This window comes from Oncorhynchus clarkii, chromosome 7, assembly GCF_045791955.1.
Source record: "Oncorhynchus clarkii lewisi isolate Uvic-CL-2024 chromosome 7, UVic_Ocla_1.0, whole genome shotgun sequence".
Taxonomy (NCBI): domain Eukaryota; kingdom Metazoa; phylum Chordata; class Actinopteri; order Salmoniformes; family Salmonidae; genus Oncorhynchus; species Oncorhynchus clarkii.
The window spans coordinates 31,044,663-31,116,751 of record NC_092153.1 but is presented as its reverse complement, the minus strand read 5'-3'; the positions used below and the strand labels follow the sequence as shown (position 1 = coordinate 31,116,751).

The window sequence follows — 72,089 nt, the reverse complement described above, 5'->3', positions numbered from 1 at the left end:
TTGTCCCTTCAGACAAATGGGAACATTTTGCCTACCTGGTGCGTCGGGCTTCTGAATCAAGTGCACCTACCGCCAACAGCGCAAGACAAATAAAATAAAAAAATAATAAGTAGGAGTGCAAGCCTTTATCATTTTTTTTTTTTACTGAAATGTTTGGTGATTGACTAAGAATCACTGTGATCACTGTTTTAATACATGACAAGTAGTGCTTTCATATATTCATTGCATTTAATTTCATATGCATCTAACATCATTTAATAGAATTTAAAAAGACTGGAGTTATCCAATTCACTCAAACTCTTTCTTCCCCCAGCTGCTCATGGGTTCTGCCATCTTGGTCCCTCTGGTCTATTACATGAAGAGGCACAGGTGGTCTGTGCTGAAGAGCAGGAAGATTGCTTACAGGCCCCCCAAGTAAAGACCTGGACAGCTGCATTCTGCCTGCCCATGTGGCTGCTCGGCTCGAACTCTGACCCCTCTGATTTGCAATTGTCCATCTTTAATAAATAAAAAAACCTCACATGCATTTAAGATATGGTTACCCTAATTCACTTGATGGGGGGTCTTTTCAAAAAAGAGATTCTCTGCCAAAAGGGAAGGATGTAAACACAACCTTAACTTGTTTTGAGCTGTAATCAAACGAAACGTGTCCAGGTTGTGGTCTAGTGTTTCCCAACTCCAGTAACCCCAACGGCACACATTTTTTGGGGGGAAACACTTGTATAGTGGCTAACCAGTTCTTCTGAGGGGATTCTCAACCGGAGTCATTGTATGTTCCTGCAACCATCTTGTGCTGTTGTGAATCTGTCACGTTATAGGTTTTCTACACTTTGGTGTGTAAATATTTAATAAACACTGGTGTACTGAATAAACCATGTTTTAATCCGATACTACGTGTGACAATGTTATTCTGCACTGGACCTACACCACGCTTCTGTGGCTCATGTACTTTCTACACAACGTGTAGGTGCTGCTTTAGTTTGAGATGATAAATCTCTGTCGAGGGAAAAGCTGGTTTTTACATGGTGTATATTTCTTCTGAACACTTCCGTTTCTTGGCAATGCCAATTCTTGCATTTACAAAATTTTGTTCACTAGCTGGACAGGCACCAGTGTACTAAATTGTAAACCAATCAAAACGTGTGCAATCTCTGCTGATCATTTTATTTAACTAGGGTAGTCCGTTAAGAACAAATTCTTATTTCCAATGAAGGCCAAACCCGGATGACGCTGGACTAGTTGTGCGCCGCCCTATGGGATTCCCAATCACAGCCAGATGTGATAAAGACTGGAATCGAACCAGGGACTGTAGTGACGCCTCTTGCACTGAGATGCAGTGCCTTAGCCTGCGGCTCCGCTCAGTTATCCGTATCTAAGGTAGTAGACAGCGTTTTGTCAGATGTCACAGGCTATCAGTCTTATTTGTAATCCACTATTTAGTTATAGAAAGGTGACTCCATTAATGCAAGCTGTAAAATTACTCCCAACTTAGAACACAGCAAGTTTAGTAATGTAGCTAGCTAGTTACAACAGATCTGTTGCTAGCATGTCATTTAGGCACAGGGGGCGTTTTAACCGTGTCCAAAAAGGGACCTCAGGTCACACCACCAGCTACTTTGGCCACCAAATTTGTTGAGCAGCAAGATCATTTCAATAATGGTGAGGGACATCAAGCTGGCAAAATTCTTCTCTATCATTCTAGATTGCACCTCTGTCAGCCACACTGAACAGTTGTGATTAGAATTGTCACTGAAGGAGAAGCCCCACATAAAGGAAAATGTTATGGAGTCCACAGGCCAACATTTGGCATCCCTGATTCTCAAAAGATTAGAGGAGCAATTTTTATTTATTTTGAGGACTGCAGAGGACAGTCTTATGGTAATGGGGCCAACATGAGAGGCAAAAACAAAGGTGTCCAAGCCAGACTCCTGGAAATGAATCCAAGAGCTCTATGTGGGGCTCACACATTGAACCTGGTTGTGGCTGATTCTGCCAAAAGTTCTGTCGATGCCACAGGTTACTTTGGCATCTTACAAACTGTACACCATGTTCTCCACGCCATGTTCTCCACGCCTCCACACAGTGATGGGCCATCCTGAAAAAACATGTGGACAGCACTTTGAAGATGTCGACTGAGACAAGGTGGGAGAGTAAAGTTAAGCGTGTCGAGCCACTGAGGTATCGGGCAGCGGCATTGAGAGAGGCACAGATTGAGGTGAGGGATCAAACCAAAGACCCTGTGGTAAAGTTTGAGGCCCAGTCCTTGTCAGAGGAGGTGGGATTATACCACTTCAGCATCTGTACAGGGGTGTGGTAGGACATCTTGAGCCAGATCCAACATGTGATCAAGCTGATGCAATCTCCCAGTATGCATGTGGATGTTGCAGTCAGTCTTCTCAGAAAGACAGGTCTCAGCAGCTACAAGTCAACGGGCTTTATGACTGCACAAACGTCAGCCAAGGATATTTGCGAGGGTATGAATGTAGAGGCCATTCTACAACAAAAAAGGCTGAGGTCCACAAAGCGGCATTTTTCATAAGAATCATTCGATGAGCCTTTGAGTGATGCCCTGGAGAAGCTGGAGGTGACATTTTTCAATGTCGTTGTTGATGCTGCAACCTTAGCCATTCAGGAAAGATTTTCCACATTGGAAAATGTGGGAGAGAAGTTTTGAGTGCTGTCAACCTTCCAAAGTCTCTAAAATGAGGAGCTGACAGAACAATGTGATGCTCTTAGTATGACACTACACTATAAAGAACACTCAGACTTGGATGGCAGAGAGCTTGTACAGGAACTGAAGAACTTGCTTGACTTGCCATTGAAGACCATGACCTTACTTGAGCTGCTGATATGTATACACGAAAGGGAGCTCTCAGAAATGTATCCAAATTTGTGGACTGATCTCAGAATTGGTCTTACTCTTCCAATGACTGTGGCTGAAGCAGAGAGGAGCTTGTCAAAGCTGAAGCTCATCAAATGCTACCCGAGGTCCACCATGTCACAGGAACACCTTAATGGCCTTACTGTCGTCAGTATTAACCATGCAATTGCTGGGCAGATTTCTTAAGATGTAATTGATGACTTTGCATCAAGGAAGGCAAGAAAGGTCAGGGTTTAGATGGCAGTTGTGCAATTTAGTTTGTGTCAGGTATGAAGGAAAGACCCAGATGCAGACAACGTAAAATTAACAATGGTTTAATAATCCAACGGGCAGGAAAAAGACAGGTCAAGGCAGGCAGGCAGGGGTCAGTAAACCAGGTCAAGGCAGGCAGGCAGGGGTCAGTAAACCAGAGGTGGGGCAACGGTACCGGGCGGCAGGCAGGCTCAGGGTAGGCAGAGTTGTCAGGCAGGCGGGCTCAGAGTCAGGACAGGCAAGGGTCAAAACCAGGAGGGTGAGAAAAAGAGAGACTGGGAAAAGCAGGAGCTGAGACACAAAAATGCTGGTTGGCTTGACAAACAAGACGAACTGGCAACAGACAAACAGAGAACAAAGGGGGGTGGAGAGGGGTGGAGACAATCACAAAGACAGGTGAAACAGATCAGGGTGTGACAGTTTGTGTGTTTCTTGTTCGATGTGTAATAATCAGGTTCTATTTGTGTATTTGTTTGATATAGGATTTCTGCAATTTAGTTTTATTTGTGTGTTTTTTGTTAGCAATAGGGTAATAGTGTTATTATTATTTTATTTTTTATTTAACCTTTTTAACTAGCAATAGGGTAATAATTAAATAATCATTTTATTGTATTTATATACTCAAATTTGTTTCTATTTGACTTTCTTACTTTTTGATATTTATGAGTCTTATTTTTATATTTATATAGTTTTAAATGTTATGATTATTTAGCTTTTGGTGCTTATGGAAAATTTCAGGGATCTTTTATTTCAGTTCAAGAAACATGGGACCAACATTTTACATGTTGCGTTTATATTTTTGTTCAGTGTACATAGGAAAGACACCAAGAGACAACAAAAAGGCTATTTACACACTTCATGTATTCATATTCTTATTTACATTACATTACAGTTAAGTTAGATCTTTAGAAAGAGAGAGGCTGTAATACAATATGTTTTTATCTGTTTTTTTAGAGCTAAACTTGCTTTTTGCCTGAGTAACCTCTGGTGGCAGAGCATTCCCATGATGACATGGCTCTATACATAACTGAGTAACCTCTGGTGGCAGATCATTCCATGATGACATGGCTCTATACATAACTGAGTAACCTCTGGTGGCAGATCATTCCATGATGACATGGCTCTATACATAACTGAGCGACACATGAAATCTGTTTTTGGTTTGGGTACTCTGAAGAAACCCATAGTGGCATGTCTGGTGGGGTATGTACGGAATGTCTGTTCGAAGTGTATGCAAATAGATTATACGCAGTCCGGGTGACTCTGAGGTACCGGAACACATTGAGAAAAAAATGCGGAGGCAACTTGATTAAATACTGATCACTTTTATTAGAAGGTCTACGGTGCGAACAGTGAAATAATAAATCAATCATGCCACGAGTAGTACCGGATCTGGGCAAATAGGTGCCAGAACAAACCAAGTCAAATCTGAAAGGTGCTGGGCTCAAATTAAGCACTGATTCTACGAGTGGTTAGGCATATTAAATACAAAAATGTTTCTTAAAAAGACTTGAAGAGACGTAGTAAATTTCTCCACAACCCTGACAGACTATCATGCGTGTTGTTGATGTTAGTTCTGTGTGTGCAGTTAAGAGCAAGGCTTAATGCTTTGTTTTGAGCACGCTGCAGCTTTGCTAGGTCTTTCTTTGCTGATCCTGACCATGTTACCGGACTGTAATTAAGACGGGACAAGACCAGAGCCTGAACAACTAGTATAGTTGATCTTTGTGTCAAAACGCAAAACATGTTTTTATAACAGACACCTCTCCCATCTTCACAACAACTTTGTAAATACGACTTGAGCATGAAAGCTGATCATCCAGGGTGGCATCCCTAGAGGGGGTTGGGTACTGTCACACCCTGATCTGTCGCCCATCTTCCCCACTTATCCTCTGGGTATTTATACCTGTGTTTTCTGTCTGTCTGCGCCAGTTCGTCTTGTTTGCCAAGCTTACCAGCGTGCGTCCTATCAGCGCCTGGCTTTTCCCAGCCTCTCTTTTTCTAGTCCTCCTGGTTTTTGACCTTTGCCTGTCCTGACCCTGTACCCGCCTGACCATTCTGCCCATCCCTGAGCCTGCCTGCGTCCTGTACCTTTGCTCCACCTCTGAATTACTGAACTCTGCTTGTCCCTGACCTTGAGCCTGCCTACCGTCCTGTACCTTTGCTCCACCTCTGAATTACTGAACTCCGCCTGTCCCTGATCTTGAGCCTGCCTGCCGTCCTGTACCTTCGCTCCTACTCTGGATTATCGACCCCTGCCTGCCTTGACCTGTCGTTTGCCTGCCCCTGTGGTTATAATAAACATTGTTACTTCACACTTACCTTGTTTCCTGATAGTTTTACTCCCTGAGTTGTTAATAATTCATGAGTTAATGCTTTGAGTCTTCACAGATTGTGACATGAAACCCTACAGTTCCTCCCTTATATTAGGGCTACAAGAAGGGGAGACACAAATAGAATATGTCCGTCTTAACAGGAGGTGGAAATTATTGTCCAAAAACAAACTTTTAAGTGGCGCTGACCCAACAATTATCAAGTGTGAATATGCGCAGTCCGCACTCACCGGGGATATGGCGGATGTTCTCTTCTTATGCCAATAAGATATGCTATACTGTTGTTCGCTCAATTAAGTTAACTATTTTGATAACTAAATGACAGATGAGACTTTTCATTATATTCTCTTTACAGCATTAGCTATTTGCTTTGCAAACTATGTTTTCCCACGATTGTATTTTGAAATATAGCAATATGCCTGGCTGGCCTCAACTTTTCACTGAAAGTCACAGTTCAACAATCATCTATTTGGTATTTGCCATGCAAGCTGCCTAAATTCCTCGCGCTGCCTTTCCTTCCAACTGTAGTTAATGCGATTGAATCAACAACAATAACAAAAAATGTAAGAAGGTAATGATCCACTTTGGCCAAATCATGCTTTAGTAGTCTATTTTTAATTATTTTATTTGTTTCTGTATAGACAGGAGTAGGCTAATTAGGCTATATAATTTTGGCAATTTAATCAAATTTACTTTAGGGAAAGCTTAGCTTCCCCTGGCCTTATGGACACGCCGCCTATATGTAGGGAGGTAACTTGACATCATAAGGGAATTGCTTACCAACTCATCAGTATGACTAGTTATTTCATGTGCTCTGGCAGAGAAGTAGCCTATGTGAGCTCTTTAACAGTAGCCTAAACATCCAGTTAAAGTATCCATCACCAATAAATGAATGAACTGCAGAGGTAATAGGCTGGTTTATGCTGTGAACAACATGCTTTTATTAACCTACCAGAATCGCCTACAATAGGCCTTCAAATTGTCACATGCAACGAATACATATGTATACTTACAAGCCCTTAAACAACAATGCAGGTCAAGAAATAGAGTTAATAAAATATTTACTAAATAAAATAAAGTCAAAAATGTTTTTTAAATCAATCAAAAAGTAACACAAGAAATGTACATTACAATAACGAGGCTATATACAGGGGGTACCAGTACCGAGTCAATGGGCGGGGGCACAGGTTAGTCGAGCTCATTTGTAAAGTGACTATGCATAGATAATGAACAGCGAGTAGCAGCAGTGTAAAAACAAAGGGGGTGGGAGGGGGTCAATGTAAATAGTCTGGGTGGACATTTGATTAGTTTAGTTGCTCAGAAGTCTTATGGCTTGGGGGTAGAAGCTGTTTGGTCCTAGACTTGGTGCTCCGGTACCGCTTGCCGTGTGGTTGCAGAGAAAACAGTCTATAACTTGGGTGACTGGAGTCTCTGACAATTTTTTGGGCCTTCTGACACCACCTATTAGATAGGTCCTGGATGGCAGGAAGCTTAGTCCCAACAATGATGTACTGGGCCGTTCACACTACCCTCTGTAGTGCCTTACGGTTTGATGCTGAGCAGTTGCCATACCAGGTGGTGATGCAACCATGCTCTCGATGGTGCAGCTGTAGAACCTTTTGAGGATCTGGGGACCCATGCCAAATCTTTTCAGTCCTTTGAGGGGGAAAATATTTTGTTGTGTCCTCTTCACAACTGTCTTGGTATGTTTGAACCATGATAGTTTGTTGGTGATGTGGACTCCAAGGACCTTGAAACTCTCGACCCGCTCCACTACAGCCCTGTCGATGTTAATGGGGGCCTACAGTCCACGATCAACTCCTTTGTCTTGCTCACATTGAGGGAGAGGTTGTTGTCATGGCACCACACTGCCAGTTTTCTGGCATCCTCCCTATAGGCTGTCTCATCGTTGTCGGTGATCAGGCCTACCACTGAAGTGTCATCAGCAAACTTAATGATGGTGTAGGAGTTGTGTTTGGCCATGCAGTCGTTGGCGAACAGGGAATACAGGAGGGGACTAAGTACACACCCGTGAGGGGCCCCAGTGTTAAGGATCAGCGTGGCAGATGTGTTGTTGCCTACTCTTACCACCTGGGGCTGTGTATGAATGAATGAAAAATAAACTAATGAATGACAATTCTTTGTGATGAATGAGCAGATTAGAAAAAAGAGGAAGAACAGGCTGTGTGTCTGTGACCAGCTGGTAGGAAGAGGAATGCGCAAGCCTCTCTGACAGTTAACTGAGTGTCATTTGAGAAAGAGAGTGCATTTAACTCTCACTGGGAAGAGGAACGAAATCGATAAATATTGGGCAAAATAAGTTATACATAAGGATAAAACATTGATGTGATAATGTGTTAAACGACCATTGTAAAAAATACAATAGGTGTTAAAAAGAGGTATTAAACAAGGCACGGATAGTATATAACGGATGCGAAGTAGGAAGAAAGAATTTAAAAATATCACGAGCCCTGTAAACGAAATAGGATGAAAAACAGCAGGCGACTCTGGCACTCTGTAGCAACAGAGGCTGAAATTTAAAAATAGCCTGAAGGACAGGAGAGACTTTGTTTCACTAAAACCATGAATCAGGAATTAAACAGTAAAATAGGCTAAGAGAGAATATAGCAAGCGGATAAATAAAGAGATAAGAAAGTGTAGACATTATAAAGTAGGCTTTGATAGGAGAAATTAAGTGATGTGACTAATAAATTATTATTTGGGAAAGGGTAGCTCTACCTTGGGAAAATAGTAAATAAAAGGTGTATAATGCGATGGGAGTGTTTAGGAAAAATAAATAGTGGCATGGCAACAAACGGACTGTTTCTCCCCAGCATACAGAGATAGCGGAATTTAATAAAGCCATGGAGTCGCTGAAAGAAGCGCACGTGAATTCTACCAAATTCGGCTTGAATATGAAAGAGCAAACTGGATAATAGAGGACAACATTACCCGGTAAACAGGATAAATAAAATAAACGATTCAGGGAGGCAATTGGGAATTGGAACAATCACATAAAACCATAATAAGAAGCTCGATTTACCAGCGTTCTGATGTCAGCATTCTATCATCAGAAAATACATTACGATGGGGGACAGATATGATTCTGCTTGCCCTTGCAGACGTGCGAGTGGTTAGCAGAGCTATAGAAAATATCTAAGCGTAAGAAGTGGTAGATGAGGAGCTAACAAGTATGGGTGAAAATGAGTGTAAGGTGACACTGGAATTTAGTGCGGTAGCAAAGAATGCTGCTATACAGGAGTTTGCATCCTTTTCAAAAGAGCAACAACTAATCGTTTTGAGGTTAGTAAGAATGACATTTTCACCAAGCGGTGTATAGTTTCTGAGGGACAACTGTGTCTGATGACCTGTGAAATGTATCTAAAATAGACATGCGGGAATGATATGTGCTGGGAGAAGAAAGACTAAAGGGGATTGGGGTAATGACCTTTTATTACCAGGCCTTGACAGAAAAACAGAGACAAAGGGCGCATTGGAAAATAGATATTACTGGTACTAAAAGTTTTTAGTATAATGGTAATTATTAAAGGGATGATGTGTATTGAATTGAGAAGGTCAAATTTGAGTTAAAGTAAGCACTAAGGACTGTTATCCTGAATATTGGGTTGGACAACTTATAAACAACATTTAGTTATGATTTGGATATAGGACTGTTTAAATTTACTAGGCCTAGGGAAGCTCTGGAAACTAATCCTGAGACAGGGTGATTGACAGAATTTACAGAATATTAGATTAAAGGTTTTTGTTTCTTTTGTTATACAATGTCATTGTAATTGGAATGATAAATTGGAATGATATAAGTAATTGAATAAAAGGTATATTCTGTTGTGCGATAACACCCAAGGATGAAGAAGAAAGAGACCAACATAACATGGGCATAAAACGAAACGGATGGACGTTTTCCCCAGGTTTAATTACATTACAAATAGTGGTAATGTATTGCAAATATGTTATTATAATTTATAAGTTATTATAATTTACTTTACTATTTTTTCTTGTTTGGTCAATTTATTTTTGTTTTGAGGAAAATAAGTGTGTATATTGTTCCTGAGGAGGGACTGATATAAATTGACTAAAACTGATTTGAGAATGTTTAAGTATGTATCAAACTATGGAAGGAAATTAGGAGTAGTGACTTATGTGTTATGAGTTAGAAAAACTGTAACTACATTGGGGGCTCATACATGAAGGTTATGGTAGCGGAGGGGTGTTATTTCTAGAAACAATGTATATTAATAGACGAGATAACTCACAGAAAAGGAAGGACAGTTGGTCTTGTAAAAATATAGGGATATAAAATATAGGGACAATTCTAAAGTAAATAGAACAATACACATACCTAGATTATGGTAAAATAAATAAGTGGTGGCATTTTGAACACTAGAGCAAAAGTTTAAGAAGCTTAGGACTTAGTTTTGTTAGGATTGGATATTCTTCCAACTGGAAGACACTTGACTGATTACATGTTATTCTTACAGCAGTTGCTGTAGGGACCATAATTTGGCTATCATTATGAATATTTTTGTGGCAGGAGGCCAGGTATTTGAGACAGAATGTTTACATGGGGCTGTTATTTAAAAATTGAGATTTAGTGATCTTGCTCTAAGAAGAAAGGAAATTATCCTTGTGTTAGTGTGTATGTCCTCAGGAAAAAACAGCACATACGAGGCCAGATGGAAGGGCATGGGCTGAATTCTGGAGACTGAGTGTACATCAAGATACACCAGGCTGGGGGTATACTTCTTACAGCACCTGCAGTGGTAAAGATCGTCATGTCTCTCTTTGGTGGGTGCATAAGTCTCACAAGAAGTAAGGTCCAGCTGAATAATGGGTGAGCTTGAAAACACCATGACAGAGGACGTGGAACCAGAGAGAGAGAGAGAGAGAGAGAGAAAGACTAAATTCCACTGTAGACATACTGGGTTGAGTTTGGGGCTCACTTGTTTTATTTGTTAATGCATCATGTGAAAAGGGATAGATGTTAGGGTAGTTTTACTCTAAACAACATGTTGAAGGCTTGATGTGAAAGCAGATACAGTGTTGAATTACTTTAAGAAGAAATAATGTTGATTAAGGTTATGCACATGCTTATCAGTTGAAATAGAGCAGATGGGGAACTAAGTAAAAAATGACATGATTTGGGAACACCTCTCAGAACCTGGGGCCGAAAGGGGTCCAGCAGAAAAGTATCCTGGAGGCATAGAGTCAGGTGAAGAGAGAATGGGAATTGTCATGGTCTCAGATTTCAGTATTCATGAATATATTCATGCATAACACATAACATTGTCAATACTGTTATGTTTTGTCCTTTGCTTTCCAAGTCTTATGTTTAGGAAACCAGATGGAGAAGGGTTCGCCAGCTTCAGCTGGAATGTCAGTTTGTTGTGTGATGAGTGATGGAAGTAAGAGAATGTATGGTGTAATCATAGAACAGAGGCCATAAGTCTCTAAGTCTGAATGCCTCACAGAAAGAAGGCAGAAACCTGAACCAGGACGAGTGGTTCCACGTCTGATGATCCAAGGGGACCAGAAGGACCTCTCCCAGTGATACCAGAAGATCTAGTCTATGTTTGAGTGTTCCGGAGGAAGTGGGATCAACCGAGGAGAGACGGACCATACGAGGAGTCCGCAGCAACAAACACGGCCGTCCAAGTGAAAGGAAGCAAGACGTGGTACCATGGTACCATCTGAATCACTGCACTTGTCCCAACAGAAAGAAGGACACAACCATATAGAGATGAGGACACAGAGGATGCTGATCCATCAGGCAGGAGCTCGGAAGGAGCAGGAACAGCGAAAGCAATCGAGACGCCAGGGAGGAGCCAAGAGAACAGCAGACCAAGTGAAAGCCAAAATACGACAGGTGCATTGCCTAATGCACCCAGAAGAAGACGAAGGAGAGACAACACTGGAGAGAGAACCTGCGAACAACCAGAATTCACTCCTGTGGGTCCAGAGAGTCCAGGGATGGGAGGGAGTAACATGCCTGATACTCCTGATGACATACCTGTTGTGGCAGACCTCTTTGACAGAAGCCCTCCACAGTGGGACCCCATAATATCACCTACAGAATGGGAACATCTCTTCCCTAAAATTGCTTCCCTTTCAGATGGAAGCCCAGTCCGGCCTGAGGAGGGAGCCTCAGGGGAAGAAAGAGGAGGAGAGGCCTCACAAGGAACAGAAGGAGAGACCCCACAAAGAGGAGGAAAAGTCCAGCAAGCTGAAGAAAATGGGGATTTCCCCGAAATTGACTTTTCAGCTCTTGAATTGTCCCCTTAACAGACAATTGATGTTAGAACCACAGAAGAACAATGACATTGACATAACAGAAGTAACAGTGAACGCTAGGATAGAAACAACAGACTCACGCACAATCAAGATGTAGGGTGGAAACAGGAAGAGAAGAGAGGATCCAGCCAGACAATCTAAAAAGACTGACAAGGTTAGAATCTCTGTTCCACCTCAACACATAACTGAAACAGGAGAACAGAAGACAAAAGGATCAAACCCTTACCGGAGATTGCATTCGGTGGATGGACACATCATCAAACGAAGGGAGAAGTAATTTGGGACTCAAAAGGATGTAACCTGACGTTAACCAAAGAAGTAGACGAGTGGGTGCTCACCATGAATCAGATTGAACCAGTTGAAGGTGAAGAATTAATAGTTGAAATAACGAGAACAAGATTGACCGAAGGGAATAGCACCTCAGTCATTAGAATTGGTCTTACGCCAATACCTAAACAGGAAGAGTCTGTGGTAGCTAGAACGACAACAACAGTGGAAGCTGCTGTGAAGACCACAGTAGCTACCACTAAGATAACATCAACTGCCCTTACCAAGCAGTCCACTGTACCCACAAAGAAACCTAAAGCATCAGAACCAGGAGGGTTATTTACTGACATTTGGAACTTTTTGACAAACTCTAATGTTATACCTCAAGACAAAAACATTTTAGAAGCGACAGATATCTCAGAATCAGAACCACTCAAGGACACCACACGAGAAGAAGTAGTGAAGAACGAGTGGTACGAATGGGCTAAGTATACAGCAAATCAACATAGGATGGACAATTGTATTTTGTGTAGCAAATCACCTTTGTCTGATCCTTTGATAGTACCTGAACTTGCCACATTTGAAGAATGTGTTAAATGTAAAATGTTCAATGTATTCAGAGAAAATACTATACATTCCTTTGTGTAACATAGAATGCAGGTTGGCATTAGGTAACACTAAAGGCAGAAGTGAATTAAATAAAAATATGTTGGGAGAACATGAATGTGCAACATAAGAACTGAATTGAATGGTCCTCCTCATAATAATAGGTTTACTATTGTAAAAAGTAAATATGAATGTTTCTACAGCTATGGAGATAATGGGATGGATGTGGGAAACACTATAGTTAATTGAATAAACTATTTGGGTGATAGAAACTAGTCAATTTGATAAAATAATGATTGTAAAACACAAAGGTAAAATGTGGTAATATAACTCAAGTAACATTATATATTGAAATATTAAAGAATCAGGATTAAGGAATAGCTGATAGTTTCTGGATGTGTGGGCATACTACATGCTCATTGCTTCTTCACAATATAATGATTTATTATAAGTGTTTTATTCTTTACAGACTAGATCTTTTACTCCTTTCTATGTTATTGTTTGGAGATGTTTGGTCTAGTTGGGTTTTCTAAGTGTTTTATGTTTCAAATAGGATCTGGAGATGTTTGGTCCAGGTGATTTGTAAGCTTTATTTTTGTTAATGTTTTTGTCAACTGTTGGTATTGGCCTCCACCCTATATGTCCTTTTAGTGTAGTTTCTGGTGCTAAATTAGCACCAGAGGAGGGATTTGTGGGAGCAAGATGTACATATAGGGAGAAACATAATACTGTACCACAAGAGAAAGATACACTTAGAGTGCATTTGCCATTCTGGTAAAATGAATTGTCTATTGTATAGGACAGGAAGCCAAAGTAAGGCCATGAGAGCGTAGGACAGCTGGACATACCAAGGTCAGAGGGACATACAAAGGACGGGGTCAGCCAAATGACCAACTGATGGACTATAGACATATTTTTAGGACATGAAGAGAAGAGACACATAGTCTACTAGTCCTAATAAGGACAAGCTAAACATAAGGGTAGGATAAGGTGGGCATAGGATAGGATAGGATAGATGGGCATGTATTATTTTTGGGACATGAAGAGGTCCTGTCACCATTATAACTTGACTGAAAGCAGATATGGATGGGCGTTATTGGGCGTGAACCAGCAGGAAGCACAGATTGAAAGATAATGGTGGCAGATGGACTGAGGGAAGTAACTTCATTTGCATGTGAGATGGACTCATATGTTGTATGTGTATAAATCAGAGCCAGTGCTCTGGAAAAGTGTGTGTTCTGCAGACCATCTAGGCTTCTGATATGTTTGTATTAAAAGCCTATATTGAATTCACAAGTTTTTGTAAGTGTTATATTTTGTAACGATCCTCCACGACAAGAGCCACATCAATTCACAGAAATAGTCATAATAAACATTGATAAAAGATACAACTACTATAACTGGAACTTTAGATAAACTTCTCCTTAATGCAACCGCTGTGTCAGATTTCAAAAAAACTTTACGGAAAAAGCACACCATGTAATAATCTGAGTACGGCGCTCAGAGCCCAAACAGGCCAAAGAAATATCCGCCATGTTGTGTAGTCAACATTTGTCAGAAATAGCATTATAAATATTCACTTAACTTTGATGATCAGAATGCACTCCCATGAATCCCAGTTCCACAATAAATGTTTGATTTGTTCGATAATGTCCATCATTTATGTCCAAATAGCTACTTTTGTTAGCTCGTTTTGTAAACAAATCCAAAGTCACGAAGCGCGTTCACTAGGAGCAGACGAAATGTCAAAAAGTTCCGTTACAGTCCGTAGAAATATGTCAAACTATGTATAGAATCAATCTTTAGGATGTTTTTAACATAAATCTTCAATAATGTCCACACCGGACAATTCCTTTGTCTGTAGAAAAGCAATGGAACGGGAGCTACCTTTCACGTGAACGAGCGTCACGAGCCTGTGACACTCTGCCAGACCACTGACTCAAACAGTGGCCCTTATGAGCCCTTCCTTTACAGTATAAGCCTCAAATAAGTTTCTAAAGACTGTTGACATCTAGTGGAAGCCTTAGGAAGTGCAACACGACCAATATCCCACTGTATATTCAATAGGGAATGAGTTGAAAATTGACCAACCTCAGATTTCCCACTTGCTGGTTGGATTCTTTTCTCGGGTTTTTGCCTGCCATATGAGTTCTGTTATACTCACAGACATCATTCAAACAGTTTTAGAAACTTCAGAGTGTTTTCTATCCAAATATTGTAATTATATGCATATTCTAGATTTAATGGCTGAGTAGCAGGCAGTTTACTCTGGGCACCTTTTTCATCCAAGCTACTCAATACTGCCCCCCAGTCACCAAGAAGTTTTAACAAGATGATTAAATTCAATCATAAATATTAGTAATTTTGGTATAGAATTCTTTCATTTTTGTTTGTGTTCAAAGTATTTGGCAACAAGAATAAAAACATTAATTTCAATAGTCTTGCTATCATTGCAATATTAACATATTGTATGCCTCATGCCAAAAACATGGGTAGGGTTCAAAAAGCTAAATAAGTATTCTGCAAGGTTTTCCAAAAAACCTATCAAAGATTTACATTTATAGAACAAGTGTGTAAGATTTTCACCTTATTTTTCGCAATATCATAAACAATAGTCTTTTACACTTTCAAAATTTCATTTTATATATCAATATGGTTTAAGGGGGCACTTTTGTCATGACGACAAGGTGAAGGTCCTCTACTCAAATGGCACAACAGAATCGTTCAGATTGACCAAAGCACCACATATAACAACCATCTTGTATAATTGGAGGGATGTCTCCTTTCATATCTCGAAAAGGAAAAAGTTGTTGAAGCAGAATCTGCTGCTGCTGCTGCATTGCTCATCTTCACAGTGGGAATCCAGTCGACATGGGTGTCTTGACAGAGGTCAGCTGGTGAACCTACAGTAGTACATAAACCAATGAAAAGCTTCAGGTCACCTATACCATCAGGGCTCTTAATTGTTTTGTTATGTTTAATTCATTCACGTGTTTTAGTGTCATATAAATATTTAATTTATTGTTTGTCTTGAACAACCAATAGTCAACACATCAGGTTGTCCTATCCCATTGAGACTTTTGTCGTATTCTGTAATGTCCATACATTTTCCCTGCTCCTATGAATAAATTTAAACAAATTATCATTGGGTTATCATATGAATAAATTAATATATGATAACCACTGGAGGTTTTTTTATATATTTTTTTACAATAATGTCCTCCAGGCTATATGGACGTCATAATGTACAATTTGCTTCTCTCCTTTTCATGGTCAAAGCTAGAAGGGATCCAGTTTTTGTCAAATGAACATGATATTTGACATTTCGTAGCAGATTATGAGAATTTAGGCAGCAGGTTTGGAGAATTAGGTTATGTATAAGAAAGGTGTTAGGGTTAGCTAAAATGCAAACAAACAAAAATATTTTGAACAATTTGACAATAGCTGGATCCCTTTTAGCCAGGACCCCTTTTTAATAGGGCTAGATTACATGGTTGCATTCAAGACAAGGTCGTTTTTATTGATCTGTTGTTAGTGTCAGTAGAGTAGGTCTAGGCTACCATCATATTGAATGAGATTCTGCTAATTTCTGCAGTCATATAAAGTGTAGTATAATTGCATTAAATGCTTACCAAAGTCCACGTCTCTGATATAGCCTATAACCCTGACACTACGCGCTTATTAATAACCCAAATTATCACTATCCAATTTACTCATAACATTAGGAATAGTATGCTTGCATTTGTCTGCAAATGCGATGATAGACTACAAGCTATCTAGCCAGCTAATTTTGGATAACTGAATGTTGTTGTTAACTGGTTATTTTAACAGCTAAACTAAACTCGAAATCGATCAGACTTGATTTACCAGTGATGAAATGATCGTAGCAGACCAGTTAACGTAAACTCACCCCATTCTGTACAAATGTGCGCAACCGCAAAATTCACACAAGGCTACAAAGAAAACTAATGGGACTGTAGCGACTGTGTTGACTTCAAAATTGGGGGTGTGAACTAGGTTTCTATTCAAGCGTTGATTGACATGGTAATGGCTCTATAGTATTGGAGAAAAGTTGAAAAAACGGACCCTCCGTTATATCGTGACGTGTCATGTCGTAACGTACAGCACGCATAAAGCAACTATTTCTGTCTTACAATCTCTCACCACCAGGTGTAGCACTTCTATCATCCTTTAAAAACAAGAAATGGACAGTGACGGGGGTACGGGGGGGATACCTAGTAATTTTTTGCGTCATCATTGCATGCGATCATCATTCTCAAAGCTGCTGTTACTTCTAAGATCACTTTAGCACCGCCCTAAAAACCCCATTAAAATTCGACACAAACCTTCAAATAGGTAAATCACACATTGTATAAACTCTTTATAGTGTTTTATTTACATTTTAGAGGTGATAAGGTGATAAGTTGGACAGATCTCCTTCTTACTGTCACACATTAGTTTCGCTTCCCCACCCTCCATTTTTAAAAAGACCCGACAGGGCCCATTGCCTTCTCGAATTATGCAGAAACGGGCAGCGTTTAGGTCATGTAATTGATTATGTTGGAAAGGGGAGAAATTGTGCTTAGCAATGGTATTGTCATTACAGTTGATCTGGAAGTATCACGTTTTTTGGGTGCTAAAATAAGGGCAATTGTACGGACCAAGGCGATGTACAAAAGTGAGTGAGTTTACGTTACTGACAGCTGTCTGAGTTCAGGTCTTGACGGGCAAAAGGTTTCTTTGCTATTGTGACAGTTCTTGAGTCTTATCTTAGTGTCACCAATGGTGTTTTATGATTGCAGGGAATCTGTAAACATGTTTTTTTCCCCATTGTCTTTCCTGCAGGCAACTACTCAAAATGTTACCATGCAGTTCTTGTATTTTTTATTTAACTAGGCAAGTCAGTTAGGAACAAATTCTTATTTTCATGATGGCCTAGGAACAGTGGGTTTACTGCCTGTTCAGGGGCAGAAAGATAGATTTGTACTTTGTCAGCTTGGGGGTTTGAACTTGCAACCTTCTGGTTACTAGTCCAACACTTTAACCACTAGGCTACTCTGTTGTTCTTGTCGAATAATTAATGCGGTGGTCTTCCAACATGGCAGCCGGGAGGCATCGTACGTCAACTCCTCTATTGTTAGAATGGTTACTCGACTATCTTGTCAATATAATAGAACGTCTTTGGTGGTACACACAGGCCGATACGTGGTCGGCGCTGATTGGTTCAATACGTATGCCTTGTGTACCGGAAGTAAATGTTGAGAACTGATGTGTATCGGGAATTATTTCAGCCCACGGTGTGAAAGAAGATGGACACACTACATAAACTAAAACAATTTGATGCCTATCCGAAAACTCTTGAGGATTTCCGAATTAAAACATGCGGCGGAGCTACGGGTGAGTGGTTTTGGGTAGACTTTTGATAGCGCTTAGCTACTTGCAGAACACATACTGTCCCCAGTAGCTAGCTAGCTAGTTAGTAGGACTATGATCACTGTGTTTGGACTAGCATTCTAGATCTGTCAGACTAGAGAACAGAACATATTACTATGTAGTTTGCAAAAATTCTATGGGATTGGGTGATATTCTGACTTTTTCTTTCCCCTTTTTGAAGTCACCATCATAAGTGGTCTCATCATGTTGATCCTGTTCTTCTCAGAGTTGCAGTATTATCTCACTAAGGAGGTAGGTTAATGTAACGTTACATCTTCTAAAAATAGTCAGGGAACATGCTAAGTGTGCCAGTCAAATACGTGGGTAAGAAGCTAGCTCTGTATGGATCACACTTGTAAACGGAAGGATATTCTAATGGAGAACTATGACAACAAGTAACAAATAACAGCTAGCAAGCCTAGCCAACTTTACATGCCACAATTATTGTGGTTTGTATACTTTATAACAGTGGTATTCAATCTTTTTCAGCTGATCCCATTGCAATTATTTTTTTTGTAATCAAAGGTAGTTAATTGCCACCAGGGCAACTGGGAATGCGCAACATTCCAATGGTGGACATGGTGCTGAAATGCAATGACTAGCCAAAAGGATCCTACTCAAGTTCATTTGTCTCTTGAGTCGGAATGGTGCTATGCCGAAAATCTCCCCCGCACACTCAATTCTTCATTGCTGCGACTTGCTTGCTAGTTGGGATTTCTGCTCTTCACTCCGTTGTCAGTTTAGCCCACATTTCACTGATCTTAATAGCATACAGCATGTTTTATTTGTGTCCTTCAAGGCAGCTGTCAATGATCACGTTAGGCTGGGATAATGTACCTCTATCACGGGATGGAATATGTCGTTGTACATATTCATCCCGAAATTGTGAAGGGTGACTCGAGAAGATTGAAATACTGCTAGATTTGAATTAAATTGCCGTTTATGCCAGCATGCTAGGCTAGCTAATGCTATAACACCCATTAGATTCCATTAAAATGGTACACTTAGCATTTGGTTGAGTAACTACCGGAAGTGTTGAATGCAGTTTGTTGCTTCAGTATTACCTAGCATTTTGACGAAAACTGATGTTTATTTAAAAACTAGCACTATTTCAATTTTCTCGATTCACCTTTAATCATTTCGGGATTGAGGTAGGTTTTCCCAGCCAAATAACGTTACTGCGCTGAGCTCTGGCTGTCCACATTCCGGCACAGGGCCTTTCCAACCGAGAGAAATTAACGAGTCGAATCCTTTTGGCTAGCCTGTTTGAGGATAATTGGAACATCACTATCATTTTATGTTCTGTTATAATTATTTAGCCATCTGTCATAACGTTTGCTTAATCTATGAAGCCCGGTCCGCATTTTAAATACCACTGTTATGACTTGCAAAATATGAATGTTGTTCTGCCAACACAGGTCCATCCTGAATTGTTTGTGGACACATCACGAGGAGACAAACTGAAAATCAACATTAATGTGATATTTCCTAACATGCCGTGTGCCTGTAAGTAACTTTAGAGAGAACCTAGCATGCATCATCACATTTGACAAACGTACACCTGCACAATTAATCCCTATATGTGCGTTTTTCTGTGATATTATCAAACAGTTGCATAAATTGACAAAATGCTTCCGTAAAATCTAAAGTAATCTTTTGGGGGGTTATGCATGAAGCAATATGGGGATTTCACAGTTGAAGTATATGACATTTGTAACATCACCGTGACCTTCAGATCTCAGCATTGATGCCATGGATGTTGCTGGAGAGCAGCAGTTGGATGTGGAACACAACCTGTTCAAGCAAAGGCTCGACAAGGATGGCAATCCTGTCACTACAGAGGCAGAGAAACATGGTAGCCATGCTTGCTTGTAATTCTGTTCTATTACTTGAAGAGCATTATACACCATGGAATACAGCATAGGTTTTCCCTCTTGGGAAAATAAGATATATGAATTGTATTGAATAGTTCATGTTTTCACTGGGTCATGGATATTGTTTTATTGTCATCTCTCATGTAGATTTGGGACAAGAGGAAGGTGAAATTTTTGACCCTAGTAAGCTAGATCCTGAGCGGTGTGAAAGCTGCTATGGAGCAGAGACAGAGGATTTGAAGTGAGTTCCCATGACCGGAATGCCCTCCAGAATGCCTTCCCAGGCTTCACAGATCATACTTCCCATGACCAAAGACAGACAATGAGGTTTCCCTGTCAATCTCATAGCTTAAATCCCTTGCCTGTGAAATTGGACTTGTTAGAAAGAATCCATGAAAGCGTGTACTTATTTGAGCCCTGAACTCTTTTGCAGAACATAGGCTATCACCAAATTAGCTAATCCTTTGTCCAACATGTGATTGTGATAGTACGTGTTACATTAACCTATTACTTATGTTTTTGCTTTTTTGTAGGTGCTGTAACACCTGTGATGACGTACGGGAAGCGTATCGCAGGCGTGGCTGGGCCTTCAAGAACCCTGACACCATCGAGCAGTGCAAGAGGGAGGGCTTCAGCCAGAAGATGCAGGAGCAGAAGAATGAGGGCTGCCAGATCTATGGCTTTCTTGAGGTCAACAAGGTAACTAGTCTTAGACTGACGCTTTGGATGAGTTCATAATCAGAAAGAATAGTCAGTACTCACACACTGGTTAACACTTCATAGAAGGAATGTGTTTTATTTAATGGCTGACAATGTTTCGACTTTCAATTGCCTGGCTTTCAAATGGTCAGACAGTGTTGAAAACAACATGCTTTGAAATGAATCATCACTTTTTGGGAACAGAATTCTAGATGTGGTTAAATAAAATTAGGAATGGTTTAATGCATTCATACACTTTCAATCTGCAAATATTACGTTCGTTGTTAGACTTTTTTCTGAACTCTTCAATTTGTCTTTTTTGTTGTTAGGTGGCAGGAAATTTCCACTTTGCCCCTGGAAAGAGTTTCCAGCAGTCCCATGTTCATGGTAAGACCTGATATCAATGAACTACCTAAGGAAAATAGAAGTTCTGTGCTTTCTATCAATCCTCTGAATTGCTTAGAGATGAAGCAGGTTGACTGATTTGGTTCGAATTCTAAAATTGCTTACTTGCTACTAGAAACACCTTGTGGTTTATTAAACCAGTCTGTATCTCAGACCAGATTTGGGTACAGACCCTCTTGTAGTGTAGACTTTGTCAATAGACCAGTAAAGACATTTCTAGTGCATCCGTTACTAGTCTTTCCAGTAAAACACTGAAGTGAAACATTTGGTAAATGGTCTCTTTCTCTTTCATAACTCCTTTCATTTTCTCGACTTCTTCCATTCTTTCCTCCTCCGGATCAATCATTAGGCATTAATTGTATCTTTATTTTTTATTTCATGAAAACATCTGACCTTTATCTTTGTGGCACAGGTGAAAAAATGTGTCAAACTAAGTAGCTATTTTTCTCCCACTTATAAATAACATTTTGATTGTAAATTGATAGACTCACTTGCTTTATCATAAATGTTGCCTACTAATAACACCAATCTACTTATTTTGCATTGACACTTACTCTCTTTGAAAATTAAGTAATGTGAAATGTATTAATTTGTTTGCAATTCATTTTTTGCAATCAGTTTGCCAATGGATTTTTTAAAATTCAATTGGTGTCATCTTGATGAGCTTCTTGACAAAAGTTACTACAATGTCACTGATGTAACCTTTGTTACTGTGAAGACAGGCCAAATTCATTTAAAAGTATGCATTCGTGATTGAAGAAAAATAGAAGGTACTGTTTTCATAGGATTTACCTTAAGAATTTGTCAAGAATTGGTGATAAAGTAACATGGTACATAACCAGATGAAGTTGTAAGCCCTAAGTACTAGTCTCTCAACTTGCTTGGAGGCATTGAAAGGTGTCCTTTGTCATTATGAACAACGTGTACCGAAAGCTTAGAGCAAATGCTTCACCAGCTTAAAGCTGCTTTAATTTTCTATTTTATTCGGTAGACTAGTACTACACTCTGTCTGGTTTTTGCCTTTTAAGCAGACAATCTCCTTGTGATAAGAATTTGGTCGTAATGAAATACCAGATGTGATGAACCCCCTTCAGAGGCTTATTGCCTTTGGCCAGCCTCTTAGGACTGGCTTTTTCTGTGTAGCCCAAAATGCGTCATATAGTGACTCTTCTCTCTTCTTTCTGCAGTGCACGCTGTGGAAAGTAAGTCCATCATTTTGTAGCTTTTATTTTTGTAGTAAACATCACCCCCCCCCCCCCCCCTAGACTGGTCCCAGATTGTTTTGTGTTCTTGCATACTCCAGTGCTATCCTTGTCCAGCCAAAGACCAAGTTCGGCATGACCGTGCCTTTTCTCAATTGGATTTGCTCAACTCCTGCGTCCTCTCTCGCCTCCTTTTGAAAAAAAAAAGCTTGTATGAAATTATTATTCTCCTCACGCGTCATCAGGCAAATTAAGTTTACAGGTGTTGAATCCCAAAATGTGTGAAGTGAGAACATTTAGGTAGTTGTGCATGACATTTTATATGTACAAAGGTATATGTAGGATATCGTTTTTTAAATGTTTGCATGATTTTCTCCTTCGAAAAAACAACTGCTTCAAAGGGGGTGTGATAGATATCCAAACTCTTCAGGCGAAGGACTCGAGTAGGATACACATTATTCTTGATGAAAGGTGGCTATCGAGGAGGGGAGGATACTCTTCCATTCATCTACTAACAAATTGGCACTCTCCTCGACCACATCAGTTTCCGGGTCACGGAGGAGAGAAGCTGAGTTACAAGGAATTGGCATGATGGCACAAACACTGACACTCAGGCCACATCCCCCTCACATCACTGCCTTCTAAATTGTCCAGTCAAATATCAAACTTCGTATTTGAAGAGGTTGTCTGTCAGAATTCACCCTGTTACTTACTTAAAGCCTAGTAAAGACAACCAAAGCTGCTTCTAACTGATTTGAAACTGTCCTTTTGAATAACCAGCATGTGATTGTTGATCTTTAATTGAGGTGGTACAAGCAGTAATCAAGAACACATTGCATTTGAGGGCTGTGTGCTCAACAATAACTTATAATGGGAGAGCTGTAGATTTGATGAGACTAGTAAACCCTCATACTCTTGAGTATACCGAACATATACAGTAACTGATGTTCTATCAGATCACAGCAATACTGACATATTGTCTCATTTTAATTTCAGTTCATGATCTGCAGAGCTTTGGACTAGACAACGTAAGTACTTAAAAAAAAGAAAGTATTGTCTTTCCAAGGCAGTGTTATCCATACCCCTTTAAGCGCTTATTTGTGTTTCTTGTGTCCTACAGATCAACATGACTCACTTGATCAAACATCTATCCTTTGGGAGGGATTACCCTGGTATCGTCAATCCTTTGGATGGCACCGATGTTGCGGCACCACAAGGTTAGTAATTATCCCATTTGTCAAATTCCGCACACCGAACATTTGACTTAGACCTACTACCAGCAATTGAAATCACAGCGTTTGACATACTTTGTCCAAGAACTATGGAGAAGTTGTGACATGGGAATAAGAGTTATTACAAAAGTCCCGTTGTGTAATTATAAGTAAGTGCCGTAGAGGTGGTCTCTGCAGCAGATGTCCATCCCAATGGACATGAATGTACCAAACATGCCTCCGCTCTGCATCATCATCTTCCCAACTCCTCCCTGCATCATCATCTTCCCAACTCCTCCCATCTGCTCTCTGTCGCTCATGCCGACCCTGAGGGAAGTAATAATACAGCATTTGAACAAAATCACATAACACTATGGAGTTCTATTGAACAATCTACAATATGCAGTTTGGATGGCTGCAATAAAGTCTTATCAAAACTGATATAGTAAAGAAATCGGTGATGCCCAAGTAGACTATGGCATTCTTTCTATGTCTTGCATTTCAGTGTAGGCCTACGTGTATAAGGTAAGTAGTTCACTTCACTAACATATACAGGAAAATGTTCCAAACATGACACCAGCTGCCATCCCAACTGCAAAGCCCATCACGAATCCCATTTAAAATGGCTCCATATAGCCACAGAGTTTCTAAAGCCAGAGGTGCAACATCGAGACTTCCCGGGAACGTTTGCGAAACAGACCAGTTTGGGGTTTGAGAAGTCAATGGATGTTTTTTCAATATGCATATTACTGTGCTCCACACTCTCATGCTCCGAGTGCATTCTCTTGAGTATGTTCTTGTGAGGACGAGTGTGTGGAGAATACATAAAACAATATACACTGCTCAAAAAAATAAAGGGAACACTTAAACAACACAATGTAACTCCAAGTCAATCACACTTCTGTGAAATCAAACTGTCCACTTAGGAAGCAACACTGATGACAATAAATTTCACATGCTGTTGTGCAAATGGAATAGACAACAGGTGGAAATTATAGGCAATTAGCAAGACATGTGGATGTGATGCAGCCTGAATTCGAACCAGGGACTGTAGTGACGTCTCTTGCACTGAGATGCAGTGCCTTAGACTGCTGAACCACTCGGGAGCCATACATACAAGAAGTATACAAACGGACAATGATAACATATGCTAGGGGTACAACTAATTGCAGATTATACAAAGCCCTTAAGACACAAGTATTGATTGTTTTAACAGCTTTCTTATTGGAAGTAGAATGGTCTTAATGTACTCCTTATAGAAAACATGGAAGAGTTGGAACAATTTAGATTTAAGATGTATAATTGTTTTTCTTTATCCTTATTATAGTTAAGGAAACCGAGCAGCACATTTTCCCATAACAAACAAGTAATCAAGAATATTAACAATTATAGAGCAATAGATATCTTTCCATAATTTCTTTACATGTTGACAATGCCGAACTCTTTCTGGATGCTCAACACAAAGTACAGTTAATGACTTTTTTGAGTTTCTTCAGGTAATAATTCTGAGGCCTCTGACTTTAACAAGCAGGTATTTGTGTGGTAATAATGACCTTTTTTTCCAACAGATATTATTGACAAATGTATTCCAGTAAATTGTGACAAGGTATTGACACAAAATCCCTTTGAAATAAAGCACGTATAGATCTGTTCTGAGGGAGCAAGGAGAAACATATGTTTCCTTTTGTAGAGTCACCCTCTCTTAATCCAGTTCTCAATAAGACAAGGTCTTGTTACACCTCTGAACAACCTGAGTTACAGATGGAGTACTATCAAAGACTATGGCGAACTCTAAGTGTAACCGGGATATTGTAACGAGAATAAAATGATCTAGATCTCCTCGTAATTGAGTAACAATCCTTCTGCATTAAAAAGTTGACTCACCAGCAGCATATGACGACTAAACCAGTTTTTAAAATATACTTGTTTCTATACAAAATATCCTTGTTCCGTATGTAATATCTATGCATGGTCATTAATATATATATTAATGACCACGCTAAGAATAGTTGTATTGTCTTTGACATGGTTTATAGTGAAATGTAGGTTTTATCAGCATAGAGCACCTATGTTCTAATTCTACGGTATCAGTCACTTGAAGACAACCTTTTTTCTTTTTCGATGGTGTTTGAAATGCTTTTCTAGCAGGTGGCCATTACTTGAAGTCGACACTTAGCAGAGGTGGTGTGTAGCCAGATAATGTGATGTTAAAGCTATAGCACCTCCTTGTGTTCATGCAGAGTGGAATGTTGCATTTGTCCAGACTACATGTGCTCGACCTCAGCAAATGATAGAAAAATCTATTTTTTTATTCCAGCTTCCATGATGTATCAGTACTTTGTGAAGATTGTCCCAACCATCTATGTGAAATGGGATGGAGAGGTGAGTATATGTTGTACATGACAGCAATGAAATGTAGGTATTTCACAGAGTTAATCTTATCGCTATATCAGATTAAATTAAGTTAATTGTATTTTATATTTCCTTTTACATGTTAAGGTACTTGTGCATCAAACAAGGACATTGTTGTATTACTTGTCTTACAGGTGGTTAAAACAAACCAATTCTCTGTAACGCGACATGAGAAAGTAGCCAATGGGTTGATCGGAGACCAGGGCCTACCTGGTGTGTTTGTATTATATGAACTCTCCCCTATGATGGTCAAATTCACAGAGAAACAGAGGTAGGTAGCTTCAAACATTATTTTGTGTGTATATATAGTGTATGTGGACACGTAACATTTGTGGATTCAGCTATTTTAGCCACACCCGTTGCTGACAGGTGTATAAAATTGAGCGTGCCGCCATGCAATCCCAATAGGAAAACGTTGGCGGTAGAATAGCCTTACTGAAGAGCTCAGTGACTTTCAACGTAGCACCGTCAAAGGATGCCACCTTGCCAACAAGTCAGTTTGTCAAATTTCTGCCCTGCTAGAGCTGGAAACCTATAGGAGCAACAACTGCTCAGCTGAGAAGTGGTAGGCCACACAAGCTCACAGAATGTAACCGCCGAGTGCTGAAGCACGTAGCGTGTAAAAATCGTCGGTCTTCGGTTGCAACACTCAATACCGAGCCTCTGGAAGGAATGTCAGCACAAGAACTGTTCATCGGGAGCTTCATGAAATGGGTTTCCATGGCCTAGTAGCCTTGCACACAAGCCTGAGATCACCATGTGCAATGCGAAGCGTTGGCTGGAGTGGTGTAAAGCCCACCACCATTGGACTCTGGAGCAGTGGAAACACACTTTTCTGGAGTGAAGAATTGCACTTCGCCATCTGGCAGTCCGATTCTGGGTTTGGAGGATGCCAGGAGAACGCTACCTGCCCGACTGCATAGTGCCAACTGTAAAGTTTAGTGGAGGAGGAATAATGGTCTGGGGCTGTTTTTCACATGCTAGGCCCCTTAGTTCCAGTGAAGGAAAATCTTTACTCTACAGCATACAATGACATTCTAGATGATTTGTGGCAACAGTTTGGGAAAAGCCCTTTCCTGTTTCAGCATGGCAATGCCCCCGTGCACAAGACAAGATCCATACAGAAATGGTTTGTCGATCTATGTGGAAAAAATTGACTGGCCTGCACAAAGGCCTGACCTCAACACCATCGAGCACCTTTGGAATGGATTGGAATGCTGACTGCGATCCAGGTCTAATCGCCAAACATCAGTGCGAACCTCACTAATGCGCTTGTGGCTGAATGGAAGCAAGTCCCCGCAGCAATGTTCCAACATCTAGTGGAAAGCCTTTCCAGAAGAGTGGTGGCTGTTATAGCAGCAAAGGGTGTACCAACTCCGTATTAATGCCCATAATTTTGGCATGAGATGTTCAACGTGTGGATTCCATGACCCTCAATGGAAAATCCGTGTAGCCTATGTAAATGGTAAGCTGTGTGTTGTATCAAACATGTTTTGCTCTTTTTTTTCAGATCATTCACTCATTTTCTTACAGGACTGTGTGCCATCGTAGGAGGTGTATTTACAGGTTGGCACCTCTGCAATCCCATATTTCAAATGCAGCAAACATGTCACTCAATACATCTTTAATCATTTTAATATTGTTTTTAATTAGTGATGGCTTTCTCAGTTTGAAGGTAGTGTATACTATGCACTACTGGAGGTACAGTGCCTTGTGAAAGTGTTCACCCCCTTGACATTTTTCCTATTTCGTTGCCTTACAACCTGGAGTTAATGTATTTCTTTTTTTTAGGGGGGAGGGGGGGGTGTTGGGTGTCGCCATTTGATTTACACAACATGACTACTACTTTGAAGATGCAAAATATTTTTTATTGTGAAACAAACAAGAAATAAGACGAAACAACTCAAACTTGAGCGTGCATAACTATTCACCCCCCCCCCCCACACACACAAAGTCAAGACTTTGTAGAGCCACCTTTTGCAGAAATTACAGCTGCAAATCTCTTGGGGTATGTCTCTATAAGCTTGGCACATCTAGCCACTGGGATTTTTGCCCATTCTTCAAGGCAAAACTGCTCCAGCTCCTTCCAAGTTGGATGGGTTCCACTGGTATACAGCAATCTTTAAGTCATACCACATATTCTCAATTAGATTGGGGTCTGGGCTTTGACTAGGCCATTCCAAGACATTTAAATGTTTCCCCTTAAACCACTCGAGTGTTGCTTTAACAGTATGCTTAGGGTCATTGTCCTGCTGGAAGGTGAACCTCCTTCCCAGTTTCAAATCTGAAAAACATCCCCACACTGAAACGTGGTGACAGCATCATGGTGTGGGGATGTTTTTCATCGGCTGGGACTGGGAAACTGGTCAAAATTGAAGGAATGGATAGCGCTAAATACAGGGAAACCAGTTTGTCTTTCAGAGATTTGAAACTGGGAAGGAGGTTCACCTTCCAGCAGGACAATGACCCTAAGCATACATGATGCTGTCACCACGTTTCAGTGTGGGGATGGTATTCTCGGGGTGATGGGAGGTGTTGGGTTTGCGCCAGACAGCTTTTTCCTTGATGGCAAAAAGCTACATTTTAGTCTAATCTGACCAGAGTACCTTCTTCCATATGCTTGGCGAGTCTCCCACAACACATTTGGTGTTTGCCAAAATGCGTTTCTAATTTTTTGTCTTTAAGCAATGGCTTTTTTCAGGCCACTCTTCTGTAAAGCCCAGCTCTGGAGTGTACGGCTTAAAGTGGTCCTATGGACAGATACTCCAAACCCTGAAGGAGCTACAAAGCTCCACAGCGGAGATATCTTTGGTCTGTTGCCTCTCTGATAAACGCTGATGGACTTAATGGTGCTCTGTGGGATGTTCAAAGTTTCTGATATTTTTTTTGTAACCCAACCCCCATCTGTACTTCACAACTTTGACCCTGACCTGGGGGGGGAGCTTTCAGAACATGTTTTTTTTAAATTATATTTTTATTGCACACAGGTGGATTTTATTTAATTAATTATGTGACTTCTGAAGGTAATTGGTTGCACCAGATCTTATTTAGGGGTTTCATAGCGAAGGGGGTGAATACATATGCACGCACCACTTTTCCATAATTTTCTTTACTTCACCAATTTTGACTGTTTTGTGTACGTCCAAATACATGACATCCAAATAAATAAAAAACATTTAAATTACAGGTTGTAATGCAACAAAATAGGAGTAACGCCAAGGGGGCTGAAATACTTTTGCAAGGCACTGTAGTACAGTTTGTTGGAATGAGCCTTTTGGATGGTGGTCCAACTATATTTGTCATGTTAAATGCTTTATCTTGTATCTTTTTTCCCAGTGGCTGGACTAATTGATTCCTTGATATACCACTCGGCAAAAGCCATCCAGAAGAAGATTGAACTGGGCAAGGCATCTTAGTGGAGTGTTTTGCACAAGGGCAAACCAGACTGTTCATCATTCTCCGGAAGGGCCTATCTGTAAAAGGGAAGTGACTACAAACTGATGCTAACTAACATGGCAATAAACAAAATCAGAATAATCTCCCTCAATATTGGAAGGAAATTTGACCGCTAAGTCTCCCATTTAGTTATTTTTGTTTTTACATCCCTTATCCATATACAAAGAATGAAAGACCAAATCACTGGACAGAAGAGTGATTTAACAGATGTTTTTGATCACATTTGATTCATCCCCAGTCCAAGCACATTGTATCTATCAGTTGCTTCCCATATACACGTAACAAATATAAACACAACATGGAACAATTTCAAAGATTGTACTGATTTACAGTACATATAAGGAAAAGTCAATCAAAAATAAATTCATTAGGCGCTAATCTGGATTTCACATGACTGGGAATACTGATATGCATCTGGTCAGAGATACCTTAAAGGTAGGGGCGTGGATCAGAACCAGTCAGTATATGGTGTGACCACCATTTGCATCATGTAGAGCAACATCTCTTTCGCATAGAGTTGATCAAGCTGTTGATTGCAGTCTGTGGAATGTTGTCCCACTCCTCTTCAATAGCTATGCAAAGTTACTGGATATTCGCAGGAACTGGAACACGCTGTCTTAAACCTTGATCCAGGGCATCCCAAACGGGCACAACGGGTGACATGTCTGAGTGCAGGCCATGGAAGAACTGGGACATGTTCAGCTTCCAGGAATTGTGTACAGATCCTTGTGACATGGGGCTGTGCATTATCATGCTGAAACAGGAGTGACAATGGACCTCAGGATCTTGTCATGACATTCAACTTGCCATCGGTGAGAAAAAATAAGAAACCCGCGCAATGTTCTTGCTAGTATCACTGCTCTTTATTAAGCTTTATGTATCAGCCTCAAGGTCTTCATCACTGCTTTAAAAAGCAGTTGTGTTAGTTGTCTGTAGCTTATGCCTGCCGAAACCATAACCCCACCGCCACCATGGGGCACTCAGCAAACCACTCACCGACATAACGGCATACACGCTGTCTGCCATCTGCCCGGTACAGTTGAAATCGGGATTCATCCATGAAGAGCACACTTCTCCAGCGTGCCAGTGGCCACTGAAGTCAGTTACAACGCCGAACTGCAGTCAGGTCAAGACCGTGGTGAGGATGACGCGCATGCAGATGAGCTTCCCTGAGACGGTTTCCGACAGTTTGTGCAGAAATTCTTCGGTTGTGCAAACCTACAGTTTCATCAGCTGTCTGGGCTGCTGGTCTCAGACGATTCCACAGGTGAAGAAGCTGGATGTGGAGGTCCTGGGCTGGCGTGGTTGCGAGGCCGGTCAGATATACTGCCAAATTCTCTAAAACATTAACTTTACATTTTTTTGGCAACTGCTCTGGTGGACATTCCTGCAGTCATCATGCCAATTGCACACTCCCTCAACTTGAGAGATCTGTGGTTTTGTATAATGTAACAAAATTGCACATTTTAAGTGGCCTTTAATTTTCCCCAGCACACGTTGTACCTGTGTAATGATCATGCTGTTTAATCAGCTTCTTGATATGCCACACCTGTCAGGTGGATGGATATTATCTTGGCAAAGGAGAAATGCTCAAACAGTGACAAACCAATTTGTGCACAACATTTGAGAGAAATAAGCTTTTTGTGCTTATTTCTGGGATATTGTATTTCAGCTCATGAAACATGGGACCAACACTTTACATGTTGCGCTTATTTTTGTTCAGTGTATATACCTTTTTTGCCATTCTCATCTACCCTAAATGTACTGTCATGGACATGTTTATCCCATCCCTTTAATTTCTAATCTCTTTGATCAATCATGGACCCTTCATTTACATAATTATTTGCTATGACATTGGACCCGAGCAGGTTGAATGTGTTTTTTTAATGTGTGTTCAAGGGTGTATTCATTAGTGCAAAAAGTTTTGCTATAGAAAACTTTTTGCAACTGAAATGAGTCTTATTTGAAAATTAATTTAGGTCACTCCAAGTTGTCTCGTTTGGTTCCTAGTGAATACACCCCAGATTGATGGAATCTCTGACTGTCGTTGAGAGGACTACTTAAGGAGACCAAATGATGCAGTTTATTGTTCTTTTGTTGTGATTGCACATTTTGAGATCCAATTCAGGGGCCTGTGTTGAGTGAAAGTGTGTGGGGTTGAGGGAAAGTGTGTGTGAACGCATGTGTACAGCTTATTGTGTGTGTGTGTGTGTGTGGGAGAGACGTATTTATATTTTGAGAATCCTCAATGTTTTTTAAAATGACAAATAAATGTTGAATACACCAGCCTGTAATGTAGTAATTTGTGACATTTTGTGTACAGTGTCCTGTCCAATTCCTGTCCCAGGAACAACTGAGTAAAATATACACTGCCGTTCAAAAGTATGGGGTCACTTAAATGTATTTTTTAAGAAAAGCACTTATTTTTTTGTCTATTTAAATAACATGAAATTGATCAGAAATAGTGTAGACATTAGTTGTAAATTACTATTGTAACTGTAATCGGCAGATTTAAAAAAAAAAAAAAAAAAAAAAATGGAATATCTACGTAGGCGTACAGAGGCCCATTATCAGCAACCATCACTCCTGTGTTCTAATGGCATTTTAGCTAATCCAAGTTTATCATTTTAAAAGGCTAATTGATCATTAGAAAACCCTTCTGCAATTGTTAGCACAGCTGAAAACTGTTGTGCTGATAAAAAGAAGCAATAAAACTGTCCTTTAGACTAGTTAAGTATCTGGAGCATCAGCATTTGTGGGTTCGATTAAAGGCTCAAAATGGCCAGAAACAAAGGAAAATCATCCGTTTCCAGCTACAATAGTCATTTACAACATTAACAATGTCTATACTGTATTTCTGATCAATTTATTTTGAACAAAAAAGTGCTTTTCTTTAAAAAAACAAGGACATCGCTAAGTGACCCCAAGATCTGAGAGATCTTGAACACTTGAATGGTCTTTGTGAAATGTCTTTGTCCATAGAATGAATGATGCTGTATATTGCTAAAGGGGACCCTTTATTTGGGTTAGGTGTTTCTTATTGATCACACATACTGAATTTGAGACCATCACTCTTGACAAGTTGATGTACTCATGAGAAAAAATAGAAAACACTGGAGTCTGTTGCCAAGGCACTGTACTGATCTCTGGAATGTCAGTGATAATTCTTCTGCACTATACTTCCTCTAAGCTCATGTGGAATAGCCTTGGGATGAGGAGATTACAAACAATGATCACTGCACGTGACTATAGTGGCCTCCTTTCAATTACGTCTTTGTCAAAGTAGGCTACTGCTCAATATCCTTTCCAGTTTGTCTGAGGTGTAATGTTTCAGCCACCAGGGGGAGTCACAGGTCTGAGTACCCAAGTAATTGTGGTAATAACAGCTGAATAACGTTATTGTGAGTAACTTCCTGTATATGTGTCACGGCCACGTATCTATGAGCCATTTTGCTCTTGAAAGCCTTATTTTTTTATACAGGGCCTAATTTTGACACAATATGCCTGAATAAGTGCATTATTCTTAGTTACACTCAGACAATACTAATTTCCTGGGGAGTCTACAGCTGGTATTGCTTTTCCGTTGCTCTAACTCCCACATCCTGTCGACTGGATTGTGATGCAATCATCCACACAAGAGCATGAGGGGCACTAAGCAAACAGCTTTGAAAAGCTGCGGATGTTTTTTTCCAGCTTAGCTGGGAGCCTTATGACCCAAAGTCTGGTGAAAGGAAAGGCCATGTCAGTGAATCTGGCTCATGCCCATCATGGCTGGCGTATTTGGACTGTGAGGGAGAAAGGTACCCCCAGGGGTACTAATATCCCATGTTGAGAACTACAGCTCTAATGCATAGAGGATGGAGGAAGGAAGGGAAGGTATAAGCCTATGAAGTGTAGGGTTTTGCTGACTGTTAAAACTTTGACTTCAGTCACTTCCCTGTGACAGACGCGAGACATCACTTTCACAGCTATGTTACCCAATATCACACAGAGCAACTGAATACACTCACAAAGAAAAAAATATGACAATTTCTTTGAATAGATGAGCAATGTATGGCCTACACTTAACATTAACACTAGGCTAAATGGGGCCTCGTAAATTAATGAAGATGTAAAGGTGCCTCTACGGGTTAGTGGGCCTCTCCAGTTAGTTAGTTGTCATGACGTTGGCCTGGGAGTGTATTTATGACAGTCATAAATACCTCTTCCCCCCCTTTTTCCTCTCTCTACCCTACTGATGTTACATTTGCAAAACCCTTGGTTAACATAGAGATTCTGGGAACATCAGAAGGTGGGGGGAAATGAACTATATTCTGGTAATCCGACCAATTGAACATATGCGGTGGTACTTAATGAATATGATGTCAGTTCGGTTGTCATCTGAGACATTCTCATCAATGATAAGATGACATAAACTCAACAGTGGAAAGTCTACACATCAGAGTTATCGGATTCACATGGAATTGTTGTTCAATTTAAATGTTTGAATATGAAATTATTTGTGATGGGATGAAATGTGATTTTAGCTTCTAAAGTGTGAAATCGGAGTTTTCATAAGGTAGGGCTCTGCTCAATCAGTGGCACTCCCCTGTGAAGGGACATGGGCTATAAAACTTTTCAAACACGCCCTCCTCTCCCTTCCTATATAAAGCCTTGACGACATAACTTCCTGTTCCGAGAACGTGATGACGACGGTCCAATGTCAGAATGGTTCAGATAATAACTACAGAACGAAGCCAACATCAGCGTGAGCTTTGGTTGCGAATGGTATGAACTTTTAACTCTTATTCACTACAGAAGTGATACCTCCGAGCCGTTGACTTAGCAACAGCCGCTGCAAACGAGGGTTAGGAAGGAACAGGCAGAGTATCCCGTCTACCACACAACGACGTTACTACAACGTATTCAATTTACCAGCAGAGACATTCTTCAAAGGACTCGGTTGGGCAACACGGCCTTCCATCTACCACCAACCTACCGGGCGCAGCTCAGAGTAAATATTTATTGCATTTTCCTTTTCCAAATGGGCGGTAATGTAGAATGCATAAGATACTGTATTTACGATAGCACAGCTTCGCCCTTTGTTCCTCAGTCTTCCCACTCTTTCACTCAGCCCCTTTTCTTTTGTGTAACCAGCTGTCATATCGGTTCCGCCCGCTAGGGACGTTTTCCTTTGACGTAATTTGTAATCAAGTTATGATTTAAATATGTGTATGTGTAATTCTGTGTGATTAGTTAGGTATTTAGTAAATAAATAATTAAACCCAATTTTGTATTGCTGATTCAACTTGTTAGCCAGGGTTCGTGCAGATAACTAAGAATTTACAACTTTCAGATGAGACTGAATTAAGATGACGATTAATATTGACTGCTATTGATGTAAAATATTACTAGGTCTTTAAGAGTTTATTCGGAAGATAACACCTCTATAAATATTATTTTGTGGTGCCCGACTCTCTAGTTAATTACATTTACATGATTAGCTCAATCAGGTAATATTAAGTACGGAGAAATTATTTAATAGAATAGCATGTCATATCACTTAATCCGGCATAGCCAAAGACACGACATTGTAGTCATACTCTTTTGTTTTCATTTAGGAAATGTAGAAGAGTGAGCCACAATATAATCTATGCCATCTGTATGTTTCCTAAACCAGAAACTCAGCATCTAGCTCCAGTGTTACAGTTAAATAAATCAAATGTGCACTCAGTAGTACAACGATTCTTCACTGCAGGAGCAGTGCAAACGCTAGTACACTGGCCAGTCATTTTATAGTGGAGGTGATTGTGGCCTTCAGATGAACAACAACAAACGTCATGCCTGAACGAGTGCTGCATATCAAGCGCATACATCATTGGAAATCTATGACCAGGATTTGGATCCATGACGAGCACCGCTATGACAATAGATTTTCCAGGGGAATCAAATTTCATTTAAAGTGCTATTTGACTTTGGGCATCCTTGTAATCTATGAGGCCAATCTTGAATGAATACCCAGATGGGGGGACTACACAAAGTGACCAGACCACAGATTATGCAGCCTTCACAACCTCTTCAAAACAAAGGGCAGTGGGTTCAAAAAGAGAGAGAGAAAAGACAGAGAGGTAGTGGGGGGTAAACATTTAAAAACAGCTTTCCTACCCTTAATGCTTAATGCATTCCTAATTGATTGCAGTGTTGCATTGGGGGTCTTTCAAGGATGTAAGAGGGAATTCAGGCCAGAAATGAAAGAATGGATGATACAAAGCTTTATTGATTGGCTAATGATCTTGGGTATGTGCATGAGTGGGGAGAGAGTGGTGTTGAGAAAAACATACAACATTATAAAATCCATCTACACAAACAAGTGTGCGGTTAAAATTGGCAAAAAAAAACACTAATTTCTTTCCATGGGACCGAGGGGTGAGGCAGGGATGCAGCTTATGCCACCCTCTTCAATATTTATATCAACGAATTGGCGAGGGCACTAGAACAGTCTGCAGCACCTGGCCTCACCCTACTAGAAACTGAAGTCAAATGTCTACTGTTTGCTGATGATCTGGTGCTTCTGTCCCCAACCAAGGAGGGAGGGCCTTCAGCAACACCTAGATCTTCTGCGCAGATTCTGTCAGACCTGGGCCCTGACAGTAAATCTCAGTAAAACAAAAATAATGGTGTTCCAAAAAATGTCCAGTTGCCAGGACCAAAAATACAAATTCCATCTAGACACCATTGCCCTAGAGCACACAAAAAACTATACATACCTCGGCCTAAACATCAGCACCACAGGTAACTTCCAGAAAGTTGTTAACGTTCTGAGATCCAAGGCAAAAATGGCCTACTATGCCACTAAAAGAACATAAAATTCGACATACCAATTAGGATCTGGCAAAAAATACTTGAGTCAGTTATGGAACATATTGCCCTTTATGGTTGTGAGGTCTGAAATTCGGCTTGTCACCAAAAGCACTCACAAACTTCTACAGGTGCACAATCAAGAGCATCCTGTCGGGCTGTATCACTGCCTGGTACGGCAACTGCTCTGCCCACAACCGTAAGACTCTCCAGAGGGTAGTGAGGTCTGCACAACGCATCACCGGGGGCAAAATACCTGCCCTCCAGGACACCTACACCACCCGATGTCACAGGAAGGCCATAAAGATCATCAAGGACAACAACCACCCGAGCCACTGCCTGTTCACCCCGCTATCATCCAGAAGGCAAGGTCAGTACAGGTGCATCAAAGCAGGGACCGAGAGACTGAAAAACAGCTTCTATAGTGGTGATAGTGTTAAACAGCCACCACTAACATTGAGTGGCTGCTGCCAACATACTGACTCAACTCCAGCTCACTTTAATAATGGAAATGTATGTAAAAAAATGTATCACTAGCCACTTTAAACAATGCCACTTAATATAATGTTTACATACCCTACATTACTCATCGTATATGTATATACTGTACTCTATATCATCTACTGCATCTTGCCATCTTTATGTAATACATGCATCACTAGCCACTTTAAACTATGCCACTTTTATGTTTACATACCCTACATTACTCATCTCATATGTACATACTGCACTCGATACCATCTACTGCATCTTGCCTATGCCGTTCTGTACCATCACTCATTCATATATCTTTATGTACGTATTCTTTATCCCTTTACACTTGTGTGTATAAGGTAGTTGTGAAATTGTTAGGTTAGATTACTCTTTGGTTATTACTGCATTGTCAGAACTAGAAGCACAAGCATTTCGCCACACGCATTAACATCTGCTACAGCTTTTACAGCGCTTACAGCTTTCCATTCCCTCCCCCCTCTTTATATACATGTATTTAACACAACTAACTGCTTTCTATAGGCAGAGAAGAGCCTCAGCTGTTCCATTTTTACATATTTTTACCATATTAGCGTCCTACATTTAAGAATAACTTTGACATGGAATCAGTTTTTATTTGAGATGGAGGGCATTCGTAAATATCAAGTATCAAGTATGTCACATTTTTATGTTGCATAAGAGTAAGTTCAAATGCCTATTAACTTATTGGTATTTGAGCTAACTCTTCTTAAGCAACTTAAAAATGGAAATGGAAAGCTAAGGCAAAATGCTAAAGAGTATTAATTTTTAGCATCATTTGGAACCACATAGCAAGGCTAGAGTATCCAGCAGTGCTAGGCCAGAGTGCCCTGTGGACCTCCCTTCTCTCTGTGTGAAATAGGCTGTGAAATGCTAGGAGTTCAGTGAGTCATCAGAATTTGAGCTCCCTGTCCCTCCCATTCCTGGAGGAACTCAGGTGAACTCTCACAATAAATCTTCTTACCCCCAGAGTACTTTTTAAAATCAGAATTCCATCCAGCTTTCCATGCATTTTATTGTTATTGGACACATTTTATACGTATTCGTATGAATTATTGATATTCAATCAATTTCCGTCATCAAGTACATCAATCATTTCAGTTTACATCGCTGCCAATATAATTTTGTCTTGATAACCCATAATTAAGTTTTGAAGCTTGTAATAAACAAATTGAGTCTGCAAAGCTCCTATGTGCATAGTTCCATTGGCAAACCATATTTCATCGGGCTGCTATTGCAGCACATACGCTGTTACATTTCATGTGACACTCACAAGCAGCTGCAGTTTGCCATATAAGACTGGCCTCAGTGTTTCTCAGAAGTTCACCCAATGAATGACTGGGGTTGTGAATGTCGCTGGCACGCATGGTGTCAGGTTTTGGGTCAAGTGCTGGCACCAACTGACTAGTATGGTTCCTTGCCAGTGCTCTGCCCTACATGGTGAGGTCTCGCATAACACCAGGCAGCTATGTGCCACGCTGAACATACAGTCATAAGACTCCTCTGGCATCTGGAACAGCTCTCCATTCCCTCTCTTTTTCCCTCCCTCCCTCCCCCTCTCTTTTCCCTCATTATTTCTCTCTGTCTATCTATGTTAGTGCAGTCCTAAAAATAAATACTATGGCATTGGTCCCGACTGAGTTCTTCCACTACTATTAACCTCTCTCCCTCTCTCTGCTCCCCCCCACCCCACGCTCCCTCTTTCATTCTCTGCTCACCCCTTTCTCTCGTCACAGTTGCAGAGTTCCTAGTAATATTCCCCTTAGGATTCACAGAAAACTCCCTTTACTTGCCAAAACTCCTGCAGACCTTTTTTTCACTTTCTCCCTCATCATCACACATGTGTAATCCATGTGACCTCCCCTGCAGCCCTGTCTGTCTGTCTTCATCCCATTTTCTCCATCTCTCCCCCAGGAGCACTGTTTCTCTATCACTCTGTGTGTGCATTTGGCTACCAGCAGTTTGGGAACAGTGTTTGTGCATGCGTGAGTGCGTGAATGTGTACTGGGAGCAGTATGGGAACAGTGCCCTCACCCTTAATGTTCTAGAATCTTTATAACTCAAAACGGAAATATATAGTGCCTTCAGAAAGTATTCATACTGCTTGACCTATTCCACAGTTTGTTTTACAGCCTGAATTCAAAATGGATTAAACACAAAACCCCATAATGACAAAGTAAAAACATGTAGAAATATTAGCAAATGAATTGAAAATGAAAAACCGAAATACACTACATGACCAAAATTATGTGGACTCCTGCTTGTTGAACATCACATTCCAAATTCATGGGCATTAATATGGTGGTGGTCCCCGCTTTTCTGCTATAACAGCCTCCACTCTTCTGGGAAGACATTCCACTAGATGTTGGAACATTGCTGCGGGGACCTTCCATTCCTATGACGGTGCCACGTTGAAAGTCACTGAGCTCTTCAGCTCTTCAAACTGTAAATAACATTCAGAACATTCAATGTCTTCTTGGTAAGCAACTCCAGTGTTTATTTGGCCTTGTATTTTAGGTTATTGTCCTGCTGAAAGGTGAATTTGTTTCCCAGTGTCTAGTGAAAAGCACACTGATCCAGGTCTTCCTCTAGGATTTTGCATGTGCTTAGCTCTATTCCATGTATTTTTATTTTAAAAAACCTCCCTAGTCCTTGCCGATGACAAGCATACCCATAACATGATGCAGCCACCACCATGCTTGAAAATATGAAGAGTGGTACCCAGTGATGTGTTTTGTTGGATTTGCCCGTAACATAACACTTTGTATACCGGACATAAAGTTAATTTCTTTGCCACATATTGTGTGTGCCTTATTGCAAACAGGATGCATGCTTTGGAATATTTGTATTATGTACAGGCTTCCTTCTTTTCACTCTGTCATTTAGGTTAGTATTTTGTTAAACCCCTGCAGAAATCATGTTAAACACTATTATTACTGATTCCATGCAATGTATTATGTGACTTGTGAAGCATATTTTGTACTCCTGAATATATATTTGGCTTGCCATAACATAGGGGTTGAATACTCATTGACTCAAGACATTTCAGCTTTAAATTTTTTTGTTGACCTAATGGTGTACAGTGACACAAAATCCATTTTAAATTCAGGCTGTAACACAGCAAAATGTGGGAAAAGTCTACATTTTCTGAAGGCACTGTACCTCAATCAATATGCCTGCCAACTAACACATTTATGAATTAGTCGATTCATCCCTATGTCTTCTTTGGGCGAGATGGGTCTAATTATATCAAACACTGCATTCCACAGTAAGAAACTCATACCAACGATCAAGCATGGTGCTGGTGGTGTGATGGCTTAGCGATGCTTTGCTGCCTTATGACCTGGACGACTTGCCTTAATAGAAGGAGCCATGAATTCTGCTCTGTTTCAGAGAATTCTACAGGAGAATGCCAGGCCATCCGTCTGTGAGCTGAAGCTGAAGTGCAGCTGGGTCATGAAGCATGACAATGATCCAAAACACACAATCGAGTCTACATGAAAATGGCTAAAAAAAGCAACATATTTGACGTTTTGGAATGGCCTAGTCAAAGTCCAGACCTAATCCCAATTGAGATGTTGTGGCAGGACTTGAAACGAGCAGTTCATGGTTGAAAACTCACAAATGTCGCTGAGTTACAGCACTTCTGCATGGAAGAGTGGGCCAAAATTCCTCCACAGTGATGTGAGAGACTGATCAACAACTACAGGAAGTGTTTAGTTGGAGTCATTGCAACTAAAGGTGGCACAACCAGTTATTGAGTGAAAGGGGCAATTACTTTTTCACACAGGGGCATTGGGTGTTGCGTAACTTTGTTAACTAAATAAATAAAGTACGTATACTTATTTTTTTTGTTATTTATAAACTCAGGTTTCCTTGATCTTATATTAGGTTTTGGTTGAAGATTTGATAACATTCAGTATAAAAAAAAATGAAAAAATAGAGAAAATCAGAAAGGGGGCAACTACTTTTTCACAATACTGTCAATCATCAAATCAAATCAAATGTATTTATATAGTCCTTCATACATCAGCTGATATCTCAAAGTGCTGTACAGAAACCCAGCCTAAAACCCCAAACAGCAAGCAATGCAGGTGTTGAAGCACATTGGCTAGGAAAAACTCCCTAGAAAGGCCAAAACCTAGGAAGAAACCTAGAGAGGAACCAGGCTATGAGGGGTGGCCAGTCCTCTTCTGGCTGTGCCGGGTGGAGATTATAACAGAACATGGCCGAGATGTTCAAGTGTTCATAAATGACCAGCACGGTCAAATAATAGGTCTGGGACAGGTAGCACGTCCGGTGAACAGGTCAGGATTCCATAGCCGTAGGCAGAACAGTTGAAATTGGAGCAGCAGCACGGCCAGGTGGACTGGGGACAGCAAGGAGTCATCATGCCAGGTAGTCCTGAGGCATGGTCCTAGGGCTCAGGTCCTCCGAGAGAGAGAAAGAAAGAGAGAATTAGAGAGAGCATACTTAAATTCACACAGGACACCGGATAAGACAGGAGAAGTATTCCAGATATAACAAGCTGACCCTAGCCCCCCCGACACATAAACTACTGCAGCATAAATACTGGAGGCTGAGACAGGAGGGGTCCGGAGACACTGTGGCCCCGTCCGATGTCAATATTACTGCGCCTTCAGAAAGTAGTCACACACTCCAAGTGCACAGAAACACATGTGGCTCTCAGCAACTGTAGGCCCTGCGTGCGTACGTGCGCGTGTGCGTGTGCTGACTGCGAATGAGTCAGGGGTCTGTTTCTCATTCCAACACTGTACACCCTCTATTCCTCTTGCGGTGTCTCTCCATGGTAGAAGGTAGTAGGAGTGGTCACTAACACGGCTTGACACATGGTGTACACTGACCTTTCACACAGATGACCGATCTCCTCATTTGTTCACAACTGTTTACAAATGATCATAATAATTCATTTTGAGCTAAGACCGAGATTTTACACTGGGTGGAAAAAAATACATTGCTGAATAACAAGTCAACAACAATAACAAAATGCTGCATACCAAAGACTTTATAAAGACTTGAATCTATAATAATTGTATTTTTTTCAAAGCATTAATAATGTTCTTTGCTCTGGATAAGCACCATAAAGCCATACTGTTTAAATGTAATGTGAGTTGCACATGACATGATCAAAAAAAATCATTACATGTAACATCTTATGAACTCTAGAAAAATTAGTTAGGCCTATAGATGGTACTTCTAGAGTCGTTTGACACATTTGAAAGGTCCTGTTCTTTTAAGATGTAGCCTATGTTAGGCAAAAAAGGAAGCGAAAAAGTCATTTGTAACAGTTGAGACCCCTCCTTCCTCTTAACTTTTTCCTGTTCTGTGCGCTTCCCCTATCATAGTATAACATTACCACCAAATACATGAAGTTCAACAAAAGCGTTAATTTTAGACATTTAGACAGAATTTTACACACTCCGAGCCAACAAGAATTGCTGGCTCATATATTGACATTAACGACCCACATGGTTTGCCATGAAGCTAAGGGCTGGAGCTTGAGAAATGTAACCATTCGCAAATTCATAGATGGCGCAATGGAGGAACTGACAGTCCATGGGGTCAAGACGATAGTTTTCATAAGTGAAATTCTTCAATAAATAATTAATATTTCTCTGTCTCCTTTGGAGAAAGCAGATTCCAATGGACAAATGTGTGGACCTATTTACCCGTGCTTAATTCCCCAAGAAGAATCAGTTGCATGCTGCCGCCAAAGAGATAAGAAAATCCAGTGTAGTAATCTGTAGAGGAAGAGCCTGGATCACTCCGTAGGGGTATCTGTGCCCTCCACACAGCCCCCTATCACAAAGCCACAGGGGACACAACCCATTTCCCCTGAACCTCTGCCCATAGCAGATCCGTTGAGGCCAACGATGTTGAAATGGGAGGTGGTTTTCATCTCAAACCCCTTCCTTCTTGACCCCATCCTCCTCGCTCCTCGTCTGCGCCACCATGACAGCCATATCGGGGAACGCAGAAAAGACGGCGAGTTCAATCTTGGTTTTATCAAACCAGAGAATTGTTTCTCATGGTCTGAGAGTCCTTTAGGTGCCTTTTGGCAAACTCCAAGAGGGCTGTCATGTGCCTTTTGTATTTTGTATTTGTATTTATTATGGATCCCCGTTAGCTGCTGCCAAAGCAGTTAGTTTTAATGCACTGTATTGCTGGAACAAACTTCTAAATACATTTCATCTTGATGTTCTGGTTCCGTTTGGGCAATTTAAAGCATTATTGGGGACTTATTTGTGGAGGAATGTAACTGTTTTTCTGGTAGATTTGTGATGTTATATTTGTGCTTCCCATGACTGTGTTTTTGTATTTTGATGTGTATATACACTACCGTTGAAAAGTTTGAGGCCACATAGAAATAAAAAATTTTCCCATGAAAACATACATGAAATGAGTTGCAAAATGAATAGGAAAGACGTTGACAAGCTTATAAACAATGATTTTTTACTGAAATAATAATTGTGTCCTTCAAACTTTGCTTTACGACGAAGAATCCTCCATTTGCAGCAATTACAGCCTTCCAGACCATTGACATTCTAGTTGTCAGTTGAGGTAATCTGAAGAGATTTCACCCCATGCTTCCTGAAGCACAAGTTGGATTGGCTTGATGGGCACTTCTTACGTACCATATGGTCAAGCTGCGCCCACAACAGCTCAATAGGGTTGAGATCCGGTCACTGTGCTAGCCACTCCATTATAGACAGAATACCAGCTGACTGCTTCTTCCCTAAATATGTATTGCATAGTTTGGAGCTGTGGTTTGGGTCATTGTTGTAAGAGGAAATTGGTTCCAATTAAGCGCCGTCCACAGGGTAAGGCATGGGGTTGCAAAATGGAGTGATAGCCTTCCTTCTTCAAGATCCATTTTACCCAGTAAATATCTCCCACTTTACCACCACCAACCAAGACCATCACATTGCCTCCACCATGCTTGACAAATGGCGTCAAGCACTCATCTAGCATCTTTTCATATTTTCTGCGTCTCTAGAATGTTCTTCTTTGTGATCCGAACACCTCAAACGTCTGTCCATAATCCTCTTTTTCAATCTTCCTCTGTCCAGTGTCTGTGTTCTTTTGCCCATCTCAATCTTTTCTTTTTATTGGCCAGTTCTTTGCAACTCTGCCTAGAAGGCCAGCATCCGGGAGTCACCTCTTCACTGTTTACGTTGAGACTGGTGTTTTGCGGGTACTATTTAATGAAGCTGCCATTTGAGGACTTGTGAGGTGTCTGTTTCTCAAACTAGACACTCTAATGTACTTGTCCTCTTGGTCAGTTGTGCACCGGGGCCTCCCACTACTCGTTCTATTCCGGTTAGAGACAGTTTGCGCTGTTCTGTGAAGGGAGTAGTAAACAGCGTTGTACAAGTTCTTCAGTTTCTTGGCAATTTCTCACATGGAATAGCCTTCATTTCTCAGAACAATAATAGATTGACAGGTTTCAGAAGAAAGTTCTTTGTTTCTGGACATTTTGAGCCTGTTTCTGGACATTTTGAGCTCCAGATACTCAACTAGTCTAAAGGACAGTTTTATTGATTCTTTAATCAGGACAACAGTTTTTTTCAGCTGCGCTAACATAATTGCAAAAGGGTTTTCTAATGATCAATTGGCCTTTTAAAATGACAAACTTGGATTAGCTAACACAATGTGCCATTGGAACACAGGAGTGATGGTTGCTGATAGTGGGCCTTTGTACGCCTATGTAGATATTCCATTAAAAATCATCCGTTTCCAGCTACAATAGTCATTTACAAACATTAACAATGTCTACACTGTATTTCTGATCAATTTGATGGTATTTAATGTACAAAAAAGTTAGCTTTTCTTTAAAAAACAAGGACATTTCTAAGTGGCCCCAAACTTTTGAACAGTAGTGTATATATATATAGATATATATTTTTTTTGTGTGTGTGTATAATGTGAATATTTATGTTGTATCACACAGAGCGTATTTGAAAAAGAGACCTAGGTCTCAACATGTCTTCCCTGTTAAATAAAGGTAAATATATATTTTTGTATGTGTTTATTGTGACAATGTATTTGAACTTTACATCTTCGTAAGTTCAACACAATGCACATCACTGTCCCACTGCTTATTGTTGTCTATTCAACATAAAGAGTTTGACCCACAGTCACAAAGGCCAACGTAAGTGGGGAAACGTATCCACGTTCTCCTGTGTTGTCTGGTGTATACTAGAGATTTCACTGCAAAAAAATGGTCACACTGACTGACCGTAGTAGCAAGTGGAGCACATCGGCCTATATGCGGCTGGCATCCATAGTACGGTAAATGCCGTTACAATGCCCTATCTATGATTATGTCAACTGAGTTATCCCAGCTGTCAGCCATCATAACTTTCTCTATTCATGTGTGCAAACAAAGATCAGTAGCCTTTGTCTGCTAAGTCATGTCAACTCCTGCCTACCCCACCCTTACTACACAGCTATATGCAGCATTATATCAGCATTTCACTCTGCAACATTGTCGAGTTCCAGGTATGGGATGTACAGTCAACAAATGTCTGTGTTCATTTTGTAATAAATGGTTTCTGTTAAACCGTTGAAAAAAGAATGGAACAATGACAGTCTATGTTTGATTCACATGATCTTGCACTACTACCCTATAACAAGCTCTGCTATTGTGTCTCCATATCCTCCTATAGGCATATGGGAGCTATTGCTGGGTTAGCTGCCTGCCAGTAATGCTATCAAGTGGCCTAAGACTTCAATATATTCCCAACAGAGACTGGTTTCTCTGATGTATACCACAAAGCATGTATACCACACATAGCGCCCACCACATAAAAACGGGCCCGAAATGTACACCAAAATTAAGTCCCCCACCACCCCCAAAATAGTTTATCCATGGCACAGAAAGAAACATTTCTCTACTAGTAAGTCACTGACAAGAAAATGTTAGGATGTTTACAGACCTCAAGCTAAGAGAAGCCTCCTATGATATAGATTATAGGCCCTCGATTATTGACCCTCAATGCTCAAAAACTTGATTCTGAACAGCTTGAACAAGTAGTCTCTGTTCTCTCATAACATGATGATAACTCAAATGTATTTTCCATATATATATAAACTTTTGGCAAACGGAAAGAGCACAGTCTCTGGCCTTTGATGTGCTTGTTCCAGTGATCTAACCCAAACCATCGTCCAAACCTGTCACGTTAATTGGTAGTCCGAAAGCAAAGTTATACTCTGAATTTGTTTGGCAAGCGTTTGTGGAAAGATCATCAGTGTTTTATATTGCAATGTCATACGCATTGAGAATAGATAGACAAATGTTATTGAACTTTTCTCACAGGCCTATAATGGGAACTCTAAGCCACGGTCCATTGATAAAAGGCCATGTTCCGCATAAATGGCCTACATAATAAAACTCTTGTGTTTGTCAAATTAATCCATCCAGTACATTTCAGCGAGAAATGTGGTAATAAATTTTTTTCAATTCATTTAAATATCAAATAGGCCCATGGTGAGGTTTGTAGGTAGCTAGGGAGAAAACAGCAGCCTTATGGCACTTACATTATCCAAGCTGAGGATGTGAGCAAAGTTAGTTATTTGGTTTCTACAGGCAACTCTGGTTCAGTGGGCCAGTCCGACAGCAGAATCTAGGTGGCCCATTAACCCACTCTTTCAGCTCACCCATATTAGCTTAGGCTTATTGAGCTTGAGCCAGCAAGTCCTCATTAACAGCTTATTCTCCTTGAAGAGGGTTGAAGCATTGGTACCGGGTCGAAATATCATAATTTTCACATGTACATAAGCTTTTCAAATCCCATTAGCAACAGGAATGTCACGAGCTGAGAGAGGGTTCGGGTGACATTCTTGCTTCGCAGCTCAAATGTACCATATATGTTAGCTATTAAAAATATTGCCTAGTTAGACCATTATTATGGTTCCAGCTGGCTGATAGGCGTTATTGGGTAGGTAATGTTAAGCATAGCAGAGAATTTTGACCAACCTTTCATTGGCAAGATATTTCCTTAATTTGACACATATCTTCTAAACTTCTAGTTGCAGGGGTTCTTAATTAATTAAATAAAAAATTGCTCCATGAAGTAATCCAGAGGGAGAGGCGAAGCGAGAGGGATAACTCGGTCTTCTCCAGCAGGTGTGGTTTTAAAAAAAGGGTTTGTTTGGAAGTCAATTAGAGTGTTGAATTTGGTCAACAAACATGTTTATGGCTTATTTGTTAGGTGAGGTTCATTTGATCGAATATATTGTAATGCTAAGGTTGTTAGGAATGTTCTGATTTAAGTAGGACACGTGGCATCCTGGAAACGTTGCGAAAAAACACTTTATATCGGAGTTGTCTCTGTTACTGCTAATCGGGACGTCCTGACCATAAACCCCAGCCCTTACCTAACCAATTTAATATTTTGACTTCAAAGAGGGGAGACATCCCAAAGATCCCAGATAGCAAGGGCCGTTGTGGTTATTCATACGCATATCTTCCTTCTCATTGGCTAGAATGGATCCCCTGACCTGGCCTCCTCCTGGCTGCCTTTCATTTTTGAATATATTTATTTTGATTGTTAGAGCAAAATCTTCTCTCATTGGGCAGATTTGATTATACTGAGCCAGGTAGCACTGGTCTATGGCAGTGACATGACCGGGAAAAAGCGGTCAGGGAGGAGCGCCCTTCTCAAATTGAACAGTAATCTGCGCTGCTCAGTCGTGTTGTCAACAAGGCAGCTTGCGGCATCATCCAGAAACAACCCTAACCCTAACCCCAGAAACATACAACATCTCTTTTCCATAAAATGTATGTTTGACCTTTCTTACTAGTGTAATGAAACAGCAGGGAGCAGGTCTCGAACCGTTGACCTTCGACCTTCGCTATCGACTGTGCCGCAAAAGAGTACTCCTGCGGCAGAGTCGATTTCCGCGCTTATAAACCAAGGGTCGTTACATTACTCCCTCCTTTCAAAGAGCGCGTCCTCGCGCTAGCTTGCGACTCTACGTCTTACAGGAACGCGCTCACCGGCCAAGCACACGCACTGTCGTGGATGCAAGGTCCGATCACTTTTGACACCAATGTAATGAAACAGCAGGGAGCAGGTCTCGAACCCTCGACCTTTGAGCCCGAGGTCCGGCGCACTATCGACTGTGCCGCAAAAGCATGCTCCTGCGGCAGAGTCGATTTTCGCGCTTATAAACCAAGGGTCGTTACACTAGTTTTCATTGGGAAGGCAGATAAGGCATTTTTATCAAACACAATCACTTTTGCATGTGACAACAGAATCCTACTCATTACTCCATGTGTTTAAGTATGGCACTTTTGTTTTGAGCCGACTGCACCGTGGCCTTTGAACGAGGCACCTGGCTCACACCGGTGGGTAACCCGGTTCCAAAACGAATGCAATCAACTTTCACCTGGTGAAAAACTCGGGTCTCGTGCCAGATCAATCGAATCGCCTCAATTTGAGACAGGTGGGTGTCCTACCCATAGTGCTGAATGTTATGATGACACTCACCTGTCAAGATCAATGAGAAGATTTGAAATAGACAAGGCATATTATATAGAGCTAGGTAGCAAGCTAAACAAAATGTCTGCATTCTCCTGACATATTAACTTACTAGCAAAATTAGCTAGCTAGTTAGCTGAATGCTAACACCAGCCAAAGTTATCTGAACCATAATGTTAGCTAGATTGCTTTTCAGCCTACCTTGGAACAAACCATATCATTCAAATCATTCGTTAAATGAAAAAAAGCTAATTGCGACTGAAAAAGTTGTTAATTTATTGGGCAGTTGATGCTTGCATTCCTGCTCGCTTTTGCATTGAAATAAATTCCAGTGTTCTGAGATTCCCTTAAAGCTAAAGCATAAATTTCAGAGTAACCGGCTTCTACTGCAATTTCAGATAAAAACTCAATAAAACAAGTCTCTGATAAAAGGAAAATGTCTATACATTTCAGCTGTTTCAAAAACATTGCTCTGCAATTACGATTTTTACTATAGGACGGTTGGGCTCAACAAGAACATTCTGTTTACACTGCACTGCTTGGGGGATAAATGTCGGGCGAGGGACGTGCTGGACCTCTGGAGGTGGCGGTCGAGACGTGGCAAGTTCGCAAGTTTACACTTCAGTAAAAGGATATATATTCTCTGGATTTTTTCCTAATACCTCTCAAGAATTTCCTTCTTGTCAATGTGAAAAGGACCAAAGACTGAGCTGATCTCATAAAGCCTGCGCTTAGACAGGCAATGCAAATCTGATATTTTTTCCACAAATTGGTCTTTTGACCAATCACATCAGAACTTTTCACATCAGATCTTTTTCAGAGCTGATATGATTGGTCAAAAGACCAATTAGTGAAAGAAATATCAGAATTGGGCTGCATGTCTAAATGCAACCATATATAATTATTCTTGCTATTTAAGGTAGCCTACTGATTGGCACACTGATTACAGCTGAGGAAATATCAGTGAATGGGTATGAAAGTTGCTCACTAGCTCAGTTTCCATCCAATTTGCAACAGATTTTCATGCAAATATAATAAATCTACATTTTAAAAAAAGAGGCGTGTTTCCATCAGATTGGGTGCGTTCGACATTGCAGCCGACTTAAAAGGCGAACTGATCTACAAATCACCTTGCATCATAAATAACTACTCAATATTATTTGTAGATCAGTCAGTCAGTCACAATTTAAAAATGATACATCACGGTTTTGATGCTCTCGAACACTGACTTTGTTGCAGATAAAAGGCTGTGCGTGATGATGTAGTGGACATTAAAAAAAATACTTTTGCACTTAAGGATGCACTCAAACTTTTGTATCATTTCAGCCAGTAGTTTTGAAAGTGATGCTCACTGTTTTTCATCCAATTGTGTACTTTGCCATCCATTTCGTGTGATATGTTCCGAATTTTGCAATTCGTACGATATCATAAGTTTTTTGCCATTTGTGTGATACGATGACTATATGATTAAAGTGCCGCTGGAAATGGTTTTGGAGTGCCATTTACGGGGCACTCTTTCCTCTGGTCTGAAAACAATATCCCAATGTCCCAGGGCAGTGATTGGGTACATTGCCTTGTGTAGGGTGATGTCTTTCGGATGGGAAGTTAAACAGGTGTCTTGACTCTCTGTGGTCACAACATTTATTGTAAGAGTAGGGGTTTAGGGGTTAACCCCGGTGTCTTGGCTAAATTCCCAATCTGACACTCATACCATCATAGCCACTTAATCTCCCCAGCTTCCAATTGGCTCATTCCTCCTTTCCCCTGTAATTGTTCCCCAGGTCGTTGCTGTAAATGAGAATGTGTTCTCAGTCAACTTAACTGGTAAAATAAGGATAAAATAAAAATGACATCAAACTTGTGACTCTATAAACTTGTTGGATGCAATTGCTGTTTTGGTTGTGTTTCAGATTATTTTGTGCCCAATTGAAATGAATGATAAGTAATGTATTGTGTCATTTTGGATTCACTTTTATTGTAAATAAGAATATAATATATTTCTAAACAGTTCTACATTAATGTGGATGCTACCATGAATACGGATAGTCCTGAACGAATCGTGAATAATGATGAGCGAGAAAGTTACAGACGCACAAATATCATACCCCCACGACATGCTAACCTCTCACCATTACAATAACAGGGGAGGTATGATTTTTCATTCAGGATTATCCATAATCATTGTAGCATAGAAGTCTTTAAAAACATTGTATTCTTATTACAATAAAAGTGACTCCAAAATGTGTGTATCCCGGAGTGCATATTTAAGTTTTCATTTACCGAATAAAAAACATGAGCTTAATTCTACTCTACCAATAGTTTTGTCACAAAAACTGTTGCGATAAATGACAAATTTGCCCAATCTGGTTTTCGTGCTAGCCTCCGACAGCCGCTAGTGAGCGGTATTTACCTATCTTTTGACGATTTCACTATCGTCTGGAAGTAATATGCCCAGCCGGTAATTAATTTGTGTCCCCTGCCGACCAGCTCGTACATAAAACATCCCACATTCAGGCTGCAAAGGCGTCTGTTTCCTCCTTAACTTGATTTAATGGGGGGCTGTAAAATACATTTTTGAAAAAAATATGCATACCTTCTTAACAGATGTTTCACCACCATGCTAGAGTGGCTAATGCTGCTTCCATTATTTGCTTCCTGGAATTCAACCAATCAGGGTTTTTTATACCTGGTCTGATTGTTTCAAAATAAAAGTTGCGCTTACTGAACAAGTAATTTTTCATGACATATTGGATTTATTGGCATGAGCTCGTTTATAGAACATTAATCACAGTTTGAATGCGATCAATAAAGCATTTATGAAGTTAAAACATAATTTAGGATACAATACATTTATTTTTCACCCCAGATGCAATATGCAATTCATGTAATGATTGTTTTGTTTACAGATTTATTCAATTGCATGTTCATAAACTTCTGCAATCTGAAAAGTTTAATTAATAGTCAATACATAATGAATACCAATAAAAGCATTGGCTCATTAACATCTGCCATAGTCTTTGAAATGGGCCCAATATCAGTGCTTTGACTTTGAGATGTGTTGTTTTAGTTGTGCTTTCACTAACTAATATTGAACTACCACAGGTTACACCTGGCGCCAACGGAGATGGTGGCCTCGCGATTAGCTCTTATGAAACTTTGCGGTATTTCGTTTTTTAATGTATTATTTTTTACATTATTAGCTCATGCAATGTTTTGTGTCATTACATACAGCCGGTAAAAAAAATTGCATATCAGAGCGGCGGTAACTTACCAGAACTACCAGCATTACGACCAGGAATACGACTTCCCACGAAGCAGATCCTTTGTTCGTTCTCCCCAGGGCAATTGAACTGATTCCAGAGGCCGACCCAAAACATCGCCAGCGGAGGACAGGAACTCGGAGCGGCTTGCTGGTTCGACTTAGGAGGCACGCACACTACCCACCGCTTCCGAGTATATTACTTGCTCAGTCTTTGGATAACAAAGTTGATGAGCTCAGGGCAAGGATTTCTTTCCAGAGAGACATCAGGGCCTGTAACATACTTTGTTTCACCGAAACGTGACTCTCTCTGTATATTCTATCAACATTGGTCCAGCCAGAGGGATTCTCAGTTCATCGTGCAGACAGGAATAAATATCTCTCCTGGAAGCAGAAGGGCAGAGGTGTGTGTTTCATGATTAACGACTCATGGTGTAATTATAGTAACATACAGGAACTCAAGTCTTTCTTTTCACTCAACCTAGAATACATCACAATCACAATATTATCTCCCAAGAGAATTCACCTCGGTCATAGCCATGACCGTTTATATCCCCCCTCAAGCCTATACCACGACGGCCCTTTAAGAACTCCACTGGACTTTATGCAAACTGAAAACCACATATCCTGAGGCTGCATTTATTGTAGCTGGGGATTTTAACAAAGCAAATTTGAGGACTAGGCTGCCGAAGTTCTATCAACATCAAATCAAACTTTATTTGTCACATCCGCCGAAAACAACAAGTGGAGATCTTACCATGAACTTCTTACTTACAAGCACTTAACCAACAGTGAAGTTCAAGAAGACTTAAGAAAATATTTACCAAATAACTAAAGTTAAAAAAAATATAATAATAACTAAAAGTAACACAATAACACAACAATAACGAGGCTATATACAGGGGGTACCGAGTCAGTGTGCGGGGGTACAGGTCAGTTGAGGTAATTTGTACATATAGGTAGAGGTGAAGTGACTATACATAGATAATAAACAGTGAGTAGCAGTAGTGTACAAAACCAAATTCATGTAGTACCTACATGCGAGTACATGTAGGTACTATTCAACAATGGTCTGACCAATCAGAATCCACGCTTCGGGAATGTTTTGATCCCGTGGACTGGGATATGTTCCGGGTAGCTTGCGAAAGTAATTTAGATGAATACACTGAAACGGTGACTGAGTTTATCAGGAAGTGCAGAGGAGATGTCATACCCACTGTGACTATTAAAACCTACACTAACCAGAAACCGTGGATAGATGGCAGCATTCGCGAGAAACTGAAAGCGCTATAACCACCGCATGGCAAGGTGACTGGAAATATGGCAGAATACAAAAAATGTAGTTATTCACTTCGCAAGGCAATCAAACAGAAAAAACGTCAGAATAGAGACAAAGTGGAGTTGCAATTCAACGGCTCGGACACAAGACATTTGTGGCAGGGACTGCAGACAATCACGGACTACAAAAGGAAAACCAGCCACATCAATGACACCGACATCTTGCTCCTGGACAAGGTAAACACCTTCTTCACCCACTTTGAGGATAACACAGTGCCACCGACGCGGCCCGTTACCAAGGACTATGGGCTCTCCTTCTCCGTGGCTGATGCGAGTAAAACATTTAAACGTGTTAACCCTCGCAAGGCTGCTGGCCCAGACGGCATCCCTAGCCGCGTCCCCAGAGCATTCGCAGACCAGCTGGCTGGTGTGTTTATGGGAAATCTCTCTCTATCCCAGTCTGCTTTCCCCACACGCTTCAAGATGGCCACCATTGTTCCTGTACCCAAGAAAGCAAAGGTAACTGAACTAAATGACTATCGCCCCGTAGCACTCACCTCTGTTTTGAGAGACTAGTCAAGGATCATCTACCTTACCTGCCACCCTAGACCCACTTCAATTTGCTTACCGCCCCAATTGTTCCACAGACGATGCAATTGCCATCACTCTGCACATTGCCCTATCCCATCTGGACAAGAGGAATACCTATGTAAGAATGCTGTTCATTGACTATAGCTCAGCATTCAACACCATAGTACCCTCCAAGCTCATCATTAAACTCGAGGCCCTGGGTCTGAACGCCACCCTGTGCAACTGGGTCCTGGACTTCATGACAGATCGTTTCCTACCTTCTCCAGGTGGAGAAGGTAGGAAACAACACCTCCACTTCGCTGATCCTCAACACTGGGGTGCCCCACAAAGGTGCATGCTCAGCTCCTTCCTGTACTCCCTGTTCACCCATGACTGCGTGGCCAAGCACACCTCCAACTCAATCATCAAGTTTACAGACAACACAACAGTAGTAGGCTTGATTACCAACAATGACGGGACAGCATACAGGGAGGAGGTGAGGGCTCTGGGAGTGTGGTGCCAAGAAAATAACCTCTCACTCAACATCAACAAAACAAAGGAGATGATCGTGAACTTCAGGAAACAGCACCCACCAATCCACATCGACGGAACCGCAGTGGAGAAGGTGGAAAGCTTCAAGTTCCTTGGCGTACACATCACTGACAAACTGAAATGGACCACCCACACAGGCAGTGTGGTGAAGAAGGTGCAACAGAGCCTCTTCAACCTCAGGAGACTGAAAAATTTGGCTTGGCACCTAAAACTCTCACAAACTTTTACAGATGCACAATTGAGAGCATCCTATCAGGCTGTATCACCACCTGGTACGGCAACTGCACCACCCACAACTGCAAGGCTCTCCAGAGGGTGGCGCAGTCTTCCCAATGCATCACCGGTGGCAAACTACCTGCCCTCCAGGACACCTACAGCAACCGATGTCACAGGAAGGCCAAAAAGATCATCAAGGATATTACCACCCGAGTCACTGCCTGTTCACCCCGCTATCATCCAGAAGGCGAGGTCCGTACAGGTGGATCAAAGCTGGGACCAATAGACTGAAAAACAGCTTCTATCTCAAGGCCATCAGACTGTTAAACAGCCACCACTAACACATTAGAGGCTGCTGCCTATAGACAGACTAGAAATCACTGGCCACGTTAAGTAACGGAACACTAGTCACTTTGATAATGTTTACATATCTTGCATTACTCATCTCATATGTATATACTGTATTCTATATTATTCTACTATATCTTAGTCCATGCCCCTCTGACATCGCTCATCTATATATGTATATTTTCCTAATTCCATTCCTTACTTAGATTTGTGTGTATTGGGTATGTGTTGTGAAATTGTTAGATATTACTTGTTAGATATTACTGCCCTGTCAGAGCTAGAAGCACAAGCATTTTGATACACCCGCAATAACATCTGCTAAACACGTGTATTTGACCAATAAAATTTGATTTGATTGGATTTGAGACCCCTTGACTTTGTGTTGTGTTACATTACAGCCTTATTCTATAATGGATTCAATTGTTTTTTTCCCCCTCATCAATCTACACATGATACCCCATAATGACAAATCCAAAACATGTTTTTTTTTTTGCAAACCTATAAACCCCCCTCAATTTCGAGTCTTATAGCAAAGGCGCTGAATACTTTCGTAAATAAAGTATTTTGGGGGGGTTATATAAATTAGCAAAAATGTCTAAAAACATGTTTTCGTTTTGTCATTATAGGGTATTTTTTGTAGATTGATGAGGGAATGTTTTTATTTAATCTATTTCAGAATAAGGCTGTAACGTAACAAAATGTGGAAAACGTCTAGGGGTCTGAATACTTTCCGAATGCACTTTATACTGCAGACAAGTTATATTTGCATTATTTAGCTTATTCATTATTCACAATTAGTTAATCATTAACGTTTGCTTCATTCATGTGACCCACCAATACTTGGTCATGCATGCCCCACGAGGCTTCTTCTCCCAAAACTGAGATCTTGAAACTGAGATATCTTTCATTCTCAAAACAAGGGTCTGGGCATACTGCCAAATTGCATATACTGATAGTGAGGATTCGTTAAATCAGTCACTTGCATGAACACAGAAATTGGTTATTAGAAAAGCACAAACACAAAAATGTCCATCACATTCCCTCCTCTTATCACTCAATCTGTGATAATCATAATTACATTTTAATGCAAGCATTTAGATGTTAGCTTCTATATCAAAATACGTCATTATAATAAATTATAATAAAGGTTATACTTCTATTAATGGGAGTGAATCTGATTTCATTCATTATCGTCATACTAAAGCTAAAATCTACAATCAAAGTAGTAAGTAACACTTTCAAACCCTTCATTCTGGGTTGTACAAGCATTCTGGGTTGTACTTGTAAAACCATTGCAGTAGAATGTTTTAACTTAAGACTTTCAATTCATACAGTTACACATATGCTTCATTACACAATTTAATTTATGGATTCTGGCAATGACATTTCAGCTGGAGCTTTTGTTGCGAGTGGCATGTTAATGACAGATCGGTATCTCAATGCATTCTTAGTCTAAATTACTATAAATGTTGCAGTGCACAGATGTCCAAAATCAACCTGATACTCCAAATAAACAATTTTGGATTATCCTAAATTAATTACGGGCACGGTTGACCCCCCCCCCTCCCTCCCAGCACTCATTCTTCTGGCTTTTCAGTTTGTCCTCCCAATGGCACATGTTCAAAGTGGATGGCCCTTGATAATGTCTCTCATCTGCCACTGTCCTTTACAGTCCATTATGTCTTTCTCCATTGTCCTACCAGTACACCAGCAGCATGAGAGACGTTTGGACGTGATCTCTCTCCATGCTCACTCCACATGGACTCATGTCGCACTCCTGAGAGAAGAGAAAAGGCGTGAGAAAAAGGCAGTTGATAGCTTCGACTGAATGCTCTGTACAGGTTGCTGGCTCGGACTCGGGTTTCAGGTGGTGAAGGACCATAGTTAACGCCATTGTCACCATTACTTCAGCTCGTTGGGGGGGTTGAGGTTCACACTGTTCTTGGTCAAATTATCCCTTCCATACAAATTATTCAATGTATGACAAATTAATACTACTACCAATATTCTTAATACAGATTTCTAAAACAAATGTAAAAAAAAAATAACAACACACAGTTGAAACCATTTTTTAAATCCAAATTGACTTATACTCCCCTATCATCTTGACGATCTTACAGGGTCATGGATTTAGAGGGCTAATCTTTAGGGAGAAATCCCAACCATCCAGCAGACCCAACCTGATGAGATTTGTTCCTTCTACCGAAGAAAGCCGTTACAGAATCACCCACCACAACAGGACCAAGCGGCGTGGTGAAAGGCAGCAGGAGGACGTCTTGGACGGCAAGGGTTGTTACACTTGGGAGGAGATACTGGCTGGAAGAGATCGCCTCCCATGGGAACATTTAGAAGAGCAGAGGCAGCCGGAGAGAGGAGCCGGCGATACAAGGGAACACGGTTGGCAAGGAAGCCCGGGAGTCAGCCCCAAAAATTTATTGGGGGGGGGGCTCACAGGGAGTATGGCTACGCCAGGTAGGAGACCTGCTTAAACTCCCTGTGCTTACCGGGGGGCTAGAGAGACCGGGCAGGCACCGTGTTATGCTGTGGTGCGCACGGTGTCTCCAGTGCGGGTGCATAGCCCGGTGCGGTACATTCCAGCTCCGCGTATCTGCCGGGCTAGATTGAGCATCGAGCCAAGTACCATGAAGCCGGCTCTACGCATCTGGTCCCCAGTGCGTCTCCTTGGGCCGGCTTACATGGCACCAGCCTTGCGCTCGGTGTCTCCGGTTCGCCTGCATAGCCAAGTGCGGGCTATTCCACCTCGCCGCACTGGCAGGGCGACCGAGAGCATTCAACCAGGTAAGGTTGGGCAGGCTCTGTGCTCAAGAGCTCCAGTGCGCCTGCACGGTCCGGTCTACCCAGTACCACCTCCACGCACCAGCCCTCCGGTGGCAGCTCCCCGCACCAGGCTTCCTGTGCGTGTTCTCGGCCCAGTACCACCAGTGCCAGCACCACGCATCAGGCCTACAGTGCGCCTCGCCTGTCCAGCGCTGCCAGAGCCTTCCTCCTCTCCAGCGCTGCAGGAGTCTCCCGCCAGTCTGCAGCTGCCAGTCTGCAAGGAGCTGCCAGTCTGCAAGGAGCCGCCAGAGCTGCCAGTCTGCAGGATGCCGCCAGAGCTGCCAGTCTGCATGGAACAGCCAGAGCCGCCAGTCAGCATGGAGCAGCCAGGGCCGCCAGTCAGCATGGAGCAGCCAGAGCTGCCAGTCAGCATGGAGCAGCCAGAGCCGCCAGTCAGCATGGAGCAGCCAGAGCCGCCAGTCAGCATGGAGCAGCCAGTCAGCATGGAGCAGCCAGAGCTGCCAGTCAGTATGGAGCAGCCAGAGCTGCCAGTCAGCATGGAGCAGCCAGAGCTGCCAGTCAGCATGGAGCAGCCAGAGCTGCCAGTCAGCCAGGATCTTCCAGATCCGCTATTCAGCCAGGATCCGCTATTCAGCCAGGATCCGCCATTCAGCCGGGATCTGCCAGAACTGCCAGCCAGCCGGGATCTGCCAGAGCCAACTACCTGCCTGGGCTTCCTCTCAGTGCTGAGCTTCCTCTCAGTGCTGAGCTTCCTCTCAGTACTGAGCTTCCTCTCAGTGCTGAGCTTCCTTTCAGTCCCGAGCTACCCCTCATTCCCGAGCTACCCCTCAGTCCCGAGCTACCCCTCAGTCCCGAGCTGCCCCTCTGTCCCGAGCTGCCATTAAGGAGGGTAACCTATCTAGGGACGCTAAGGAGGTGGACTAAGACTATTATGGAGTGGGGTCCACGTCCAGCGCCAGAGCCGCCACCGCGGACAGATGCCCACCCACACCCTCCCCTATAGGTTTAGGTTGTGCGTCCGGAGTCCGCACCTTGGAGGGGGGGTACTGTCACGTTCTGACCATCGTTTGTGTATTTTCCTTGTTTTAGTGTTGGTCAGGACGTGAGCTGGGTGGGCATTCTATGTTGGATGTCTTGTTTGTCTATTTCTATGTCTGGCCTGATATGGTTCTCAATCAGAGGCAGGTGTTAGTCATTGTCTCTGATTGGAAACCATATGTAGGTAGCCTGGGTTTCACTGTGTGTTTGTGGGTGATTGTCCTTAGTGTCCTCTGTGTTAGTTTGCACCAGTTTAGGCTGTTTCGGTTTTCACATTACGTTTATTGTTTTTGTACAGTTCATGTTTTATCATTGTTAAATAAACATGGATCGCAATCTACACGCTGCATTTTGGTCCGACTCTCCTTCTACCGAAGAAAGCCGTTACAAATAGAGGGCGCCAAATTCAAACCACAGAAATCTCATAATTACAATTCCTAAAACATACATGTGTCTTATATCATTTTAAAGCCATTCTCGTTGTTAATCCCACCAAAGTGTCCGATTTCAAATAGGCTTTTCAGCGAAAGCGCCACAAACGATTATGTTAGGTCTCCACCAAACCACAATAAGCACAGCCATTTTCCAGCAAAATATAGCATTCACAAAAACCAGAAAGAAAGATAAAATTAATCACTAACCTTGAATTATCTTTATCAGATGACACTCATAGGACTTCATGTTACACAATATATGCATGTTTTGTTTGATAAAGTTCATATTTATATCAAAACATCTGAGTTTACATTGGCGCGTTAGATTCACTAGTTCCAAAAACATCAAGTGATTTTGCATAGCCACATCATTCAACAGAAATACTCGTCATAAATGTAGATGATAATACAAGTTATACACAGGGAATTACAGATATACCTCTCCTTAATGCAACCACTGTGTCACATTTCAAAATTACTTTTATGGAAAAAGAAATGCATGCAATAATCTGAGACGGCGCTCAAAAGTAAAAACACCACGGCTGCAAAGATGGCGTCAACATAAACAAGAAATTACATGAGAAATATTCCCTTACCTTTGATGATCTACATCAGAAAGCACTCCAGGAATCCCAGGTCCACAATAAATGTTTGTTTTGTCCGAAAATGTCCATTATTTATGTCCAAATACCTTCTTTTGTAAAAAAAATTTTTTAATTATTGGAAAAATTACTTGTGCCATGCACAAAGTAAATGTCCTAACCGACTTGCCAAAACTGTAGTTTGTTAATAAATTTGTGGAGTAGTTGAAAAACGAGTTTTAATGACTCCAGCCTAAGTGTATGTAATCTTCAACTGTATCAAATCAAATCAAATCAAATTTTATTTGTCACATACACATGGTTAGCAGATGTTAATGCGAGTGTAGCGAAATGCTTGTGCTTCTAGTTCCGACAATGCAGTAATAACCAACAAGTAATCTAACTAACAATTCCAAAACTACTGTCTTGTACACAGTGTAAGGGGATAAAGAATATGTACATAAGGATATATGAATGAGTGATGGTACAGAGCAGCATAGGCAAGATACAGTAGATGGTATCGGGTACAGTATGTACAAATGAGATGAGTATGTAAACAAAGTGGCATAGTATAGTATAAAGTGGCTAGTGATACATGTATTACATAAGGATACCGTCGATGATATAGAGTACAGTATATACGTATGCGTATGAGATGAATAATGTAGGGTAAGTAACATTTATATAAGGTAGCATTGTTTAAAGTGGCTAGTGATATATTTACATCATTTCCCATCAATTCCCATTATTAAAGTGGCTGGAGTTGAGTCAGTGTCAGTGTGTTGGCAGCAGCCACTCAGTGTTAGTGGTGGCTGTTTAACAGTCTGATGGCCTTGAGGTAGAAGCTGTTTTTCAGTCTCTCGGTCCCAGCTTTGATGCACCTGTACTGACCTCGCCTTCTGGATGATAGCGGGGTGAACAGGCAGTGGCTCGGGTGGTTGATGTCCTTGATGATCTTTATGGCCTTCCTGTGACATCGGGTGGTGTAGGTGTCCTGGAGGGCAGGTAGTTTGCCCCCGGTGATGCGTTGTGCATCTATCACCGGTTTCACTACTATCGTTATTGATATTGTTCTTGTACATGTATATTATTTTGTTCTTAACTGGCATTTACACTTTTTATCTTCTGTTTTTTTTTATATTGATACTTTTATATTGACACTTATATTGATACTTATATTGATACTGCTCTGTTGAGGAAGAACTTGCAAGGAAGCATGTAACTGTACTGTTTACACCTGTATCCTGTGCACATGACAAATCAACTTTGATTTGATTTTGTTTGATTTTATATATAGTGTGTTTACCAGAGACAATGTGAAGAACAACATATAGGCATATAGGGCAAAGTCTAGATATTTTAACCTGGAGATGTTCCTTATTGTAGTCTACTACTTTCACCATTTGTGTATTACACTACCTTAATCACTCAGTTTAGCACATGCCCTCACGTGAATCCTTAAACCGATGGGTTGGGCTAAGGCTTAAGAGGGTGTGAACGATGCTGAATGGGCTCTCAAGCCATTGTGAAAAAAAAACTTTCCAGGGGATTTTCTCCTACTTGTCTAGAAGGTGGAATAACAGGTTTATCACATTTCAACTAAGGATAACTTTCCCATCTTTCACTCAACTGCATTGTATGATATACCATTTTGAAGCTCTGAAAAATATAGTCACATATGTGTAGAAAGACTGAGGTGAATAAATATACAGCAGAAAAGCGGATAATGGCTAGGGTTATTTTTGCTTGTTATTTCTGTATTTCTCCAAATAGCATAGAAATGTATGGAGTCAAATCCCGAGTCTAACGGGCGCGAGCATCATTGCGTGAGCAAACACGAGTCGAGACAGAAGAGATGTGGTTGAATGAGCAGATGATGTGTCCTGCAAGCGCAGGCCAGTGTGGTGCGCGCAAATTAAATGTAAAAGCTTGCGAGAGTGACTTTGAGAAAGAAGAATTGCATTGACACACACAGTAAATTAATTCGAGAGCAGAGATTTTTGTTCCCCTGAAGAAATACTTATCAAGACAAAAATTACTACACTCACAAATACTGGATTTGGATGTCTCCTCTCCCTCTCACACTAATTTTCCAGTTTGCTCTTCAAAATCCATCTTGCTCTCGCAACTGCTTACTAGTATAATATAACAGGGGATAATTCTAGCCAATGAACATGGCCTGTAGTAGTCTACTGAAATGCAATTGTTCAGGTTTTTGGACCAATCAACGCTTGACCGCTTTCTAACAGTATTTGCCCACTGTAAATGAAAGAAGATGGTGAAAAGTTAATGATGGCTGACAATAAAGAGGTAAGTTTGATAGTTTTTCAGTAGAGAAGCTAACTAACCCACTAGCTAGCTAATCAACTAGGATTTCAATATTGAAATTGAGGGAGGTAGTTATTCAGTCTTCTGTTATTAAAGCATGCTATTGATTAGGCAAGGTAGGTTAACATTAGCTCTCGATCATGACTCAGTTCCATCACATTACACATAAGAGTCATTGGATGAAGGCATCTTCTGTACGGGGGAGTTTTGTTAAGAGCCCCGACGCTCAGTCTGGACGGTTTTGGAAGCATAAGGTCCTTCCTTATCTTTCATATCAGTGAGAAGTAATAAAAAAAAAACAAGGTTAAATTTATGCACACTTTCATAGGGTGAGATCCCAATCTTGGCCTCGTGTTGTTTTGTATCCCGCTGTTCTTCATGCTAGCTTTTATTTAACCTTTATTTAACTAGGCAAGTCAGTTAAGAATAAATTCTTATTTACAATGACAGCCTACACCAGCCAAACCCTAACCCGGACGACGTTAACCTTATTACACTTCTTCAAAACCTAACTTTTCTGATTAAACACACCAAAATTTGGTAATCCTCCTCGCCGTTGTTCTGTCTTCATCTTAATACTTAATTAGACGGACTGAATAAAATAATAAATTAATTAAATAAAACTCAGACCACATGACTGCATGAATGCCCACTTTACTACCTGGCACACAATGTGCATCTTTTCCGTAATCCCCCTTCTTTTCCATAATCTCCCCCTCAGAGTCAGCTGGCTCAAAACAGAGCAGCACGCCTTGCCATTACCTGCACACACAGAACTAACATCATCAACATGCATGATAGTCTTTCATGGTTGAGGGTTGAGGAGATATTGACTACTTCTCTTCGAGTCCTTTAAGAAACATTTGTGTGTTGAAAATTCCTAACCACTTGTATAATTTATTTGCATACATTTCAAACAGACATACACTACAAGACCAAAGAATGTGGACACCTGCTCGTCGAACATCTCATTTCAAAATCATGGGCATTAATATGGAGTTGGTCCCCCCTTTGCTGCTATAACAGCCTCCACTCTTCTGGGAAGGATTTCCACTAGATGATGGTACATTGCTGCAGGGACCTGGCTCGCAGTCGGCTTTCCAATTCATCCCAAAATTGTTCAATAGGGTTGAGGTCAGGTCTCTGTGCAGGCCAGTCAAATTCTTCCACGCCGATCTCGACAAACCATTTTTGTATGGACCTCGCTTTGTGCATGAGGGCATTGTCATGCTGAAACAGGAAAAGGCCTTCCCCAAACTGTTGCCACAAAGTTGGAAGCACAGAATCATCTAGAATGTAACTATGCTTTAGCATTAAGATTTTCCTTCACTGGAACTAAGGGACCTAGCCCTAACCATGAACAACAGCCCCAGACCATTATTCATCCTTCACCAAACTTTACAGTTGGCACTATGCATTCGGGCAGGTAGCATTCTCCTGGCATCCTCCAAACCAGATTCTTCCGTCGGACTGCCAGATGGTGAAGCATCACTCCACAGAATGCGTTTCCACTGCTCCAGAGTCCAATGGCGGTGAGCTTTACACCACTCCAGCCAACGCTTGCCATTAATTATAGTGATCTTAGGCTTGTGTGCTCGGCCATGAAAAAACATTTAATGAAGTTCCTGGCGAACAGCACTGATGTTGCTTCCAGAGGCAGTTTGGAACTCGGTAGTGGGTGTTGCAATCAAGGGCAGACGCGTTACACGCTTCAGCACTCGGCGGTCCCTTTTTCTGCACATCTCCGGTTTCCTACCGCAAGCAAGGAAACCTTTTCACCTGGATCATCGCAGCTAGCTAGCTGCTATCTGAGTGGCTACCCCCTGGCTAACATCTCTGTCCCGAAGCAAGCAAAAGTGAGCCTGGAACTTGCCTTGTGCTAGGCCCATCTCCCGGCTAGCTGAAGAGGTCCATCAGCCACTCCTTGGGCTACAATACATATTTTGCCAATTGGCCTGGACCGCCTTTTACTGCCGACACAGAGCCCCGCCGATTCCATCATGACTGTTCTACCGACGTAATCCGCCCAAGGTATTTCAACAGGATCCTCCGTCGCGACGTCCCCTGAAGGCCCATCCGCTAGCCTGCTAGCCGCGGCTGGCTAGCTGTCTAGAGCATATCGGACTGTTAGCTGAAGAGGACCATCAGACAATTTTGCCAATTGGCCTGGAACCTTTTACTGCCTACACGGAGCCCTGCCGATCCAACACGACTGGTCTGCCGACATAACCGTCTGAGGGGGCTACAACAGACTTCTTCCGCCACGACGTCGCCCTAAGGCCCTTCTGCTAGCCTGCTAGCCCCAGCCCGCTAGCTGTCTGAATCGCCATGTCTCCAGCTCGCCTAGCTTCCCACTGGTCCCTATGATCACTCGGCTATGCATGCCTCTCCCTAATGTCCATATGTCCTGTCCATTTCTGTTTTGGTTAGTGATAATTGTCTTATTTCACTGTAGAGCCTCCAGCCCTGCTCCCTCCCACACATGAGGTGACCTCACCTGGTCTAAATGATGTCCCTAGAGACAAAACCTCTTTCATCGTCACTCAATGCCTAGGTTTACCTCCACTGTATTCACATCCTACCATACCCTTGTCGGTACATTATGCCATGAATCTATTCTTCCGCGCCCAGTAACCTGCTCTTTTTACTCTCTTTTCCGAACGCACTAGACGACCAGTTCTTATAGCCTTTAGCCGTACCCTTATCCTACTCCTCTTCTATTCCTCTGGTGATGTAGAAATTAATCCAGGCCCTGCAGTGCCTAGCTCCACTCACATTCCCCAGGCGCTCTCATTTGTTGACTTCTGTAACCGCAAAAGCCTTGGTTTCATGCATGTTAACATTAGAAGCCTCCTCCCTAAGTTTGTTTTACTCACTGATTTAGCACACTGAGCCAACCCAGTTGTCCTAGCCGTGTCTGAATCCTGGCTTAGGAAGGCAACCTAAAATCCTGAAATTTCCATCCTTAACTATAACATTTTCCGACAACACAGAACTGCTAAAGGGGGCGGAGTTGCAATCTACTGCAGAGATAGCCTGCAGAGTTCTGTCATACTATCCAGGTCTGTTCCAAAATAGTTCGAGCTTCGACTTCTAAAAATCCACCTTTCCAGAAACAAGTCTCTCACCGTTGCAGCTTGTTATAGACCACATTCTGCCCCCAGCTGTGCCCTTGACACCATATACAAATTGATTGCCCTCCATCTATCTTCAGAGCTCGTACTGTTGGGTGACCTAAACTGGGACATGCTTAACACCCCAGCCATCCTACAATCTAAGCTAGATGCTCTCAATCTCACACAAATTATCAATGAACCCACCAGGTACAACCCCAAATTTGTAAACACGGGCACCCTCATAGATATCATCCTGACCAACCTGCCCTCTAAATACACCTCTGCTGTCTTCAACCAGGATCAGTGATGACTGCCTCATTGCCTGCGTCCGTAATGGGTCTGCGGTCAAACGTCCACCCCTCATCACTGTCGAACGCTCCCTAAAACACTTCAGCGAGCAAGCCTTTCTAATCGACCTGGCCCGGGTATCCTGGAAGGATATTGACCTCATTCCATCAGTAGAGGACGCCTGGTTATTCTTTGAAAGTGCTTTCCTCACCATCTTAAATAAGCATGCCCAATCAAGAAATGTAGAACCAGGAACAGATATAGCCCTTGGTTCACTCTAGACCTGACTGCCCTTGACCAGCACAAAACATCCTGTTGTGTACTGCATTAGCATCGAATAGCCCCCGCGATATGCAACTTTCAGGGAAGTTAGGAAACAAAATATACACAGGTAGTTAGGAAAGCAAAGGCTAGCTTTTTCAAACAGAAATTTGACACGCTCCAGCAGGTATACTTCACTGGTCACCCCCAAAGCCTATTCCTCCTTTGGCCACCTTTCCTTCCAGTTCTCTGCTGCCAATGACTGGAACGAATTGCTGGAGACTCATATCTCCCTCACTAACTTTAAACATCAGCTGTCATAGCAGCTCACAGATCATTGCACCTTTACATAATCCATCTGTAAATAGCCCATCCAACTACCTCATCCCCATATTGTTATTTATTTTTTTGCCCCTTTGCACCCCAGTATCTCCTTGCACATTCATCTTCTGCACATCTATCACACATCTATCCCGTGTTTAATTGCTAAATTGTAATTACTTTGCCACTACGCCCTATTTATTGCCTTACCTCCCTAATCTTACCTCATTTGCACACACTGTATAAATATTTTTTCTATTGTGTTATTGACTGTACGTTTGTTTATTCCATGTGTAACTCTGTGTTGTTGTTTGTGTCGAACTGCTTTGCTTTATCTTGGCCAGGTCGCAGTTGTAAATGAGAACTTGTTCTCAACTGGCCTACCGGGTTAAATACAGGTGAAATAAAAAATAAAATAAATTGTTGGAAAGTCACTGAGCTCTTGAGTAAGACCATTCTACTGCCAATGTTTGTCTATGGAGATTGCATGGCGGTGTGCTCGATTTTATACACCTGTCAGGAACTGGTGTGGCTGAAATAGCCAAATACACTAATTTGAAGGGGTGTCCACATACTTTTGCATATAGCGTACATAACCCACCAGACACGCCAATTATGTGTTTCTTCACCCAAACCAAAAAAATATTTAATGCGTTGCCCAGTTATTTATAGAGCCATGTCATTGTGGAATGCTCTCTTGGTGTCTTTCCAATATATAACTATTATTTTATTTGTATTTCTTATTTTTAATGTAATGTAATATCTTATGTTGTTCTTGTCTATAATGGTTTTGTACTTTGTCATGTATTTGTACATTTTATGTTGACTCCAGGAAGAGTAGCTGCTGCATTTGCAGTTGCTAATGGAGATCCTAATAAAATAAACTAGCATTAAGGATGCCCACTGGTGTCAACCCAAACCCAGTAGATGACAGTTATGTACTGTATGAACTGTAGCAGGTAGCAGATGATCCCCTTTGTGTCTTTATGTAATTCAGAATTACCATGGTGCTGTGTGTGTCCAAATAGAAGATTATCACTTCTCACAATGGTGCTCCTTTAGTAAAGTAAGATCAAAGCTGAATCAATGTCTCGCAAGGTCACATCATGATAAATGTTAATTTTACATAACATAACCAAATATAATACCATAGCATAGTAGGCCTGTAACATTACTGTTACACCAGAAAACCCTCCTCATTTTTAATGAGATTTTAGGATGGTTAGCTGAAGCTGAATAGTCACTTGTTGCCAAAACGCAACTGGGCGCACCACTAGGCAGGATATATGCTTTGATTGCAACAAAATACAAGGCTAATAGTTTGTTACCCCATCTGCTCTAATTCACTTGCAAAATGGTAATTCAAGATGATCTAAATGCATATTCCTATTAAACTGATTGAGATCAATCAAATGATTGGCATAGAGATGCAGTTTGAACGTGTCACCAGTAAAACCTGAATAATTATTATTCATGATTGACAATGATGATGGCTAATTTGGTGTTTGAGGTTATTCAAAATAGAACATGTTCTTTACACTATGAGTCGGCATAGGCAGACGTTTCAGTTGGAGGATGCATTTTATGCTAATTCTATAATGGGATATTACATTTGCTACATCTGTTGATACAAACTTTGATTGAGGAAATTATATGATGTCATTTAAAGAAAAGGTGCTCCCTCGCCTAAAAAATTACACTATACCACTGGTTAGGTATACATAAATGCAAATCACCTATGTTTCCATTCTGGGCTGGCTGGTAAAATGCTTTGAAATGTCCAACGTGGCCATAAACTCATGGTCTGTGCTGACCAACTCATTCAATAATCACCGAGAACAGTGAAGCCTCATTGTTGGTAAGAGTAAATTATATATACACTGCTCAAAAAAATAAAGGGAACATTTAAACAACACAATGTAACTCCAAGTCAATCACACTTCCGTGAAATCAAACTGTCCACTTAGGAAGCAACACTGATTGACAATAAATTTCACATGCTGTTGTGCAAATGGTATAGACAACAGGTGGAAATTATAGGCAATTAGCAAGACACCCCCAATAAAGGAGTGGTTCTGCAAGTGGTGACCATAGACCACTTCTCACTTCCTATGCTTCCTGGATGATGTTTTGGTCACTTTTGAATGCTGGCGGTGCTTTCACTCTAGTGGTAGCATGAGACGGAGTCTACAACCCACACAAGTGGCTCAATGCGAGCTGTGGCAAGAAGGTTTGCTGTGTCTGTCAGCGTAGTGTCCAGAGCATGGAGGCGCTAACAGGAGACAGGCCAGTACATCAGGAGACGTGGAGGAGGCCGTAGGAGGGCAACAACCCAGCAGCAGGACCGCTACCTCTGCCTTTGTGCAAGGAGGAGCAGGAGGAGCACTGCCAGAACCCTGCAAAATGACCTCCAGCAGGCCACAAATGTGCATGTGTCTGCTCAAACGGTCAGAAAGAGACTCCATGAGGGTGGTATGAGGGCCCGACGTCCACAGGTGGGGGTTGTGCTTACAGCCCAACACCGTGCAGGACGTTTGGCATTTGCCAGAAAACACCAAGATTGGCAAATTCGCCATTGGTTCTTCACAGATGAAAGCAGGTTCACACTGAGCATGTGACAGACGTGACAGAGTCTGGAGACGCCATGGAGAACGTTCTGCTGTCTGCAACATCCTCCAGCATGACCGGTTTGGCGGTGGGTCAGTCTTGGTGTGGGGTGGCATTTCTTTGGGGGGCCGCACAGCCCTCCATGTGATCGCCAGAGGTAGCCTGACTGCCATTAGGTACCGAGATGAGATCCTCAGACCCCTTGTGAGACCATATGCTGGTGCGGTTGGCCCTGGGTTCCTCCTAATGCAAGACAATGCTAGACCTCATGTGGCTGGAGTGTGTCAGCAGTTCCTGCAAGAAGGAGGCATTGATGCTATGGACTGGCCCGCCCGTTCCCCAGACCTGAATCCAATTGAGCACATTTGGGACATCATGTCTCGCTCCATCCACCACAGACTGTCCAGGAGTTGGAGGATGCTTTAGTCCAGGTCTGGGAGGAGATCCCTCAGGAGACCATCCGCCACCTCATCAGGAGCATGCCCAGGCGTTGTAGGGAGGTAATACGGCACGTGGAGGCCACACACACTACTGAGCTTCACAAAGTTGGATCAGCCTGTAGTTTGGTTTTCCACTTTAATTTTGAGTGTGACTCCCAAATCCAGACCTCCATGGGTTGATAAATTTGATTTCCATTGATCATTTTTGTGTGATTTTGTTGTCAGCACATTCAACTATGTAAAGAAAACAGTATTTAATAATAATATTTCATTCATTCAGGTCTAGGATGTGTTATTTTAGTGTTCCCTTTATTTTTTGAGCAGTGTATATATATGTATATATATATATATATATATATATATATATATATATATATATATATATATATATATACACTAGATTACTAACAAGGGGCGATGTTTTGAAGCCACCGTGCCTCCATCTTGGCACTCCCCCACCAGTGTAAAACATATTTGTAATAGAAATGGATTTATGCCTGTCTACATTTGTTTTTGACGTGTTTACTCTGTTAAGGCACCGTAATGCATAGTTTTAAATTATATTATGTGAGCTAAACATAAAAAACATTAAAACATAAATAAAAACATTTCCCTTAAAGTCCATTTTTTTAAGTTATTGTGTTACTGTCCCCACTACAACAACAGAAATGTAATTGTGACCTTTAAACATTTAATTGAAATACTGTAGGGGCAGCGGTCTAAGGCACTGCAACTCAGTGCTTGAGGTATCACTACAGATCCTGGTTACATTCCAAGGTTGTATCACAACCGGCCGTGATTGGGAGTCCCATAGAGCGGCACACAATTGGCCCAGCGTCGTCCAGGTTGCGGGGTAGGATGTCAATGTAAATACAAATGTGTTCTTAACTGTCTTGTCTAGTTAAATAAATGTAAAATAATTCCTTTCATTCCTATTGATGACTGCGCCTTCTGGGGAATGGCAATATGGCCGACCGGTGGCTTCAAAGCCACTCACTGGCCAATACATAACAAACGCAATCCAGGATTTATATACATTATTGGTATGACCCAGGCGAGACATTCTTCTTTTGGGAGTACACAAGTGTACATTTGGTCAGTGTTATTTGGTATCCTTGAGACGTCCTTACCCGAAACCAGTTTCCATTTCAAATTCAAATGGGTAGGGACGTCCCAAGGATTCTGGACAGCACGGACGGTGTAAATTTGTAACCACCACGCCTCCATTTTCTTGGAATTCCATAATGCGCATGGAGAGCAGATCCATCCGCGTCTCCAGACAATATAGATCCTTCCTTAAACAAGTTTAGCTGTGTGTGTGTTTAATCACCGTATTTTATGCGCAAATCCACACGGATTTATACACAATAAACATTATTACAGCAGTGGAATATTTCTTTGTTGTAGTGTCCCATATAGATTTGTAAATTTTGGCGCGTTTTTGTGCTGTGGAGGGATACTGCTGCACCGTGGTGGTATATACTGAAATGGGTCTCGCTGCCACACCTACGGATCTTGTATACTATGGTAGATAACGGAGCGCCAGCAGATGTGCAGTTCGTTTACAGACGGCAGAATAATTACAGTAGTTTATCTCGTTGGAATTTATCAAGACACAAAAACGTCTTCTTCCCTTTCTCGTACCCCTGAAATAATAAAGGTAAGAGTTGACATTTATGGTCTCACTGATTATTTCACATGGCTTTTTTTTTCACGTGGTTTTTGCCGGTAGCTGATTTTTTTTTTTTTTTTTTTTTTGTAGTTTACGTTGCCTAGCTAGCTATTAGTTACCTGACTTTGATATATTTATTTGAAAGGACATGACGGCATACATAAAAGGATAATTCATTCGAATGGTTTTCGCTTCAATCGTGTTTTCTTTGTTGATGATTTGTATAAGAATATGTACTTCTAACGTTAAACCGTGACAATTGTTGGCACTAACGTGTAAATGTGCAACGGTCGATGCAAACGATTTTGTATTCACAATCAAATTAAATGTCCATGTGTAACGTCAGCATAGCTCTTACATAGCCCTTCTCTGTTCTGCTAACCTAATGTTTGCTTATGGTAACTGCACCTATTTTGCCCTTTAAAATGTCTTCTGGTATTTAATTAAATGCTAATTTTAACCGGCAGTGCAGTTACAGCCTTTTCAACATGTTCCCCGAATAGGCCATCATTGTAAATGATAATTAGGTCTTAACTGACTTGCCTAGTTAAATAAAGGTTAAATTTCAAATAGAGGCATTTATGTGCGTATATTGCTGAAATGTGAGTCTGAATGGGAGAGCTGTAGAAGTTGATTTTTAAACTGCAGTGGAACCAGTGTGTGTGTGTGTGTGTGTGTGTGTGTGTGTAAAATAATAATAATTGACTACTGAAGAACTGTGTGACTGACTGCTCAAGACTAGAGATGGCAAGGTTTCGCAATAGCCAGTGGATGATCTTTATCTGGAGGCATCTCGGTCTTTGAATTGTTACCTAGTTGATCTTTACCATAGCCAAGTCCACGGAGTTGAGCACATACGTTTTTGAAATGTACCTCCGTCTCTGTTCGAGTCGCTATGCGTCGAGACTTCAAATTGTACTCTCTTAGACGTGCCCAGTGTTTGCTGAAATCCATACATTTTAATAAAACGTAAATTAAATGCAACCACCGACTATTTCCTCATTGTTGCTGTTGCTCTAATATGGCAACTCGGCGCGAAGGCGCATGTGCTAATTGCATCTCAGCAAGGAAAGTTGGTGGTATTTGATTGTTCGTTTAATTTCTTCAAATAGAAACGTTAAAGGCACGCAATCACAGAACAAACATGGATACACTAAGGGATGAAGTATTTCCACCTTTGAAGTATCGACGCAAAGCGACTTGAAGGAGTCGAAGTTAATAACAAATAGTCTGCACTTAACTCCATGGAGCAGTTGAGGGACTTGGCTAGCATTACCTAGGCAAATTGTTTATTTTTAGGAGAAAAACGCGCATTTGGCTACGTTGTGCTCCTGTTTAAATGATGTCATGGGGTTAAAAGCCTGTTGATGGTCACCCAGATTGGGGCGGGGTGAAGGATGTAAACATGAATAAAAGGTTGTGCTTGCAGTCAATGTACTAAGAGCATCACTAAGTCGACTTATATCACAGGTGCATACTCAACAGGCTTTTTTTCCCCTCTTCCCAGATTCTGCCAGAATGCTGCAGAGTTTCTCCCAGTCACTAGACTGGTTCTACTCAGAGCCTCTCTTGTTTGATGATGAATTCTGCCAGAGCTTGATGAAGGACCTACAGTCGCTCCCCACGCCACCCCAGTCCCCTCCATTGAAGACTGGACTCCATGCCAAACCACTTTCCAAGGAGGACCAGTTGAGCTACGTCTCGGACATACTCCTGGAGGATCAGGACCCGCAACTAAATTGGAATTGTGACTTTTTGTACGATGGCGGTGCAACCGAGACAAAGGA

The 72,089-nt window shown here is 41.3% G+C and overlaps 3 protein-coding genes and 1 long non-coding RNA gene across 5 annotated transcripts in view; 3 read left to right on the top strand and 1 right to left on the bottom strand.

Annotated features, from left to right (window-relative positions):
* Nucleotides 1–888, top strand: part of LOC139413191 (cytochrome c1, heme protein, mitochondrial-like) — a 6,458-nt gene extending 5,570 nt beyond the window's left edge. The window contains exon 7 of the mRNA XM_071160290.1: nt 314–888. Coding sequence (XP_071016391.1) covers nt 314–418 — 105 coding nt within the window. The 3' untranslated portion in view covers nt 419–888. The remainder of the gene's footprint in view (nt 1–313) is intronic.
* Nucleotides 889–17,892: 17,004 nt separating this feature from the next.
* Nucleotides 17,893–31,634, top strand: LOC139413189 (endoplasmic reticulum-Golgi intermediate compartment protein 3-like). Of its 2 annotated transcripts, XM_071160287.1 has the most exons (14): nt 17,914–18,045; nt 18,263–18,333; nt 19,500–19,587; nt 19,817–19,936; nt 20,103–20,196; nt 20,489–20,654; nt 20,984–21,041; nt 22,247–22,261; nt 23,258–23,289; nt 23,382–23,478; nt 25,790–25,854; nt 26,019–26,155; nt 27,395–27,450; nt 29,221–31,623. In XM_071160287.1, the coding sequence occupies exons 1-14, from the start codon at nt 17,958–17,960 to the stop codon at nt 29,298–29,300; spliced, it is 1,167 nt and encodes a 388-aa protein (XP_071016388.1). In that variant the 5' UTR covers nt 17,914–17,957; the 3' UTR covers nt 29,301–31,623. The 2 variants fall into 2 exon arrangements, with proteins under 2 accessions (XP_071016389.1, XP_071016388.1); XM_071160288.1 differs by lacking the exon at nt 22,247–22,261 and having other exon boundaries at nt 17,893–18,045; nt 29,221–31,634.
* A 6,627-nt stretch (nt 31,635–38,261) lies between these two features.
* On the bottom strand, nt 38,262–51,656 carry LOC139413190 (uncharacterized). The gene is made up of 2 exons (XR_011634774.1): nt 51,466–51,656; nt 38,262–41,118 (listed from the first exon to the last, which is right to left on the bottom strand). It is a non-coding gene; the product is annotated as an uncharacterized lncRNA (long non-coding RNA).
* Nucleotides 51,657–70,134: 18,478 nt separating this feature from the next.
* Nucleotides 70,135–72,089, top strand: part of LOC139413188 (transcriptional regulator Myc-2-like) — a 4,194-nt gene continuing 2,239 nt past the window's right edge. The window contains exons 1-2 of the mRNA XM_071160286.1: nt 70,135–70,290; nt 71,810–72,089. The exon at nt 71,810–72,089 is cut by the window's right edge and continues 293 nt beyond it. Of these exons, the coding sequence (XP_071016387.1) occupies nt 71,821–72,089 (269 nt within the window). The 5' untranslated portion in view covers nt 70,135–70,290; nt 71,810–71,820. The remainder of the gene's footprint in view (nt 70,291–71,809) is intronic.

Coding starts and splice junctions, on each gene's coding strand:
- LOC139413189 (XM_071160287.1), top strand. CDS start 17,958: ATGGACACACTACATAAACTAAAACAATTTGATGCCTATCCGAAAACT. Junction 18,046..18,262: donor AACATGCGGCGGAGCTACGG/GTGAGTGGTTTT, acceptor CCCTTTTTGAAG/TCACCATCATAAGTGGTCTC. Junction 27,451..29,220: donor CGTAGGAGGTGTATTTACAG/GTTGGCACCTCT, acceptor CTTTTTTCCCAG/TGGCTGGACTAATTGATTCC.